This window comes from Adiantum capillus-veneris, chromosome 9 (genome assembly GCF_014529385.1).
Source record: "Adiantum capillus-veneris isolate H3 chromosome 9, ASM1452938v2, whole genome shotgun sequence".
Classification (NCBI taxonomy): domain Eukaryota; kingdom Viridiplantae; phylum Streptophyta; class Polypodiopsida; order Polypodiales; family Pteridaceae; genus Adiantum; species Adiantum capillus-veneris.
In genome coordinates this window covers 32,095,301-32,167,389 of record NC_140939.1, presented here as the reverse complement: position 1 = coordinate 32,167,389, position 72,089 = coordinate 32,095,301, and positions in this window count along the sequence as shown.

Below are 72,089 nucleotides of genomic sequence, written 5' to 3'. Positions count from 1 at the left end.
AAAAAAATCTTCTTTGTTGACGTAGCTTTAGACATGAAGCCTCAACTTCCCAATCTAGGGAGTAACAGAGGCTTGCTATCCCTTGAAAGCTGTGTTAGAATAGTTACAATTTCTCCCATCTCAAAATATTGAATGCCCAGCTTGGTGGCCAACTCCATTGATATGAAGTTGTGAGTAGAGCCAGGGTCAAACAAGATGAAGGTATCATGCTCCCTTACTTTTCCCCAAGCGTAGGAGAGGAATGAGCCTTTGCAATGAGTATCCTCTTTTGGAGCTTCAACCATGGAAACTCTAGGACTGTCATTGAGTACATGTCTTTTGGGGCAAGAACGATAACCATGTCCTTGCTCCCCAAACTTAAAGCATTTATGGTCTTTACGAAAGGCCTCCAATTCTATAAAAAGAGAGCTCATTTTTACCTTTGTAAGCTCCTTTCTCCTTGGCCTTGTTGTTGTTGGTGTTTGTGTTGCCTTGGGAAGAGTTTTGAGCATTGCTTTTCCCTTTAGCTTCATTTCAATCCTTGTTTTCCATGGGCTTGAAATTTTGTAGACGGCTGAGACAGTTTCACTAGGTGGGAATTGGCTCCTGTGAGACGGGCAGTGAATCAGTCACAGTAATTACTACGGTAATTACCATGGTAAACCCAAGGCATATAAATAGGGCCCATTACATTGTAATCGGGTAAGCATTTGTTGGCAATTGTACTCGGGTTGGCAATCATTGGTAGTTGTTGTCGACTGTACTCTGTTCATCCTTTTGTTCATAAGCCACATCATCTTCATTGTAATCCTTCATCTGTAATTCCAATTACAGTAGTGCATTATATTTCAGTTATACCTACTCTGTACTTAGTTACTATGAATCTGAATCTGAATCTGAATATCATTCTCAGTACTTAGTCTGGTTCTTATTCCAGTAGATGTATTCCAGTTTAGTTTCTGTTCCTTTGTCCAGTCTAGTGTCTGAACTAATACATCACCAGTAGAGCTAAAAGCTTATAACACTGGAATTAGCTATCTCAAGAGATCAGTTCCAATTCCATTTTGGCGATCATGGTGGCTAGAGCTGAAGCTCGTTGACTGCAACACTCTTCTCCCAGTTGGAAGTTCTCAGCTACAACAATGGCACCCAAGATCAGTCCTGGCCGGAAATCAACCATCCTTGTTGATCCTATTCCTGAGGAGTCGGGAAGAGAATCTGACCCTAAGCATGAGAGGGTGACTGACACTGAGGCTCATGAGGAGCATAGTCAAGCTGATGAGACGCATGACTCATAGCATTCCAGTTACTCTAGACGCAGACGGGCAGAAGGGGAAGCACGAAAGGCCAAAAGTTCTCGGTCCAGGCAGGGGGATGAGGGTACCAAAGGTAGTAAAGGCAGTCGCCACACTTCCAGTAGACAGGCCAGAGAGGACACTGACACAGAGATAGAAATAGACATTGATTGGGATGCAGATACTGACAACTGTAAGAAGACTCCAAATTGCTGTTCAGACTCTAAGAAGAGAAGCAGCAGAATCAACGGTAATCGCCATGATTACACATCCTCATTGAAAATATCTTTTCCAGTATTCAAAGGAGGCAAGAAGGATGATCCGGATGTTCACGTCCAGGATTTTGAGCATTATGCAGAGCTGAAGAATATTGATGAGGATGACTGGGGTGAATACTTTCCGCAAACCTTGAAGGAGGCAGCGAGAAAGTGGTACTACCATTACCCCGCTTGTCAGCTTAGATCCTATAACAAACTACTTAAAGCCTTCAGACTGGAGTATTCCGACAACAGAGGTGATGAAGATATTCTTTGTGAACTAGATAAGATCAAGCAGAGGAATTTGTCAATTCGAAGATATGTGGAGAAAGTCAAGGAGCTGACAAGGCAGTTGCAGGAACCGTCGTAAAAAAAGCAACTGCGTGCATGGTTCCTGAATGGCTTTCGTAGCACGAAGCTTAGAGAGCAGGAGCTACCAACACCAACGAAGAAATTCAATGATCTGGTACAGTGAGCACTGAAGTTGGAACAACATGCCAAGAAGGAAAAGACCCATAAGAAGAGAAGATCCACTAGCAGTAGTTCTTCTACTAAGAACTTTGATTCCAACGAAGTTTCCAGTAGTTCTGAAAGTAGCTCCAATGAGCGGTCCAAGGATAAGTCAAAAAAGGGGTCATGGACTAAGAGGATTGAAGAGATGGCTAGGCAAATTGCGGAGATTAGCCATACCAGACAACTAGTGAGGAAAATGGAGACTTGGTGTTCAAAATGCAAATCCAAGAACCATGTTTCCAATGAGTGCCCACAATATACTTACTGCAAGGCCTTTGGCCATTTATGAAATAATTGTGGTATTAGGATTCATCATTTCAAGAAGGGCAAAGACTTGTTAGTAGTAGCATATACTCAACCAGTAAGAGTGGAACGCCAAAGCCTCTCAGGAGGAGAAACTAGGTACCAGTGGTACTAGTCCTTTGAGCTCCGACAACCAGTCTGATCAAGAGAAGGAAGAAATCCATGTTAAGATCTGTGATAGAATTCAGAAACTTACTGTGGAGTTGGAAGATGTCAGAAGAACCTTGCCTGAAGTGGCGAAATTCATCGGATAGCGAAGGAAAGCTGAAGCGGAGGCCAGAACAATTGATCTGATGACTGCCCAAGATGATGAAGTACCGCTCATTCAAGTGGATTACAAGGTTCGGAAGCAATGGGAACCTGTGCGCGTATGTCGCACGTGTCAATGCAAGGAACTTGCCGATGCACCGTGTGCGAGCCACAAATGGTTCCAAGAGCACAACAAGCCTAAACTAGTAAGCTCAAAGAAGGCAATGGTGTGTCACTCACCGCTCTACGCTTGCTTCGTGGAGGATTCCTCGCCACTAAGAAGAAGGAGCCGCCGCTTCGCCGCTCTCAACCGCTTCGCCGCCACCGTGCCGTCGTCACAATTCTCGATCTCACTCTCTCTCTCTCTCTCACGCATACACACACACACACACACACACACACACACACACACACACACACAAGGAGATGAAGAAGAAGAAGATGGAGATGGAGCAAGAGCACTCTTCTATTGCACAAATGAGAGAATGAGTGAATTTTAGGTTTAGTTGACTTTTATATGAGCTCGCCCCATTCACACTTGGGCGCCCATGCTTAGCCAACTAATCCCTTGAATGTTCCAGTTAGAGTGCACCTCTCATCGGCGATCACTCTTACCCTTTTCCTATTGGACCGACAAGCCCGATACCTGACTCTACCAAAGAAATAATACAATGTCCGCCGTAGGTTACAACGTCCGTCGTAGGTGATAGGGTGTCGTGAGGGTTAACATGCCCCCCTTCCTGATGTAGATTCCGTCCTCGGAAGCTATTGAGTTGAAGCTCGTTCGTCGAGGTGGAAGAGCATTTGAGATGAATGTCCTTGGCCTTCTTCAGTCACTGCAAAATCAAACAACATGGACACAGTAATTGCATTCTCATAAGCAATTAAAAAGCATATGCAGTTTTAGGCGGACAAATTGATTGGTAACAGAATTTTAAACAATTTGTCAGCAATAAATATTAAAGTGCAATCTAATAAAATTCATAAAAAGATGTAAAGGTAAAAAATTAAACAAGTCTGGGGTCGCTAATTTAACGGTCGAAAGGAACTACAGATTGACTATTAATACCATGGGTAAGCTTCTTAATTTTCTCTGGTCAATTAAGTTGTTTAATCGCGAGAGCCAAGTATTTCATGTTTGAGGGCTGACTAGAGGCTATACCTAGAGGACCTTGTAGTTAAGCTACGATAAAAGGAATTTCTCATGAAATCATCACTTGAATGATTATCTTTTCTTTGACCCCCCAAAGTCTTTTCACAGTGATTCAATTTTGATGTGTGTACTTATTTTGTATGCCTTGGGTTTTGTGCTTTTCAAGGAAAAGTGCCCACACTGGGAACCTCTAGGGCTCTAGTACCATAGGCGATACATGTGAGTGAAGTACCCAATCAAGCTGAGATTTCTCTTCCAGCTTAAGATTTTACAATGTGGCACTTTGATTTTTTGTTTGTTCATTTTCAACAGTTTAATTTTGTAGCTTTGGGGGGTCATATAACACTGATACACCTCCCCAGGCTCATCACACAAGTAAACTCCCTTTATAATACTTGAGCTAAAGGTCAATAGGGTCAAGCCCACTAGAAATCCCTAGTACATTTCACACAATGCTGCCTAAATTGGATTAAGAACCTAAGTAACCATTGATTATTAGGAAGGCATTCCCCATGGTATTAAGAGAAGATCTCTAACACCTAACTTGGTCAAACTAGCTTAGTCGGACTTCTTGATTTTTAAATCTAGACAAGTGATTATGACAAAAAACTCACTGAATTTAATGTTTGGTACTAAGAAAATGCACTGAATATTATGCTACCAATCACAATCAAAGCAGACAAACATAGATGCAAGAAGATAAGGGGCAATGCTAATGGACAAGAAACACCTGTTTGTGTCGATGGTCGCGCTTGATTTGAAGTGTGAATGAGAGAAAGATCCCATGAAGGTCCAATTCCTAACAACAGCAACACGTTCTTGTACACACTAAGAAACACAAAGAATACCTCTAGGAGGCACATCAGTGGGAAAAGGTACCAACACTTATTGAACGCACAAAAAAAACATAAGGAATCCTAACCTAATTATTTGAACTCCCCCTAGAGAGTCAAGGGAATAGGATATTTTAGAGATTGGGGGGAAACCCTAAGGCTAAACCCCTATCCTCGTCATCGAGATAAACAAAGTTATCATCCATGAGACCATATGTGCCATCCGTGTAGTCATGTAAATCTTCTTCTTCATCATAGGTACCCATGTTTACTAAGAAGATCACTAGACGCCTATAGTCATCTTGGTCAAAAGGATAGGCTTGTGCAATGGGAGAAACGCTCTCTACTAAGTATGGATCAGCCGTGGTGAAGAGACGTATCAGCCACTCTAACTCCTCAAAATTTCTCTCACATGCTAGCGTACTTACCAAATCCCATTCACATGCAAGCACCGGAAAGACCATGTGAAACATTTGTCAAAAGTAACGAGGGTACCTCTCACCCAAGGCAGGATTGGATGACTCTAGCGTACAACCATATCTGTACATGCAAATAGATGATGGTTAGAGTGCAAATATTACAAGGGTCGTGTTCTTGTGCATAATGTGTTTTTATGATTATGTGTTATGGCTCTTGCTCTTTTACTTTTTTATGTTGTTTTTGTGAGTATAAGGCTTTATTATACATTCCCTAAGATTGGAGATTAAGAGGTAAGGGAGAAAGGTTGAGAGGGAAGCAAGTGAATGATGGATGTCAACAAACACTCTCCCCTTCCTTGGGTAGATCATACCGTTTGAAATGATGTCGTCACCCTTTGAAACCAGTTGTTCCAAGTTGTTATAGGTGAAGGCTTTAACCAATAGTTTTTGACCGCTCTATGCATTTCATCTAGTTGCAAGGGTGGTAAGGTCCTCTCCCATGATTTTATTTGCAACATCGTTGTAGGTGGTGAACTTACAACGGTAGGTGTAAACTCTTTCTTGCTTGTATGGATATGTACAATGGTAGGTGGAGGTTGTGTCGAAGCTTCTATTTCCATATAGGAACTACATGAAGAGCAAGAAGCTTCATTTGCTTTCCCTGTTCCTGAGCTAGGTGGAACAAATCGTTCTTTCTTTGGTACCCAAACTAGCTCTGGAGCGGGTGTGTCGCATTCCGTGATTTTTTCCTTTCCACGATCTTCAATTTGTTTTGGAGCCACAGGATTAAGCTCACATGGGCCCGGTGACAAGTAAGAGCACAATTTACGTTTTGACACCCAGATTTGATCATTTCCTTCATAGTAGCCTTGGGCTTCCAATAGTTTTAAAGGAATCCAACACAACATTTCTTTACATTTCTTGGGGCGAATGGGACGTCTCTTACCTGGCTCCTGTCTTTTAGCATTGGCTATGGTTGCTAAAGAAGCTTTAGGGACCCACTTGTATGTTTTGTTTGTTATATTGGGATGGGTCTTGTGTGTCTCAAGCTTTATTTCAGCTACATCAGTTGAAGCTCTAGAGACTTGGGCTATGGGGACATATGGTTCAACCTCTTGGACATGCAATGTTTTGGGTTTTATTTCCTTAAGAGGCAATATCTCAGGAACTATGGCTTACATGGCAGGGCTAAGAGTTGGTTTCTGTGTTGTGACACCCCCTGTCCCCCGATCAATAGTGCATTTGGTGGCTATCATCCACGTGCATCCTAGGTTTATATTACCCTCCATAGTTCCAACAGGCATGACCAAAAAGTCTTGAGCTACAACCCCATTGTCATAACTGGCAGAGTGTGCCAGATTCCAAAAACTGCAGCTTTTTTCTTGTTGACACCCTTGACTTGGATAATACTCTCAGATAGAGGTGGCTTCCCTAGCTGACACCACACCCCATATGATAGCAGATTATATTTAGCACCCATGTCCAATAAGGTGTTATATAGCACTTTTCCATAGGTGCTGTTTAGCTCAATAGGGTATCGTAGAGGTGTGTCAGAGTCCAACCAATCCTTGTCGATTTCAACGTGGAATGCATGTGTGACTCCAAGGTTAGCCTCTTGTTTTCGTCTTATACGTTGTTGTCGCTTCTTAGCCTCAGCGTGAGCTTGTATCTTCTTCATTTCTATTTTTGCCTTGGCTGCCTTTTTTGTATGGATGGCACGCAACTCCTCTTGGCTTAAAGGATCGTAGTATCTTTTAAATTTGCTCCCATTTAGGAATCCAATGGTTTCAACTCCATCAAGAGTCTCCACATGAATGGTTCTTTGTGGGGTGATCTCACATACTCTATATGGTACTTTTCCCGCATATTTCAACTTTTTCTTTTCGTTACACACTCCATACATAAGGACTTTATCACCAACATTGATATCTTTGTTCTTTAGATGACGGTCAAACCATTTCTTCCTCCTATCTTTCTCCACAAGTGCATTTTGCACAGCTAATTGCCTCTCTTCATCTAGCCTTTCAAGGATATATAATTGCTCAACTAAGGGGTTACCATCCCAACCTTCTTGAGAAGCTACTCGAAGACTAGGAACGACAAACTCCCATGGCATAACCGCTTCTTGGCCATACACCATCTTGAATGGGGTGCAGTTAATGGAAACTTTATACACAGTACGATAAGCCCATAGAGCTGATGTAAGCTTTAAATCCCAATCTGTGCGATGAGCTTCCACCGTTTTGGTTAAGATAGAGATTAAGGTCTTATTGGTGCTCTCAGCTTGGCCATTTGCTTGTGGATAATAAGGTGTGGATTTATGGTGAGCTATCATAAAGTTGGTAGTGAGTTCTTTTATTAATCCATTTATAAAATGAGTACCATTTTCACTCACAATCTCAAAGGGACAACCAAATCTTGTAATAATGTTCTCAAAGAGAAACTTGGCAGTTGACCTCGCATCTGCCTTACGTGTTGCCCTGGCTTCCGCCCACTTTGTCACATAGTGAGTGGCAAGGATCATATATCGAGATTGAGTGCTACGAGCTGCCGGACTAATTGGGCCGACAAAGTCCAAACCCCATTTTTCAAATGGCCGAGTCACTTTAACAGGATGTAAGGGCATCCTATCCTTTTGTTGTGTGATCTTGTAACGTTGGCATTCATCATAGACTTTTGTAAAAAGTGATGCATCCTTAAATAAGGTTGGCCACCAATAGCCTGATTGCAACACCTTTCTAGCTATTAGTTCCCCTGATAAATGTCCTCTGGCTATACCCATGTGGGCTTCTTGCAGTATGTATAAATACTCATCCTCATGGGCACAACGTCTAAGAATACCATCCTTCCCTAGCCTGTAGAGAGTTCCCTCAATGAGAGAGTATGGTTCACCTTCTTTTAACAGTTTTCGAGCTCTGTCTTTACGAAGCTCTTTGGGTGGAAAACCATTAACTAGAAAGTTCACAATCTTCTCACTCCATTCAGGTATGGTTTCGACTAGGAATAGAGAAGTATCAGACAATTCATCATCGACTCCTGTAGGGGCTTCACCATTGGGTATGCGAGACAAATGATTAGCCATGACATTTCTTTTACCAGGTCTCACCACAACGGTAAAATCAAACTCAAGGAGAATTAACAACCATCGTGTAATTCTTCCCGTGAAACAAGGTAAATATACAACAAGGCTTGATGATCAGCATAGAACACAAACTTGTTGGCCAGAAGGTAGTAGCGAAATTTCTTCACTGCATAAATCATACGTAAACCTTCTCGCTCTATAGTGGTGTAGTTTCTTTTGGCATCATTCAACTGACGACTTGCAAAGCTAATGGGGTAGTCCAGTTTATGTTCTCCTGGTTGAGCTAGAACACACCCAATAGCAAAGTTCGATGTATCAATATGCACATGAAAAACTACATTCCAATCGGGAACTCGTAGAATAGGAGCACTAGTCAAGGTCTTTTTCAATGACTCATAAGCATGGTCACACTCCACAGTCCATTGGAACCCAATAAGAAGCTTGTACAAAGGACGAGCTTTCTCGACAAAGTTTAAAATAAACCGTCGGTAATAACCAACATGGCCCATGAACCTTTGAACTCCTTTATAATTTGTAGGTGGTGGCAATTCAGCAATGGCTTTAATTTTGCTCTCATCTGTGGAAATCCCATTTTTGGACAGTATATGCCCTAAAATGACTCCATGTTTAACCCAAAATTGGCATTTGAAAGGGTTTAAGGAGATGCGATACAATCTACACTTTTCAAACACTTTTCGTAAGCATGATAGATGTTCTTTCCAAGAGGAATAAACACAAAGGTCATCTAAGAAAACAAAACCCCCTCAAATATTCTCTAAAAGCAGTGTTTATTAATCTTTGAAAGGTACCAGGGGCATTGGTTAAACCAAAAGCCATAACACGAAATGCGAACACTCCAAATTCGATTATAAAGGCTGTTTTAGCTTGGTCCTCCAGTGCAATTGTGATTTGATTGTAGCCAGAGTACCCATCTAAAAAGCTATAAGCTTCCTTCCCTGCAACTCTTTCAAGCACGCGTTCTGAATATGGCAAGGGGTAATGGTCCCTCCTAGTGGCGGCATTGACCTTCTTGAGATCCACGCACACTCTGAGTTTCCCATTCTTTTTTGGCACAATCACTATTGGTGACACCCATTCTGAGTGCTCAATAGGGTATATGAATCCGCATTCCACAAGATTTTCAATCTCTTCTTGAACGATTTTTTCATATTTAGGATTCATTGGGTAGGGTCGTTGCTGAACTGGTTTAGCCATGCTATTCATAGGGATTGTGTGTTGCGCCACGGAAGGTGGAACACCTTTCATATCATGATATGTACTTGCAAATATATCCCTGAATTCCTTGAGAAGTTCTTTAAGTACACACTCCTCAGTCTCGGTCAGATCCTGGGCAATGAAAACAGGTTTAGACTCTTCTCCTGGGTCTGCTAACTCTATTTCCTTAACTATCGCTGGACCGTCATAGACTCCATTGCTACCATCGATAGGTTTTCTTTGAGCCTTTGTATACACAACCTTACGTTCCTCTCTGGTATATGATTTGAAATGTTCAGGTGCAGGGTGTAAGTCTGTGGGGTCCTGTTGTTCTGTGGACTGTGATTTAACTTTCGATTCCTGTTTTTGTTGAGCTAACTCTCGATTTTGTCGTCTCCTTACGGTACGTCTCAACTTTGGCTTCTCTGTAGCCTCTAATTGTGCGATGTCAATGGGTTGTGGAATACACCACATAACGCTTTGAAGGTATTCACCCTAGTTATCTACCAACTTTGGATGAGCATCACATGCCCCTATATAACTAAGCCATTCTACGGTAGATTTCTTTTCATTTATTCTAGCACGCACATTTGCTCGATATTGTTGCCTCTTATATCTCTTACTCTTCTTGTTTAATTCTCGATTATACGGTCGATTTCTAGTGAAGACTCACTAGATGAATCACTACTTGTGTCTTCTGCTCCCTTGGATATATTATCATCTAGGTTACCACTGGGCCTTGAATGGTTTGTCCCCACATTTGCACTAAGATTCTAACTTCTGAAGACATGAAATCCATCAATTTGGCAATGTTTAATGGCACCTTTTGGCCTTGAGTCCCTTGACGTGGGGAAGATGGGATCTCCATTTCTTTGATACGATCAGGTAGTCCCTCTGTAAACATTATTTCCATCAAGATGTGAGTACGCCCACTTTCCCATGACTTTAAGTCACTTTCTTCTTGGATGACACTAGGTATGTCCAAGGGTCTATGGACTTGGTGAGGTTGTTGTTGCGTAGGGAACACGGTGTCTGTAATCTGGGTCTTCCTAGGTGCTGGTTCTAGATCCCTTTGGGTATCTTCTACCAAACTCCTTAATTGCTTGACTCGCTCAATCTCCTCTGTAGGGTTTGGGTAAGTTCCTATCTTCTTTTTGGCTCCTGGCCATTGTGGCTCATAAAGATCTTCCTTGTTGGTTTCTATGTTAGTGGTCGTTTTGGTCTCCATGGTTTCACCCGAATAAAATCTTCTTCAGCGTCGTTCATATATACGGGCTCATCACTAGTCCCTATGTTGGTCTTTGAACTGGGGTCTGACTTCGCTGCTTTTTGCGATCTCTTTCTTCGTGTTTTCTTCTTTTTCTGAGATTGGGCAATTGATGCCGTGTCTCTTTCCTCAAGAATATAATTTTGTTTTTGGAGCATCGATCGTGTGAGTACGTCTACTGGTACCACGGGTGTACTTGGTGATGGCTCCTTGGTAACTTCAATCAAGTTTAATGGCGTGATCTTCGGTGCGTTTGGATTATTTGGACATTGGGCAATCAAATGATCTATGCCACATCGATTACACATGAGTATCGGCATTGTAGACGTGCTCGCTTGATTGGTTTGCATTAGTGTGGCGTTCTTTTGTAGCCTAATAGGACACTCGGCTACACGATGTGGACCTCCACACTCATAGTCTTGAAGAGGTGGTCTCTTAGCAGTGTAATTGATATTTTGGCCTCTTGCCGCAAGAGCAGCTACTTGATATACAGGTTTGACTTGTCCCCAATAGTCCTCCATGTAGTATTGTAGACTTTCTTCAAGCACATCCATCCCATAGGCGATATTAGGATCTATATCTTCCTCACAGCCTTCCAAATAAGAAATAGATGACTCACAACCCACTTGATTCACAGAAGTGATTCTCGGATGTGGTGGTTGCGGTCCTAGCACTGGAGGTGGTAAGGGTGTTGCTTGAACACTATTTTGGGCCGTAGGGACCATGTGTTGTGCTATTTGTTCAAGAGGTGGGGCCGGCATCAATGCAGGCACTCGAGGTGTGTCTGTCCATGCTAAGGTTGGTCTATTGGCCATCGCGCACTTAAATACTATGCAATCCTTAGCTTGATGACCATACCTTCCACATGCATTGCAGTTCCCATTGAATTTTACTCTAAAACTAGGGCATTCACTGGTACTATGCGGTCCATAGCATACTAAGCACCATTGCTGCTCCCTTCTTGGATACATATGATTGTTTTGTGAGGCACGATTGTCTCTAATACTCTCTTGAATAGCCTTGGTGAGATCTGCTAAAGTCATCTCAGATATCTTTGGCTCCTTAGCAATAGGCTTTAGGGTCATTGGCTGATGCCCTGATGCTTGCGAGCTAATAGATTTAGTGTCAATAGACACCCTTTCTCCTTGAATCATTAAATTATCCTCCAATTGGATAGCATTGGTGGTGACTGCTTCCCAAGTAGTGATACCTCTACTGACTAGGCCATTGTAGATATCCTCATGTCGTAATCCCCTAATGAATCTATCAAGCAATTGGCTATTGTTGAAGCGCTCATTTGGATTACAACGAGAATTCAAATGCTTCAAGCGACTTATAAAGTCTCTCACTGACTCTCCTTCCTCTCATTGGGCTTTCTGGAGAGCTGAGAGGTTACACCCCAAAGCACTCCCTCTCGTATGTATTCTTTTAAGAACAGTCTCCTAAGAGTAGGGTAAATCTTTTTTTCTTCCACCCTTAGGGTTCTATACCAATCCCCAACCTTTCCACTTAAGGTTAGGCTTAAAGCATTGCTCTTATGTAGGTCATTGTGTTCTCCTAGAGAATCGCATATTTGTTCAAACACTTCGATATGCTTTCTCACATCCCCATCTCCACTAAATTTTTGTGTGAGCTTGGCTATTTGTACTGCCTTACTTCTAGGCTGTCTATCAGGCGCGTAACGCATATTCTCAGCAATAGATCGACTCATAGCTTAAGCAAATGTTGCCAAGTCACCTAAATGAGCAGGCACCGTGGGTGAAGGTGCTCCAGAGACTACATGTGGAGTAGGTATTGGAATCGGGCTTGGCGCATAGGAAGCCCTTGGGTTCCACGTTGGGTACGATGTTGTGCCATGTGGTGGTCCATAGTTCATATGGGTGGCCCTAGGCATAGCAGACGTCCGATGTGACATGCTAATGCTAGCCGGTATAGTCCCATGGAAATAAGAACTTGTGTATTGTGGTTGTGGAGCATAGGTAGTTGAAACAATGGAAGGGGTAGGGACTACATGAGTGTGATGACCCATAGGTGCATACGATTGGTACACACTTGTAGGTACTGTTGCAGGCATTGAGCTACCATGTAGTGGTGCTTTACTAACAAATGAGGTCCATGGTGTGTTTCTCGGCATGCCCATCATTGGGGTAGGCATGGTAGCCGTGGTGTCATCAAGGGAAAGATGAGCTAGACTTGGAAAGGTGAAGCTATCACTTGTGGGCTCAGATTGCACTGAGACCCCTTGAGAAACAACATATGGGGGATCCATCGACTTACCGAGAGAGTCTCCATTTGCGATAAGGTCGGTTGTTTAGCCTTCCCTGTATCCAAGAATCTCATGAGACCCATTGAAGGCATGTTGATCCCCTTGTTCTGTCTCTCTAACTCAATGACCCTATCGATGACCTCACAAACTCTTTGTGGTTGATCCTCTACACTAGTAGCACCCATTGTGGATTGTAGGACATCTAACCAACCCACATGATAGGTGTGACCTGTGTATAGGTCGGTCAGAGTCTCTGTTTTTAATTAGTAATCCCAATTCTCATTTAAGAACACTCCGTCTAGGATTGAGGTGCTAGGGGTGTCCTTTGAGCTAGATGCAATGTTGCTTTCTAGGGGTTGGCCCTTAGCGGTTGCTAAATCAGGAGCACTTGATTGCTCTCTTAGCAAGGATATTGACATAGGAGATTTTGCTTTTAACTCTCTTTGTTGCTCCACGTTGCGTAAGCTCTCGACTTCCTTTTCCCTTGCTGCAAGGATATATCGCTCAACCTCTTGCACTTCTGCAAGGCTTCTACCATCGTGTAATATGACCTCGGAGGGAAATAACTCTGAAGAGTCAGGAGGTGCATTGAATGAAGTATCCACGTGCACATTCATTAACGGTATAGGGTACGTTTGTCACGAATGGAGAATTTACTTTCCCACCCCCCTCATTTACATCATTAGCTCCATGTTCGGAGCGAGTGGCTCTACTAAAGGTTTCCTTAAGGCGGCTAAGCACTCTCGGCCCGGACCGAGGACCCATGGCATGAGTGTCTTGGCTCGAGCTATCGGGATTAGGCATTGGAAAACCCTCCATGACGTCGTAGTCAGAGGAAGAGTCACTAGACGCTATATTCGGGTCTTGGTTTGTACTACCTTGGGTTGCCGCCGAGGGTCCATAACCTAAAGTAGGTGGATATTGAGAACTCGCGTAAGTCGAAATTCTCTCTAGTTGCTCCGTCTCTAGCACACGATCAGAGCGCAGATGCATGTGCCTTTGGCACCCTACAAACGTCGGAGAATAACCTCAAAGGTTAACCGCTTACCTTTTTTAAGCGTCCATTTTCACTCGTGTTTTTTACGTTTTTAATGTTTTTTTAATGTTTTTTTAATGTTTTTTTAATGTTTGATTAAAGTGTGTGATAGCTTGAAATGAGCATATCACTTAGAGGGTGGTCGCTGTGTGCTTTACAACACAATTTTCGGGCATCTGACGTTCCGTTGGTCCTCAAAAAATCGATTTTTAGCTACGTGTGAAGCTAAAATTCGTTTTTTAAAAGGCGACTGAGGCCTAGGCCTGAGCGTGAGCTTGGGCTTGGGTGTGGGAGATATTCCCGATCCTGGTCCTACCTTTATTTTTTTTAAAATTTTTTAATTTTTACTTTAAAAAAAAAAAAAGGATAAGGTCACCGCAGCTTGCGCGAGAGCACACACACACACACTCTATCTACCTACTTCTAACTATTACACCTATTGTTACACACTAACACACTCTATTAACTCTCACAGATCTACTTCCTACTTACTGTACACAGAAAACTAACAACCTTAGTACACAGAGAATAAACACAGTACCTTTGAAAACTCCATTAACAAAGAAAACTAACAACCTTAATACACAGAGAATAAACACAGTACCTTTGAAAACTCCATTAACAAAAAACACACACAGTATAACACCAAATCCCTCTTCTCAACACATACACCCTCCTTCCTTACCTTTGCTACAATAGAAATTGCACCACAAAAGAGGAACAGAGTGCCATTCAAGCTTAGTGTATGGCAATCCCCGGCAGCGGCGCCAAAAATGTGCGCATATGTCGCACGTGTCAATGCAAGGAACTTTCCGATACACCGTGTGCGAGCCACAAATGGCTCCAAGCACACAACAAGCCTGAACTAGTAAGCTCAAAGAAGGCGATGGTGTGTTACTCACCGCTCTACGCTTGCTTCGTGGAGGATTCCTCGCTGCGAAGAAGAAGGAGCCGCCGCTTCGCCGCGCTCAACCGCTTCGCCGCCGCCGTGCCATCATCGCAATGATCGATCGGACACACTCTCTCTCTCTCTCTCACGCATACATACACACACAAGGAGATGAAGAAGAAGAAGATGGAGATGGAGCAAGAGCACTCTTCTATTGCACAAATGAGAGAATGAGTGAATTTTAGGTTTAGTTGACTTTTATATGAGCTTGCCCCATTCACACTTGGGCGCCCATGCTTAGCCAACTAATCCCTTGAATGTTCCAGTTAGAGTGCGCCTCTCATCCGCGATCACTCTTACCCTTTTCCTATTGGATCGACAAGCCCGGTACCTGACTCTACCAAATAAATAATACAATGTCCGCCGTAGGTTACAACGTCCGTCGTAGGTGATAGGGTGTCCATGAGCCGTGAGGGTTAACAGCACTTTCAAGTGTCATCTTTGATGGAGGAGCAGGAGTCAATATAATGGGAGTACATCTCCAATAGAGGATGGGCATCACAAATCTAAAGCCAACACCATTTAAAGTGAGAATAGTAGATCACAGAGTAGTACAAAGTACTAGCATGATTGAAAATATGGAGATACGAGTAGGCAAGGAAAAATTTAAAGCCAGCTTCCTAGTTCTTGATGTGCAAGGGGCATATGGGATGCTGCTAGGGCACCCATGGTTGAGAACAGCACATGCTGTTCATGACTATGTAAATCAAACCCTAACCATACAAGGGGCCATCGGCAAAATTCAGATCCAGACGAACAATACTAGGAGCTGGAGAAAAGAGCTGAGGCCTAAGGAATTATGCTAGAAGTACAAGGCAAAGAAGATTGAACGAATGTTAGCAGCTCTGAACATATTTCCTCGAGCAGAAATTGACTTGAATGTGGTTTTACTGAACAAAGAGGAATCCGACAAGCAGAAAAAGCAATTCCCAGATCAGTTTACTAAAATCAATACAGGAGAAAGATCAGTTCAGTTAACTAGGAGGCTGGAGGAATCAGTTGAAACTGGCATGGCAGAGGAGCCAATGCATTCTAGAGAGCACACAGTGAATCAAAATGCTGATTCAGAAATTAACGGGCCATCTTGGGATTATGCTGAGGAATCGACCAAGAGAAAAGGAGGTGGGACTAATTGGTTGCTTCCAAACGACCAAGAAGTTGAAGAATGGAACCTAGGCTCTGAGGATAGTCCTAGGATGATCAAGGTTAATAAGCATCTCAATCCTACAATGAAGGAAAAGGCACGCAGGATGTTCCAGAACTACAAAGACATATTTGCCTGGGAACACACAGATCTGAAAGGGGTGGATCCCGAAGTATGCCAGCAGAGGATACCGTTGAAGCCAGATGCTCGGCCAATAAGACTGCAAAGATACCGAATGAACCCCAACTATGCTAAGAAGGTCAAGGAGGAGATTGACAATCTTCTCAAGACTGGGTTCATCACAGAAGTGGCCAGTAGTGATTGGCTGTTTCCCATAGTAGTAGTTCCCAAGAAGAATGGGAAATTGAGAGTCTGTGTTGACTATAGGAATATCAAAGATCCATTCCCATTGCCTTTTACTAACATGTTTCTTGATGAGATTGCAGGATATGAAATGTATAGCTTTATGGACGGTTATAGTGGTTATGACCAGTTACAAATCACTCTTGAGGATAGAGCAAAGACCACTTTCATCACATAGTGGGGAGCTTTCATGTATCTGGTGATGCCTTTCGGCCTGTGCAATGCACCAGCTACTTTTCAGCGATGTATGATGGAAATGTTCAATGAGTTCCTTCATTGGTTCCCCTCCATCTTCATGGATGATTTTATTGTATATTCAGATGAGGAACAACACTTACTATTCCTAGAAATGGTTTTCAAACGCTGTCAAGAAAAGCAAATTTGTCTGAATCCATTTAAATCCGTTTTCCTAGTCTGGAAGGGACAACTACTGGGACATGTAGTATCCCGTAATGGAATAGAAATGGCCAATGATAAAATCCAGTGTTGTTCAGCAAGCCAAAGCACCCAGAAATGCATCTGAGTTAAGCTCTTTCCTGGGTTATATTAACTTCTACAGAAGGTTTGTGCATAAGTTTGCCTCTCAAGCAGTACCATTATATGAGCTCACAAAGAAGACCAATAAGTTCAATTGGACTGTGGAGTGTGAGGAAAGCTTTTAGAACCTAAAAAAGTCCACTATCAATTAACCAGTCCTCAGGCAACCAAACTGGGATGTTATTTTCCATGTACATGTAGCCGCTTCGGGACTGGCAATGGGGGCGATATTGGCTCAGCCAGATGGAAGGACTGATTATCCTGTTTATTTTGCCAGTCGCAGATTCAGTCAGGCTGAACAAGGTTATACGACCACTGAACAAGAAGCCCTAGGAATGGTTTTCAGTGCTACAAAGTTCATGCATTACCTGCTAGGCAAACTATTTCATTTCTATGTGGATCATCAGGCTCTTTTGTTCTTGATTAATAAAGTTATTATTCAAGGCAGGCTAATACGGTGGATGATGTTCCTCATGGAGTTTGAATTTCAAAATTTTCATAAGCCTGGAAAGAATCAGTGTGGAGCTGATTTCCTATCCAGAAGTACAGAGGGTTATTCAGAAGCATCCTTGAGGGACGAACCAGTGGATGCTGAATTATTTCAGTTGGAAGCAGGAGAATCAGTTGACCCTGAATGGTATGATGTTTATCAGTTTCTTTCTCAGGGTGCTTTCCCAGATGACTGGAAGCAGAACCAGAAGAAGGCTTTGGTCATCAAGAGCTTGAAGTTTACCATCATCTGGGGTTCACTCTATCGATTAGGTGTTGATGGTATTCTTCGGCGTTGTGTGCCTATGGAAGGGAGAATGCAAGTCATCTCAGAGGCACATAATGGAGAATCTGGTGGACATTTTTCCAATGAGGTTACCTATAAGAAGATTCATTGATAGATGATGTTAGAATTTTTTGCAAAACTTGTGACATATGCCAAAGAATGGGTAGACCTATAGCTCTGCAGACATGACTCCTTTAACGCTAGTACAACCACTGGGTGTTTTCATGAAATGGGGCTTGGATTTTATGGGACCTTTTAAGAAGTTTACAACCAGAAAGAATAAGTACATAGTGATGGCTACTTGCTATGTCACTAAGTGGGGTTGAAGCTAAGGCTCTTCCTGACAACACAGCCAAGTCAACTGCAAGATTTCTATTTGAGAATATTGTCTGTCGCTATGGATGTCCTGTGGAGATTGTGTCGGACCAAGGGACACATTTTATTCATGACACCATGGAGATTCTACTGGATATGCTTTCAATCAAGCATTGGAAATCTACCCCTTATTATCCCAGATGCAATGGATAGGCTGAAAGTAGTAACAAGACAATTAAGGCTATTCTCACTAAGGTTGTGCAGAAGAAGCCAGACTAGTGGGATTTGAAGCTCCAGACTGCTTTATGGGCATATAGGACATCTTGCAAGGTCACTACAAGGTTGACACCATTCATAATGGTGTATGGCACTGAAGCTGTTGTTCCTATGGAGTTTGTTATCCCAAGTCTGAGAATGGCTGTGGAATATGGGTTAGACTTCAACCACAATCTGAAAAAGCGCATGGATGAGCTTATGCAGTTAGATGAACTCAGGAAACGGGCTATGCTGGAACAAGAGATTGTTCAGCAACGAAGGAAGCACTGGCATGATCGCAGTATTAAGGTCCGAGAATTGCAGAAAGGGGATGTAGTGCTCCTCTATCAGTCTAGATTGGGTCCTAAGAAGCCAAACCTGAAGATTGCCTGGGCATGACCATTTGAAGTAGACTGGGTTTTCTCCAATGGCATGGTAAGATTGAAAGACTTATCTAGATTACTGCTTCCAGGGGTGTATAATGGCACAAAGATCAAGCTCTACTATTCTGAAGCTAGAATGCCTGGCCAGGAACAGGGTACTAGGAGCTGGGAGCTGAAGATCAAGAGATACGAGAATCAGATATTTTTGGGCTTTTTTATGTACAGCCAGTTCCGGTTTCAGAACCAGTGCCAGTGGGACCAAGCTAGACGGTACCAGGACCAGTACTAGTGTGGTCAAGCCAGACTGGGACCCAGCCCAGTATCAGTGAGAACACAATTATCAATTGTTAAGCGCCTAACATTCAGATGGCACTCCAGTAGTAATCATTTCAAGGATGGATACAAGTCTTGTCCAATGCATGTCTGTTACGACAGCAGCGACGCACAAAAGTCTAGGAATGGCAAGTGGTGGAGCTTTTATGGCGCGAACGCGTATAACAGTAAGGAGAGTTGGCATTTTTCCTCACAAATATCCTACGCGATGATTCCCTCCTGTTGTCCATTCTCCATTTCCAAGCTCTGAGGTATCTTTGCTACAGCCGCAGACTTCGTCTTCTGAGGAGACAGTGGACTGTCATCTAGCTTTGCCAGCAACACCTGGGTACGGCTTTGAAGCATCAAGTAAGTCTTCCTCTTCCTCACATGTTTTGTCATCTTCATAGAGTATGGGTAGGAGGAAACATTCAGAAAAGGTGCAAGAATCTCTCAATGAAACCCAAGCTATTGTCACTACTGCAAAGGCAAGCCTTCCCCTCATCCCTTACAACAAGATTCAGCGTTACGTGTTCACTGACCAAGCTATGGATTTGCTGCAACTGTGGGATCTACGTGTGGTTCTGCAAGCCACAAGAATTGATTTTGACACAGCCATCATCAAGCAGGTTCTTGACTCTTTCAATGTTGAAGATGGCAGTGCTATGGTATATGGTAAAAAGGTGTCTGTCACACCAGACAACATAGCTTTTGCATTTCGTATGCCAAATGAGCCCAAGCCGTTTGTGGCAACTCCACAGCAGATCAGCATAGTTTTGAAGGAGGATGATGCTGCCAAGTGAAAAAGAAAAGCTAGTGGTCAAGGGATTCCAGTGGCCGGACTGGAAGCTTCCACTGCTTATAGGTTTGTAGCTGAAGCTGTCAGTTTTAAGAATAATCCAACATATGTGTCAGAGAAGGTTTTTGCTATGCTGCTAGCAAAGACGTTGGATGCAAAGGTTTCTATCAACCTTTGTCAGATCTTGTCACATAATGTGCTTCAACAAACTACCAAGTTGAAATCCTAGAGTGTATTTAAAGCTTGGTATTTTTGGCAATTTTTATATTGGGCAACTGCTCCAGATGCTCATGACCAGGTAAGAATGGCTTGGAGTGAGAAGCCATTTCCAGTGTCAAAAAATATTGATTTGTCTTTGGATGAAGAAGCCACGGACGGTCAGACCACTCCAACTAGATTGAAAAGGAAGGCTACCCAAGATGAATCTGGCAGCTCAAAGAAATCGAGGACGACACTGATGAAGAGTAGTGCTTTTTCAAAGTAGATGGAGAGTCAAGTCAAGAGAGTGACTACTGAAAAAACTCTAGTCAGCCAGGCTGACAAACAACCTCCTCAGACCACTGAAGTCAACAAGTCAGTAGTACAGATTACAGTCACTACTGGTACCGGAAAAGATCAGGCAAAAACGACTACCTCTGAAAAGTCAGCAGAACAATTGGATAAGGGCAAAGGTCCAACATCTCCAACCCTACTGGGTGGCATCTCTATCCCAAACAATGAAGAAGCTCTGCACCTGATGAAGAAGGAAAGGTTGCAGCAGCTGCAGACCCATCCACTTAAAGGGTGTCTCTTTCTACAAAAATCGGATTATGCTGCTTTACCCTATATGGCTCCTGTTACAGTGTATGAGCCAACTGATTCTGACCCAGCAACAGTTAATGATGGATGTTCAGTCCTCATCTAGTCCTCATGGAACACTATTATCATTCGTATGGGACAGATGCTGGACGCTACAAGGTCAGAAGATGAACTGAATAAGGTTAAAGCTGAATTGAAGGGAGCTGAAGACCAGGTTGAGAAGCTGAAGGAAGCACGAGACAACCAAAATCTGCACCACAAGCTACTTGAAGCTTATTCAGAGATGTCCATTAAGCTACTGGAAAGTAAGCTAGCTAGGGTGGAGTCTGCTATGCAGATTATGAAGGAAGAAAAGGATGAAGCACAGAGAGCTGCAGATCGATTTGAAACGATGCTGAGAATGAAGAGAGTTGACTTCAACTCCTTGCTGATTCATCATAAAGCTCTGAAGACTACCCTCATTGAAAGATATATTTATAATAATTTGGCAAAGATTTTAAATCCATTAGGCAATGTTGTTTTTGATCTAGAGAACTTGAAGTCTCTTATGGAGACCATGCAGAGTGACTTGCAGGACAAAGCTGCTGAATATAATAATGCTCTGGCAAATCAAGCAATCCTAGATTATATTGAACAACAAAATTTCCTTGAAGAAGGAGAAGAAGATAAGAAAGAAGAAGCTGATAAGGAGGAGGATGACCAAGATGAAGGGCATACTAATGATGATGATGCTTCTCCTCCATCTCCACCTCTAGGACCTGGTATTGGTGGCACATGGCCAATTGGAGGAAGTTAGTCTCACAGGCAGACCAGCCAAACCAGTATGAAGGGAAAAAGTCAGGCAATCAACAGCCTGAAAAAAAAACGATCCAGTAACACTAGGAATCCGCCAGCAAACCAATCCCAACACAGTAGGGAGGATAAAGGAAAAAGTAAAGTTATGGTTGAGGGACCAGCAGCTGATGAGCAGAATCCGTTACAGCTTCTCACACTAAACAACAGATTGAGACATCAGCAGGCTCCCATAACCAGCCAATATCTGAAGGATGATGATCTCCTATCTGATCTGGAACGCTTTTAGCGACTGTATGTCGGAGCCAGGGAAATGGTGGAGCACTGGAAATCAGTTGCTTTTCATGATCAAGAGACCTGCCATTTACCTGCACATCCCAGCACAATCCAACTGCTCGAAAGGGTACCTAAATGGATAATCACTACTAAAGAGAGAGTGACCAATCCACACCGGCAACGACAGTCTACTGTAGATTGTCGATCTTTGGCTATAGAATTAGAACTTCTATTGGGAAACAAGCCAACCTACAAATGTATGAAGGATGTCAGAAATCAATTGAAAGAGGTTTTGGTACAGATGCAAATTGCTAGAGGAGTCTTGGATCAAAGGGTGCGGGCCATTCGTGAAGATCAAACGGCCACCAATAAAGGACCTCAGACTAAAATGTCAGTCGGAGAATAGGCAATTGCTCTCCGGAAACTATTTCAGTTGGTGAGAGTAACCAGAAAAATGATGCAGCAAGAGAACCAGGCTGTTCTCAACTTCTTAGAATTTGTGCCTGATTCCCCAGTTCTCTTGTATGCTTTACCAGCAAGAGAGACAGAATTGCCAAGATTTTTTCCAACACTTTACCCTCAACATCCAGAACCAGTCGATCGCCTTACATAGTTCAAGATTATTGATGAGCTCCAGGATTGGTATGAGCGATCGACTGTGGAATGGAAAACTTGGCAAACACTGTTCAATGATGCTCTCCAACTAAATGATATTCAGGAGCTGAAACAGGAGGTGCACCAATCAATTGCTACAACTTATTGTTGAGTCCTCTAAACTGCCTGAAAAGGATATTGCAGCTAAACCACGCCTAGGACCACAGTATAGAGAGATGGCGGAGATTATTTTTGAAGCTCGGGTCAAAACCAATCAGCCTCTCCTAGAAGGATGGATCCATACAGCTTCGCATTGTCACAAAGTGGCTAGAACTAGGATCACCAAAGGCAGATGCACGCTCTATGATCTTGACACCAAAACCTATCATTCTCTTACGCCTTATGAAGTGGAGATGACCACGGAAAGGCGGGATCAGCTTGAGCAGGAGGCCATTTACAGACTCATTCAAAAGGAGAATGCTGGCACTGGGACTTCTTAGACGCCATCCAAGCCAAAGGGTAAACGGAAGCTGGTTCAGTGGAAGGATACTAGGTAGTTCCATCTCCAAATTCAGCCGAAGCCTTTTCCTTCTCAACTGGAAGGTTGATATTAGTCTATGTAGATGATGAGAGCTCTACACTGGCCTTTTCAGCTCGATCTCTATCATTGGTCAAGTGCGGTCTCCGGAATCAGAATTAGACGGTGGATTTTTTTCTCTTCAAACCAGAATCATATGGGGGAATTTTTCTTTTCAGAAATTTTGGAATCTTGCCAAAATTCAAGAAAGGAGGGAAGGATGTAGACGACTGAGACAGTTTCACTAGGTGGGAACCCGCTCCTGTGAGACGGGCAGTGAATCAGTCAGTAATTACTATGGTAATTACCATGCTAGACCCAAGGCATATAAATAGGGCCCATTACATTGTAATCGGGCTAGCATTTGTTGGCAATTGTACTCGGGTTGGCAATCATTGGCAGTTGTTGTCGGTTGTACTCTGTTCATCCTTTTGTTCATAAGGCACATTATCTTCATTGTAATCCTTCATCTATAATTCCAATTACAGAAGTGCAGTATATTCCAGTTATACCTACTTTGTACTCAGTTACTCTAAATCTGAATCTGAATATCATTCTCAGTACTTAGTCTGGTTCTTATTCCAGTAGATGTATTCCAGTTCAGTTTCTGTTCCTTTGTCCAGTCTCCTGTCTGAACTAATACATCACCAGTAGCTAAAAGCTTCTAACACTGGAATTAGCTATCTCAAGAGATCAGCTCCAATTCCAAATTTCTTCTTGCCCCTTGTTGGAAATCAATCATTGAAGCAACCATAGTCTGGTGGATGACTTTGGTGGTAGTGCTAGGCCGTTGTGAGTTGAGATACTCGGCCATTTCTTCAGGTAATACCGCACAAAATTGTTGCTTTTGTTTGATAAAGTCTATCCTTTGAAAGACTGTAGCTTTGAGATGTAAATCCCAAAACTTGTTTACATACTTGTGGATAGACTTGTTGAAGAGTAGCTTGAAACTCCGCCATTTGGTAAGCACTTTATCCTTTGTATCGCTTGCAAGGAATTGCTTCATGATGGAAACTCATAGAGTTTTCCATGTCTTTGGGACCTCACCATTGCCATGAAGGCTAGCCCACCATTGACGAGTATATTTTTGGGAGTGCATAGCTACATGGCATAACTTGGAGGACTCCGTGAAGCCATCGTCTCCAAAGGTCTCATCAAATTGTTGGATGAAGGCCAATACTTTGTTGGTGGCAACAAAGGAGCCATCATAAGTGAGAAAAGAGATACTCTTTCCTCCCCCTTTGAACTTCTTGAGCTTTTGGGACCTTCACCATGCTAGGTAAGTTTTGTGATGTCCTCTCCTCTTGTATTCTCTAAGAGAATAACTATTGCTTTCGTCGGAAGAGGAGGAATGTGAAGAAGAAGGAGAAGAGGGTGACCTCTTTCTTGTCCTTTTCTTACTTTTTTTCCTCTCTTCCCTTTTGGAGTGACGAGGAGAAGGACTATGGGTTGACCATTTCCTCTTGGGAGGAGTTGGCGATAGTCTAGACCTCCGTCTTCATGGAGCCACATCTATAGAGGAACTTAGGGATTCACTTCTTTCTCATTCTTTGGATTCCTCCTCTCTTATGGGAGAGAGTCTTCTTTTGGGAGTCTCATCACAACAGACCTCCTAAACTCTCTCCTCTTGGAGAGGAAGGAAAATCCCATAAGCATGAAGTTGTTGGGTAACTTTGGCTTGCAAAGTAGGGGTGCCCATAGCTTGATGCAACCTAGTAACAAGATAATTGATAAACATGGGGGCATCATCATTAGCACCTTAAGTGCAAAATCAAAGTTATCAATGTTCATTCTACTCTTTTGATTATTGTCAACCATGCTAATTATACTTATGTGTTTACTTAGTGTATCCTTTGGAAATTCAAAACCTTAGTTGCTACTCTTCTTAGCCTTTGAAAATAAGCACTTAAGTATCTACACCCACGGCTCGAATTGGTTAATTATAGAGAGTAGTAGGGTGGGTCTAACATAGCAGAATTGCTGAGGGATAGCTCCTTTCAAACTTCTTATGGCTCAATAATGGTAAAGCCGTAGGCAAGTTTAAAAAGACCCCATTATTAAGACCAAAGCTCCCGAGGTGTGCACCACACCCCACATAGTGGGCTCAACAAAATTGATAATAGATCCCAGTCCCACTTACCCTAATAAAATTAAAAAAATATACCATTAATAGGCTACTTAAGGAACTCTCTTCTTAAGCAAGAAAAGAGAAACCAAATGCTTTGATACCAATGTAATGGAAATGGCCTATGAACTTTGAGAATAGCGGAATTAAGAGAATTAGAGTGAGCATTTTTGTGAGATCACTTTGAGAACATAGAGGGTGAACTTAATTGATGGTAGCAACATGAACATAGTACTTAATTAACTTGGCATGAACAATAGTTTTGCAAGAGAGAGAGTATTAGAGAAGATGACAATAGTTGAGGACTGGATTTACTTGGAGCCGGTCCCCTCTCCAAAAGGCGTTTGTATTATAGATTCTCCCATCAAGAGAGAATTGTTACAATACAATCTTTGTGTTCCTTGTGACCTTGATGATGCTATGAAGATGGAAAGCTTCATATATCACGACCATAACATAAACTTTTGCAAAAAGCATTAACTATCACAAGCCTCAGTCCCAAGGCCTCAAACAACTTCGAAGGTGGAGAGAGCTAGCAAAGAATGAGGGTAGGGAAGAGGAAGAAGAAACATTCCATAGGAGAAAGAAATAGTTCCTCACTTATCATCACTCTTCTTGCTTAGCATAGCATAATAGGATTGTAATGAAGACGAAGAAGATGGCAAGATTAAGCATTGAAGCATGGCTCTTGGTTGGATTTGCATTCCATAGCCAAAAGTGTTGGTATGGGCTCTCCACTTCTCCACAAGCTTGGAGAAGGAGATGGAGCTCTTGCACTTTGCACTCCACACAAAGAGAGAATGTGTGTGTGCGTGGGGGAGAGTATATCCCCCTCTCATTCTTGGTCCACCTCTCTCTCTCTCTCTCTTTCTCTCTCTATCTCTTGTATTATTTTATTATTTCATTTGGACATGTGTCCTTTCTTAATTATTTATTTTTATATATCTAAATTCTCATTGGACCCCTTTAAAACCTATCCAATAGCATTCAAGCGCATCATGAAAACCACATGTGGAGGATCATTTGAACATGTATCCTTTTTATGCTTAGTAAGTCATTTGGTTGAATTGAATACTTCAAGGATTTAGTCAATCAAGCAAGCATGTGTCTTTTATGCTTCTTAAGTCATTTGTTTTGAATTGAATAAGTCAAGACTTAGTCAATCAAGCATGGAAACGTTCATGCCTCTTGAGAATTTATCTTTGAATTTAACATTTCAAAAACCCTTAGTCATTTAAGCATAAAAATCATCTCAAGATTTGGGCAAGGTTCTTACAACGACTTGAAGCATCTTAGCACCTCATGCTTAGGTAGGATTCCCACCTCGAGGTTAGCCCTAGCTTGCGTAAAGTCAAAGGACTTTTTAACACTAACTTTTGGAGGTCTTTAATGAAGGTAACCCTAAGGTCTTTTAGGCTTCATTAGATGCACGTTGGGTTTTGATAGACTACCTCCGTTTGGACCCGTTTTGAGATGTAACCATCTCTCCTCTTGGTCCCTTGCTGAGGTAAATCTAGAAGCACTTATTGCACATTGCTCTTTGGTAGACCGTCTCCTTTTGGATCCCTATTGAGATGCAACCATTCCTCCTTTTGGTCCCCTGTTGAGATAGGTCTAGAAGCACATATATATATTCTAACTCTTTTTCCCACTTTATCTTCCCATATTAAGTGATCAGTTTAATATGAGAAAATCATTTTTTAAAGTTTGATATTATAATATGACACTCCTCTCTAGCTTTAAGTCTTGGCCAAGTGGATCTTTAAAGTTTGTTGGAGTTCTTGGTTTTGGTGAGTTGGAATTCTCTTTGTCTGTCTGTCTCTCTCTCTCTCTCTCTCTCTCTCTTCATTGCCCGATGTGTGGAAGCATCAAGAGCTTTGATTGTTTGAAGCTCTTTAAGATAAAGTATCAAAGTAGGGTAACCCATCAAATTTGAGGGCCAGAGTCTATTTATGCCCTTCAGAAGGAAAAGTAGTGTCACCGTTTAACTGAGACATGGATGCCTCCAGGGCTCATCTCTCTCTCTCTCTCTCACACACACACACACACACACACACACACACACACACACACACACACACACACACACACACACACACACACACACACACCGTGGTACTATTAATGCTTTAGTTTTTCCCTCCTTGTATATAACACCCCCCCCCTTCTGAAGCATTCATGGGATACTGACTCATAACATGCCACTTATGGCCTATGTGACTATGCCCTTGCATAACAATTCTCTTCTAGAATTGGGCGTGAGTAAAAACACCGGGCTCTCATTACAAATAGTAGGCGGCCTGCGCATCCTGGGTATGGATCTTCCCTTGCAAGGCTTTCTGTGCATCACTTGAAGACTCTACACAGTAGGGCGGCTTGACTCTCTCATCGATCACGCTCAGGAAAATGCAGCTCAACCTCTATAAATAAGGTGAGGGCGCACCTTGCCCCTCACTTAGCCTGTGTGTATTTTTGTTGTTCTGACTAAAAGGCAATACTCAGGTTATGCTTTTAAACTCACTACTCAAAATACTCAGGTTTTTCTCTAGGCTCCTTTTCTTGAAAAAAAATCTTTGAACTTTGGTTATCTGTTGCTTCGAATAGTAAAACATTTGGTCGGTACTACTTGCAGTAGTTCTCATAGCATAGTGTTGAGCTGTATAACTCTGATACTGAGTTATTTTTGTACATATCAGTTCATTATTCCTTGGCCAACTGCCTTTTGAATGTAAAAATTCAATTATGTCTTATTAGTTAAGATTTAAACAACTACACACACATCCTATACATAAGGTTTTTTCTCTTCGCGGAAATCGGGATGCTGGCCCAGGAAATTATCGTAGGAATGGAGCTCTAAATTGGACCCACAGTCGGTAAATCCTTCATTGGTAGACTGGTGTTAGGTGGCCCCTTTTAGACTCTTTTCTGGCTACCATAGTCTCAGACTTTGCCGGTTGAAGGTTTGCAGAACCAAAAAGACTTTACAATATAGACACTTTGGTAAATTTTATGTCACCTATGTTTCAGGACTGCTCACATTATAGAATGACAACTCACATGAGTACTAATCACAACCCTGAGAATCATGCAAAAATTCTTGATCAGATTAAGCTCGACCTTAAAGACCATACACCAAAGGATGCCCTAGCTGCTAGAACTAGACCTTTCCTTGCTAGGAAACCCAAAGCATGTATCACATACTATGGCAAGAAAAAGTAAACATGACCTCACTGTTTTTGCAGACTCTTGCCTTATCTCAAGGATTGGAACTTACCGCGGAGCCCCTCTCTGTGGCCTCCTCTTTGGTCCTCAGATGTATTAGCAGTTTGGATGCTTCACAGTTTATTTATGATTCAGCTCTTGTTTCGGACAAAAAACTTTCTGTCTTGCATATGTTATCTTTTAATGACTGGGTAAAAAGTCTCGCTACATTGGACAAAGACCCCCTTGAAGGTGTTAAAATGCTATCCCAATATATTTCCCAACTTCCTGTCCTTGCTTCACAATACCAGCAAGAGCTTGCCCTGTTCTCCTCATCTGGACCTGAGCTGTCAAATTTCCTTAGAAAACTCTGTGGGATTTACCCCTCGTTTGTCTGCACCCCAAATACCCCCTCCATCCCTCCAACTGGTGGCATTTTCTGTTGAGATAGTGCAACACTAGAAGCAGTAAAAGAGTTTCAAAATAATCTTTGCTGTCTCAACGATGTTAACCTCCTTGAGATGGTACCTAAAATCTCAAAAGTCTTTCCTGTCTTACCAATAAGACAAATAGAAATTGAATCTCTCGGAGTTGACCATCAACTGTGGGTTCCACCAAACAAAGCCTTCCTGGCTCCTATTCTTAGTGAAACCTGGGTATACTTGGCCAACCTTCCCGCCTCAATAGTGGAAGACTGTAAACTCAAGATTCTTAAAGGTGGGCAATTCTTGGACAAGGGAGAACTGATTAAAGCCCCCTTCAACCTTCATCTTATCGACCACTCCAAATGCCCCTTAAATGTTGGATTGTACCTACATACTAAGGGTAGCATGGTATTTGCGAAAAGTAACCCAGATTTCTACACAGAGTCTATCTGGAATATCTTCCGCCTCTATGTGAAATGTGCCTGCAGATTTCTTAACCCCAAAGCTACTTGTGAATCAAGAATCATGTGGTGTGATCATGCAATATGGTATATCCTCAACCATTTGGATCTGCTATTCCCAGAGAAACCAGTCTACTTTCATCTATCCCTCATCTGCTCATGGCTAGGTGGACAGGCTAAGCAAATTGTGATTGCACAAATTGCCTTTAATATCTTCCGAGGTCTTATGCATGATATTCTGAAAGAACTTAAAGATGATGAGCCTGGTCTATACCTCACCACTTATGCTAACTACAAAGGAGTCAAATTCATCACTAATCTGCTTAAACCTTGTATTGAAGATGATGATTCTCCCGCTCTAAAAAGAGCTAACTCTTTGGCGTCTCCCAACTCTTTCACCTCGTTTTTTACACCTAGCTCCTCATCTAATCGAGGAAAGTCTCGTAGCTTTACAAGGGGGAGAGACAGATTCCCTGCAATCAGAAACTTCCCTGAAATCTAACCCCTGAATATATTGCAGGTCTCTACAAACCCATGTGGAAGAAAAGTTCTCAGCAAAGATGATTCGAATTGTGGTGCTATCTACATACACTGTCTGTTTCACAACATACTTCTCGATTGGATCTTACCAAAAAGTCTTTTTTATGAGTGCTTTGACTTATTTTTTGGGAATCATAAACTGCTTGTGACAATATTCTCATTGGATGGAAATACCATCATCCTATAAAAGGATTAGTTTTAAATAATGACTTTCTTAGACAAGAAACAGTCCCTTACTGTACATGCATTCAATTTACCTCATTCTGTAGGGATTTTGAAGGATTTGGGAACCATGTCTGTACTCAGGACCTCAGCATTATCGATAATGTCACAATACGTAAGTTACTGGCGAAAGGACTCAATCACATACCCAACTATCCAAAAAACCCTTACCTTGCCCTATCAACTTTACTTAGTTGCCTCACTGACCTTGTCAGTGCTCTCCGTCTGGAGATGACAGTCCTACTGGACTTAAAGGAATTAGTAAAGGAATGCTTCCTTCAAAAAATTTCTCTACTTCCTAGAAAGTGGCTTTCTTCTGATAGTTCTTGGCTTACACCTCAGCTAGCTTTTGACTTTCAACTAATCTCAGATAAATGGTTGGTGGTCGGGCTTGACAAAATCTCTAACTATCCTACTATTGTGTGCAAATACCTTGCTTGGAAAGCAGCTCAGGATCGAGTATTAGGAAAAGAATTTTGTCATACCATCAAAACGCCACAAGATATCTCTAAAAAGATCTCTAAACATTTAGGACAGCTGGGTTACGCTATTAGTAACACCAAGTTACCAGTACTATTTCCTACATATAAATTCCTATATATAAATTCCACAAACATAAATTCAGATGGATATCTGATGCCTCTAATTGTATCTTCACAGATATCACCAAAGATATTCCTCTTTGCTTTGATATTATTCTCACAGAATTAGAACTCATTTGTGCAGAGAAGCAAAAAATCTGCAAGGATTTCCTAAATATCCAATACAATCCCTTCTGGCTGACAAAAAATGCTACAGAAGTCACACTCAACCTTCCTCAACATATTTTCCACATCTTTACAACTGATATTACACAATGCTACAAAAACATCCCAGTTAGTGGGGATCTTGGCCTTAAGAAGGTTTTAGCCAAGGTTATTAACTTAGCCTTTACCAATGCTAAAAAAATAAAGCATCATTTTATCTCCCTAGCCAAGAAACCTAGATGGATTCAAGCATCTCACTCTGTACACCCTCTACACTTCAATGAAACAAAACTTTGCTCCTATATTTTTTGGATGTTGAACAACTGTACTATTATTGAAGGCGGTCGCTGCTTTAATCAATGTCTTGGCATCCCTATGGGCTTCTCTTGCTCACCACTTATGTGTAACATTTACCTGGATTTTTTTGAGTACAAATGGTGTCTTAAGAACATGGAAACTAACCATAAAAAACTTCCACTATTCAATCACACTTTTAGATATATGGATGACCTGCTTAGTATCCACAAAAGATTGTTCTCTACAGAGATTGATCAAATATACCCCCAATGCCTAAGAATTGAGCCTACTTCAATCCTAGAAAATTCGGCTCTTGGGAACTTTCGCAAATCAACCCAATTTCTTAACCTTTCAATATCCCTTCACTCCCCATCTACAAATGGATATGACCTTAGATTTATCTGGAGAAAGGATCTTCTTAAGCTGCTTCACATAGAATTCATCAAGAGAAATAGTAATAGGCCATACAAAGCCTCTATCTGCTCCTGTATTGTCCTTCTTTACTTAATCTGCTACTCTTCATCTACACCCTCCATGGCCTGGGAAGAAATTTCTGTACTAATTAAAAAATACTGCCTTAACAAATTTAATCGCAATCAGATCCGTAACACCATCATTCAAGTTCTCATTCGGCACAATTGGCCTGGACTATTATTCCAAAAAGAGAGTCTCATCTCTCTCATAAGGTAGTAGGCCCATACACAATGGGCCTACTACCGACCCATTGTGTGTGGTGCTTGGGTTAGGGCGAGCACACACACACACACACACACACACACACACACACACACACACACACACACACATTGTGGTACTATTAATGCTTTAGTTTTTCCCTCCTTCTATATAAAATCCCCCCCCCCCCCCCCCCCCCCCCCCCCCCCCCCCCCCCCTCCTCTAAAGCATTCATGGGATACTGACTCATAACATGCCACTTATGGCCTATGGGACTATGCCCTTGCATAACAATTCTCTCCTAGAATTGGACGTGAGTAAAAACACCGGGCTCTCATTACAAATAGTAGGCGGCCTGCACATCCTAGGTATGGATCTCCCCTTGCAAGGCTTTCTGTGCATCACTTGAAGACGCTACACAGTAGGGCGGCTTGCCTCTCTCATCGATCACGCTCAGGAAAATGCAGCTCAACCTCTATAAATAAGGTGAGGGCGCACCTTGCCCCTCACTTAGCTTGTGTGTATTTTTGTTGTTCTGACTAAGAGGCAGTATACCGTTTGCTTCACTGTCCGAGCTATGGAGCTCATTGCTCAAAATAATCAGGTTTTTCTCTAGGCCCCTTTTCTTGAAAAAAAATCTTTGAACTTTGGTTATCTGTTGCTTCGAATAGTAAAACATTTGGTCGGTACTACTTGCAGTAGTTCTCATAGCATAGTGTTGAAATGTATAACATTCATCAGGAGTTTTACTTTAAGAATTTGTTTTGGCAATACTCTGCGTAGACTGATTTTTTTCAAAAAACTATTGTAGCCCTTAGATATGGTAGCAAGGCATTTTCTGACTAATTGAAAGCACACCTAATGGGACTTATTAGAAGGATTGGGGGGATTTGCTGTCGACTGGTCTTTTGAAAAATAAATGTGCATCATTGGTTCTCTTGGCTTGGCTTAAGCCGCTGCAGGTCTTGCCGTCTACCGACCTAACTAAGGTTTGTTCAAAAAAGAAAGGGCTCCATTTTAGCCGATACAGGATTTTCTTTGGGCTCTGTTTTAGCCGACACTGGTTTTTTTTGGGGCTCTGCTTTAACCGACACTGGTCTTCTTCTTTTTGCAGGCCTAACAATAATCGGACATTACAATTTTTGTATGATGACTAATCACTTGGGTTTTTTGGGGTAAATATATAGCTTATATAGTTTTAGCTCTGGCCTGTAGCTAAGGCTAGTGACCGCATGGGATGTGAATGGAACCTTGGGTCTTCTGAAAACTTGTGTTTGTTTCGGTGATGAAATTCTGTCTCTAACACCGATTAAGATACGTCTGGCTTTTTTGTTTTATGAAATATGGCAACTCTTGGACTTCTGCATAATACTTTCCCTCATGATTTCATATGGGGAGAAGGTGTTAAGGTTATCTTAACCCATATAGCACCCATGTCAGTGGAAACTTGAAAATATCTTAAAGAAAAACAGGGCTGAACACTGCCGAACTGTATTGAATACTAAGGACTTAATGAAAAACTTGAAGTTTTGAAGGTAAGTATATGGAGATTACTCTCAGCTTTGGCGTAAAAAAAACTGGCCTTTGGCTCATGACATAAAGTTCCACTTGATACTCTATTTCTGATTGGTAAGTATACGGTTGCTACTGTTAGTGTAAGCATAGCTACCAAGCTATGGAGAAATCTTGGGAGTTTGAAGGTAAGTATTTGGCTGGTACTCTCAAACTTGGCATAAATATAGGGATATGGCTCGAGAAATGAGGTTCCACTTGGAAAAAATGGAGTCTTTTTTTGATACTCTAATTAGTAAGTATATGGTTGCTACTATGGACTCAAGCATAGCTAACAAGCTATGGCTTAAACCTCACTATTCTTATTTTTTTTTGTGTGATTCTTGATGGATTTCACCACACAGATTAGAAGGTAGATTGTCCCACTGATTTTGGAAGGAATATGTAAAGACTGCTAAAAAATCTAATAACCTAAGCTTGGCTAAAGAAATTAAATCTGTAAGATGGACATGGATAACAAATGATATGGTCCATTGATACCTATAAAACACATCCAATGCTAACTGAATTGTTGTCTTGTTTGGATGGATGCAGGTAAGGACTCTATCTTATCTTGGAGGGTTTCCTTTTCTTTGGTAAGCAACATTACTGTGATGAAATACCCACTCACGAACGGGAAAGTTTTTTACTACCAACTTTACTGAAAGAGGATCTCTGTCCTACAATCATTGTACCTAAATAATTCTGATATTGAGTTATTTTTGTACATATCAATTCATTATTCCTTGACCAGCTGTTTTTTGAATGTAAAAATTCAATTATGTCTTATTAGTTAATATTTAAACAGCTACACACACATCAATGCCCACACGAGGGTGTAGTAGATTTTCAATAGTAGATGTGCCCCTCCTCTCTTGACATAGCATGTCCTCGAGGTGCTTAGAGAGTGATTGTGGATATACTAGGCATTCAAATTTTCTACTTCATCATGCCCTTCCATTTTGGGACTATTTGAGATTCCCAATGTTTGCAACAAATGGGTATTTAGTGTGTTTTTACCGCTAAACTTGAAAATTCTTGGCTAAATTCCCAGCTTTCTCATAGCATGCTCATGTTGTCCCACATTAGGTGTAGGTAGTGTCAGTTTGACTTTGGGAACATTTGACTATGGCCCTTTGTGCAAAGCTACAACATGCAATGTGTATATCTTGGGAGCTAGAAGGACGATGATACATGGAGATGCCAAGTGCGAGGTTTCACATCAACATTATGCGACGTGTAGAAGCTTCAAAACTTTGGTATCTTTTGAAGCATAATTATCAAATTGAGTCATCCTTCAAATTTTAGGGCTAGGTGTATGTTTGTGTAGAAAGACAAGGTAAAGTTTTTACGGTTGCCTCAGGAAGGCAATATTTTTAGCCGTAATAAATTATGTGTGTGTGTATGTGTGTGTGTGTGTGTGAGAGAGAGAGAGAGAGAGAGAGAGAGAGAGAGAGAGAGAGAGAGATCAATAAAATTTTTGAAATAACTTGTGCTTAAGAGTGTACTTTATTTATAAGACATTCTTAATTGAAATAACTTATGCTTTTAAAATAAATTGTGCTTAAGAGTGCACTTGATTTATAAGAGATTCTTAATTGAGAGAGAGAGATAGAGAGAGAGAGAGAAGATGATACAAAATATAAGAAGATGTGATTGGTACCCAAAAGCTTCATCCTTTCCTACATTCAATTAAATGTTATGACAAAGATAAGACTTTGTGATGGTGATTTTAATGGATCACATCAACACCAATACAAAGAAACCTTCTAAAAACACTAAAACGAGGAAAAAGACATATTGTATGATTTGTAGGTGTTAAAAACACTAAATTGTATACAAAGGGTATATTACATTCAATGTGATGTTGAAAGGTTTGCATGTTTTGTGCAACACTCCTCTAAGGCGATAAGGCCTTGGAAGAAAAGGGGAATTATTTTTAAATTTTGTGGCTTTCAAAATACAAAGTAGAGCCACCCTTCAAATCGATTACAAAAACAAAAGTAGTCACCCTTGAATTTGAGCTTTGGAGTGAAACTCTTTGATCTTAGCAAGGACCATAAAGATTATAAATATAAATAGAGTAGTAATTTTTTTGACTTTACATTGCGAACACAGAAGTCTTTGCATTTTTAACCATTTTAGTATTTACCCTTCACTTTTGTATTCCAAATTAAATGTTTCTTAAGGTTTTTTTGAAATGAATTAGAGTATGATAAGCGGATGCTCTCTCTTTTCTTGAGAATTTTAAGCTCTATTATTTAAAGAGTGGCACCATGTACTGAGTTGCTAGACCACTCGCGAGGTTTTCCGTAGCACCCCTATTTTGTATCTGTGTTCAAGCCCTTTATGGAATCATTGCCCCCTCAAGCACATGTAGGACGATTGTATTCTTTTCTAGTTAATATAAATTCTTTCCACTCACAATTGTATGACATAGAAGTCTTTTCATTTTTAACCATTTTAGTATTTACCCTTCACTTTTGTATTCCAAATTAAATGTTTCTTAAGGTTTCTTTGAAATGAATTAGAGTATGATAAGCGGATGCTCTCTCTTTCCTTGAGAATTTTAAGCTCCATTATTTAAAGAGTGGCACCATGTACTGAGTTGCTAGACCACTCGCAAGGTTTTTCGTAGCACCCCTATTTTGCATCTGTGTTCAAGCCCTTTATGGAATCATTGCCCCCTCAAGCACATGTAGGACGATTGTATTCTTTTCTAGTTAATATAAATTCTTTCCACTCACAATTGTATGACAGAACAAAAAGAGTACTCACTTTTTTGAATTTATACTGCCAAGACTCAACTGAAAACAACTCGTAAGTCTTTTCATTTTCTATTATTATAGTACCCTTTACTTTTGTATTTCAAATCAAATATTTCTTAAGGTTTTCTTTGAATGAACAAGAGTGTAATATGTGGAGGCTCTCTCCTTCCTTGAAAATTTTAGTCTCCATTAGGGTCCTTCAATTTTGAAAAAATTAAAAATCCATTCAAAACATTTTAAATGCATAAGTGAAGGGTGACTTTAGGAAATGTGTCTTATGAAAAGACACATGCAGTTGGAAAGTCAAAAGATTTTTTTGTGTCCATATAAAGAGGTGGTCGAGTGTACATTGGTACATTTGTGTTTCTCTTCTCTTTTATTTTTCCTCGAGAGTTTTCTTCACTTTAGAGTGTCCCTGCACTATGTAGGTAGTGAATATAATTTCAGTTATATATAGTGTAGAAGAATAACCTCCTATGTCCCATTACAATACTGATGCTCCAAAACCCCAAATCAAGTTTTGGACGTATTAAAGCAAAGACATGCCACAATGTGAAATGAAGGGTGAAATAAAATGATCCATTTACTATTTTAAAACTAAAATAACATTTAAGGTAAGTCTCAATTATCACTAAAAACCTTAAAAGTATGGCAAACCCAAATCTCCTCTAAGTCTTTTTTTAGAAAGCCAAAAAAGAGGGTTGACTCTACTTTTTCTTTTGAAGACAAGTCCAAACTCTAATTTTCCTTTTTGAAGCCAATTGAACGGTGGCTCAACTTTTCTTTTTGAAGGCCAGTGGCCATAGAAGTCTAAAGTTTAGGAAACTGTTTGTATGTACATGAGCAAAACTTCACTGGTTTACTTCAAGGAAAACTTGGAATTTAGCTAGGATTTTACAATTTTAGCCCATTAAAAATACACTAAGCCCCAATTTGTATCAAACACTAGACTCAAATAGCCCCAAAATAGAAGGGCACATGTGTGTGTGTGCAAGAGAGAGAGAGAGAGAGAGAGAGAGAGAGAGAGAGAGAGTGAGAGACAGAGAGGTCTCAAAGAGGGTGTTGAATCTTTTTTCTTGATCAAAATAATTTTGAAGTAAATAAAGGGCACACTAAAAACTCTTTTGGTTTTTAGTTCAAAATTTGAAGAATCGATGTTATTTATACTAAAACTTGCAAAATTTTGATGGTTTTCTTTAAGATAAGCTTAGAATCTATCTGGGACTTTATAATTTAAGGTGGTTAAAATTACAATAAACCTCAATTTTTTGCAAACTCTGATTTTGAATAGTCCCAAAATGGAAAGGGATGACAAACATAGAAAAGTTGGATGCTTAGTACATCTAGAATCACTCTCTCCGCCCCAAGGACATGCTTTGAAAAGAGAGGAGGGACGCACATGTTGAAAATCTATTACATCCTCATATGTGACACCGCCATGAGAGAGAGAGAGAGAAATGTATTACATCCTCACATGTGACACCGGCATGTGTGTGTGTGTGTGTGTGTGTGTGTGTGAGTGTGTGTGTGTGTGTGTGTGTGTGTGTGTGTGAGAGAGAGAGAGAGAGAGAGAGAGAGAGAGAGAGATGAGCCCTAGATGCATCAACACTATTTGATGAAGGGTGACTCTATTTTTCCTCTTGAAGGTGATTTGAAGATTAAAAAAAATGGTGTGTGTATGTGTGTGTGTGTGTGTGTGTGTGTGTGTGTGTGTGTGTGTGTGTGTGTGTGAGAGAGAGAGAGAGAGAGAGAGAGAGAGAGAGAGAGAGAGAGAGAGGTCTCAAAGAGGGCACCGAATCTTTTTTCTTGATCAAAATAAATCCGTATTAGATTGGTCCATTTAAGTAATCCGCATGTACTAGATTAGGGTTTGTAATGGGTCTACATGCATTGCCATATAGATGTGGGTGTGTACTTATGTTTCACCCTCAAATATAAGCATTGATCAATAAAGACAAAATTATTATCCGATGGTCTTGATCTCCGTGCACCTCTAGACCGAGGTAGTTAGAGCTAATAGCAAAAGGTAGAAAAAACGCAAACATATTCCAGAAAGGTAAACGAACTTCAAAAACGTAAACGGACTTCAGAAACGCAAATGGCATTTAGAAATGCATGACAGTTCGGCCATTTCCTAGTCTGCTTAGGACTTCAAAAATTAATGCAAGCGGACTTAAAAAACGCAGGGTTCGACCATTTTTTGGTCTGCTTATGGCTAACTACTCTAGACAAACGCTTCTTTAGTTAGCAGCTTGATGTGTTTTAAATTAGATTGCTCTAAAATATAGCATTTTGAGTTAGGGTTTATGACAAGAGTGACTTGTTAATTTGTTGCATCATTGGTAGATTAATTATGGACTATAGGATGGCGCGTCCTTGTGCGCAATGCAAGAATCAGATCTTTCAAAAATGAAAAATTTGTGATCAGCATATACTCAATAATGGTCTCTTTCCTATAGAGCAAGTACAAGATATACGTTATTGATCTCATGGTCCAGAGGCAGTCAATCAACCCCCACAAATAGATATTACTCCAATTGCATGATAGAGAAGGAGAATATCAAACAAACAGCCACCGGTGGAGTCTACCCCACCAATACTTGATGCCACATTCCATGGAGGAGAAATGGAGCAAATGTTGGACGCGTTCTTTGACATGGACCCCATCACTGAAAACCAAGGTGGTGACAATATTCAAGGCAACACTGCGAATCAACCTCAGTCATCTCGTCACATGCTCCCTATTTGTCCAGCTGCTAAAAAGCTTCTTATTAACTTGGGTATGGATTACCACAAAATACATGCATGCCCTAATGATTCTATACTTTTTTGCAATGAGTATGAAAATTAGGAACAATGTCCCAAATGTGGATCAAACAGGTATAGAGAGGACACACAACAAAAATTTGTCCCTGCAAAGATCTTTCAACACTTTCCTATCATTCAAAGAGTAAAGAGCATTTTCATGTGCAAATCTGTAGACGCTTTGATGACACGACATACAAATACTAGATCCACAGATGATGTGATGCGGGTGCCTGCTAACTCTTGTGTATGGAAGCACATAGAGGAAAGATGGCCACATTTAAGGATGAGTCTCATTCTATCGTTTTGATTTGGCAATGGATGGAGTGAACCCATTTGGATTACGGAGTTCGTCATGGAGCACCTGTCCTATTTGCTTGATTAATTATAATCTTCCACCATGGCTAGATATAAAGAAGGACCATTGGTTGTTGTCACTAATTGTCCCAGGAAAGTACAAGAACATGGACGTCTATCTGGCACCACTTATAGAAGATCTCCAAACCTTGTGAACAAGGATTGATGTGGTTGACATGTCCCAACTGATTGGATGATGAAATGTCTATGCGCAAGGCATTCTCATGTGGAGCAGACACAATTGACTAGGATTTTTTGCGACTGTTCATGTAAGTATATGAGAAACCCTCACCTATATGCAATTCCTGGCCATGCAATGATTTTATTCAATTTTTATGATTTTTCAGGCTTGAGTCACTTGGGCAATCATGCATGTCCAAAATGTGGTCCTCAACTTGGCTTTTGTCGCTTTGATCATTTGAGCAAGACAGTTTACATGGCGTATGGTAGATTTTTGCATGAAAAACATGAGCTACATGCACCTAACATATGCAAACACAACATGCATCCACTGAAAATGAATGATTGGAAGTGAAGTCGCGGAGCGGAGCGTGGGTCGACTCTCTCACACACACACACACACACACACAGTGAGCTTACACAGTACAGTACGTAGAGAACTCTTAGAAGGGTTATCTATCAATTCCTTAGTATTCACAAAGTATAAGTTAGTATATACAAAGAGTTAGAGGTAAGTGAGTTAGGCGGGCGGGCGGCCATATCCGCATAAGAGGCCACTTGGGCTTTAGTCCCAACAACCTCCCACTTAAAGTCCAATGTGGCACTTTAAGTAACTATAAATCTATGAACATAAATGTACAGAGATTTACATGGCTGCCATCTATCCAATGCCCAATAACTCACGACAATGCACAAAGCCCTCTCCTGGAAGTCCCTTTGTGAGTAGATCAGCAGGATTGTCCTTGGTGTGGATCTTCAACAGTTGTATCTGCTTGTCTTCAAGTACTTCCCTAATGAAGTGATATTTCACATCAATATGCTTAGTCTTCGAATGGAACACTGGATTCTTTGCCAATTGTATAGCACTTTGACTATCACAATATAACTCTGGCATATCTGCATTGATTCCCAAGTCTGCAACCAATCTACCAAGCCAAATAGCTTCTTTGCATGCCTCATTTGCTACAACATACTCAGCTTCTGTAGTAGACTGCGTAACACAATCTTGTAATCGAGATCGCCATGATATGGCACCTCCAGCCAATGTAAAGACATAGCCTGATGTAGATCTCCTCTTATCCAAGTCTCCTGCATAATCTGAGTCAGTGTATCCTCTGACACTCAAATCCTGACTACCATAGCATATGCGCATACTCTTTGTATGTTTTAAGTATCTCATGATACCTTTCACTGCCTCCCAATGTTTCTTGCCGGGATTTGACATATATCTGCTAACCACTCCCACTGCAAATGCAATATCCGGACGTGTAGCAATCATTGCATACATCAAACTACCCACTGCAGACGCATATGGAATCTTATCCATTTCAGCCTTTTCTTCCTCAGACACAGGAAAATCTTGTTTGCTAAGTTTCACATATGGTGGCAATGGAACACTCAATGCCTTTCCCTTCTCCATATTGAAACGTTGCAAAACCTTGTCAATATACTCTGTTTGAGATAACCAAATCAACTTCTTTTATCTGTCTCTCTCAATGCGCATACCAAGTATATGACTTGCCTCACCCATGTCTTTCATGTCAAACGATTTTGCCATCTTTGACTTCAAAGCTGAAATTTCTTCCAAGTGTTTGCCAGCAATCAACATGTCATCCACATACAAAATAAGGATCAGCCAACTGCCATCCTTAGCCTTCTTTGTATATAGACAGTGATCGAACTCACTACGTTTGTAGCCTTGAGAAAGCATAAACTGGTGGAGCTTATGGTACCATGCCCTCGGTGATTGTTTTAAGCCATAAAGACTCTTTAACAACTGGCATACCAAATGTTCCATGCCTTTCTCAACAAACCCTTCTGGCTGCTGCATGTAAATTTCCACATCTAAATCACCATGCAAGAACGCTGACTTGACATCCATTTGGTGCAACACCAAATCCAATATAGCAACCAATGCAAGAAAGCATCTCAATGTAGTCATCTTGACCACTGGAGAGAAGACTTCATCAAAGTCAATGCCTTGTTCTTGCTTAAAGCCCTTGGCAACAAGCCTTGCTTTGTACTTTGGCTGACTATCATGAGCGGTGATCTTATACCTGTAAACCCATTTACAAGGTAGAGCCTTTTTGCCCTGTGGTAATTCAACCAACTTCCATGTCTGGTTTTTATGCAGAGCTATCATCTCTGACTGCATGGCCAACTGCCATTTTTTCGAGTCAACCACTTGTAATGCTTCCTTGTAACAAGATGGTTCTCCGCAATCTGTGAGCATGACATAATTTAGAGATGGCACATAACGATCAGGTGGTTTGGAGACACGCTCAGAACGTCTCACCACAACTGATTCTGCCTCTCTAGCCACTATAGGTTGTTCCTGAGCCTGACCATGCTGTCTTGATGTGCTAGCACTAGGTCCATCTTCCCTGAAGACAACTCTTCTGATCTCCTCTGTCTTCTCTGGCTTAGCGTGAAACTTGGCTTCATTGAAATGCACATCATTGCTACGAATAAGCTTTCTGGACTCAGGATCCCAAAGCCGGTAACCCATCTCGCCCGATTCTCCGTAGCCAAGAAATATACACTTCTTGCTCTTTGGTTCTAACTTATTTCTGAACTCCTTAGGAATATGGCTATAAGCTTCACAACCAAAGACTCTGAGATGCTTATACGAAGGTGCCTTGCCTGTCCATAGCATCTCGGCCACTGCACTCTTATCCAGAACCCTACTAGGAGACCTGTTGATCAAATGGACTGCTGTAGCCACTGCTTCCGCCCAAAATCCATCAGGCAACTCAGCATTTGACAACATGCTTCTGACCTTCTCTTGTATGGTCCTATTCATACGTTCTGCAACCCCATTCTGTGAAGGATTATATGGTGCAGTAAGTTCCCGCTTAATCCCTTTTTCTTCACAAAAGTCTTGAAAAGCTTTGGAAACGTACTCTCCACCATTGTCAGTTCTCAAGCACTTCAGCTTCTGACCACTCTGATTCTCCACCAGTTGCAAGAATGTCTTAAAGACCTTGAGCACCTCATCCTTGTGCTTCAAGAAGTAAACCCATACTTTGCGAGAATAGTCATCTATGAATGTACAAAAGTACGCTGCTCCCCCTAGTGACAAACTAGGCATTGGTCCGCATAGGTCACTGTGTACAAGAGCTAACCGTTCGTCCCTACGATTCCTCTTTGATCTGTGCGGTTCCTGTGTTTGCTTACCATAAACACAATGCTCACAAAACTCAAAATCTTGAAATGAAAAGCCAGGAAAATAACCATAATGAGAAAGTATTTCCATTCCTCTTTTTGACATATGTCCCAACCTACGATGCCACAGTGACACACTTGGCTGCTCAATCACATTAATTACATGGTTTTTAACCTCTGAAACATGTAAAGTGTACAGAGTTTCTGACTTGCTGCCATGTGCTACAGTCATCGAACCTTTGGAGATCTTCCAAGCGCTGTTCCCAAAAACTGTCACATAACCCGCATCATCCAACTTCCCTGTACTAATCAAGCTCTTTCGGATTGCTGGAACATGTCTGACATTCTTGAGCCATAAAGAAGAGCCATTCTGAAACTTCAACTGCACATCTCCCACTCCAAGTATGTCACAAACCTGCTCATTGCCAAGTCTGACATAATCTTTAGTAGCCACATATGATGTAAACCACTCTTTGTGCGGAGAAACATGTAAAGATGCCCCTGAGTCGATAATCCAATCACTCATAGCATGTCCATCCTCTGCAGTCAAGAAAACAGAATCAAGATTGCTTGTAAGGAAGATGTCACCAGCTGCTATACCAGAATCACTGTCTGAACCAGATCCTGTGACATTCACCTCTTCAATCTTCACTGAACTCTTCTTTTCATCTTGCTCAGAACTCTTTGTTTTTCCTTTTTCTTGTTTCCACTTCGTACAGTCTCGCTTCATGTGACCCTTCTTGCCACAATGGTAGCATTCTATGTCATCCTTTGACTTCGAATCACGAGACTTACTTCGGTTTTGTGCCTTCTTACCCTTCTTCTCTTTAAACTGTTGTCTCCCTCGAACGACCAAAGCACTATTGCCTTTGCCTTTGTCAATGTTCTTCCTGTTCACTTCCTCTGTGAGCAAGCTGCCTTCTACATTGGCACTTGTAAGACCTTATGGCGCGACAGAATTACTTAACGCTGTACGAAAAGTATCCCAACTGTCTGGCAAAGTGATTAAGAGAAACATAGCCTTCACTGAATCTGGAAAGACTATCTCCTGTGCTGTTAACTGGCTGAAAATTGAGTGAAATTCATTCAGATGATTTGACATGGCTGTCCCTTCCTTCATCTTCAAATCCACCAATTTCTTGAGCCAGTAAATCTGAGAAGCAGCACTTTGTTTCTCGTACATATCACATAGCTTTTGCCATACGCCATACGCTGTAGTCTCTTCTGCTACATTGAAGTAAACATTTTCTGCCAGTGTCAGCATGATTGTGGAACAAGCTAACTCGTCAAGCTCTTCCCACTCATCTTCAGCCATAAATTCTGGTCTCTCCCCTTTGAGCTTCAGTGGCTTCACTTGTTTTTTCTGCACCAAAACCTGCCAAATCTGCTTCTTCCAGAATGGAAAGTTTGTGCCATCCAGCTTCTTTATGTTGTAAAGAGTCTCACTTTGAGAAGATGCCATATCTGCCAAACTGTTTACTCCTGAGAAAAATCCGGCAGAGTTTCCCCTGTAAACTGGCCTCTGTACACAGTAAACAAGCTGTAATCAACAAGCTGAACACCTCTCCTCAGGAACTGTCAGTATTTTTGAAAATTTTTGACAGAGTCTCCCCTGTAAACTGAGCTCTGGGAACCAAAAGATAGCTCAAGAAACAATCATAAATAGCTGACCAATGACAAATCTAAAAAATCCCTGTAATATGCTGTCTTGTAAGCATACACTGTCTCCTCTCTGGGCGATGACAGAACCTGTATCTGTCTCAAGACTGAACCCTGATCAATGCCTCAACGGCCTGACGCATAAGATGCAATCCAGTGTCTACACAAAGTCATACATCCTAAGGGATAAAAGTCGCCGAAGAAGATGCGTGTAGAGGGGAACTCCAGCAACCTAATCCACCTCACACTGGGTAACCCAGCCCCCAGTGCTTGGATTCAAAAAACCTCACACACGACCCTCTCAGATGGCTCAGCAAACTACCCAAAACTAGCATACATCCTATAATAGACCAATCACTGTCCTATGACCGCTGCGGCGGTCTGTCTGCTAGCGTGACTCACAACTAGCAGACCCACAATCACAGTACATCAATCTGCAATACATGCCAATGGTGTCAAGCCGTCGTATGGCCACACCTCCCCTGGAACCTGGCAAGCACAAGAAGTAGAAATGCAGACTGCAATATATATATCTGATGATATATATGCGTACCTGGTCTATAGATGATGCTCTGAAGACGAATAAGTGATGTATGTCGATGTCGATATTGATGTCGACCACCTCCTGCTTGCCAATCTACACAAGACGGATTTCTTTGCGGCTGAAATCTATCTTCTGCTGTAGTGCTCAGAACGAAATTCTGAGGGCATAAACGGCTTCGAAAGGGGGGTAAAACCACAGGTCACCTACTGGAAACACTCCCGGAACGCCGAGTGTGAATTTTCGAACTCCGGATCCAGAATCTGCCGGAAAACTGCGCGCGCGCGCGATTGTGCAAATCCGCACTGAACCAAGGCTCTGATACCAATTGAAGTCGCGGAGCGGAGCGTGGGTCGACTCTCTCTCACACACACACACACACACACAGTGAGCTTACACAGTACAGTACGCAGAGAACTCTTAGAAGGGTTATCTCTCAATTTCTTAGTATTCACAAAGTATAAGTTAGTATATACAAAGAGTTAGAGGTAAGTGAGTTAGGCGGGCGGCCGGCCATATCCGCATAAGAGGCCACTTGGGCTTTAATCCCAACATGAAGAACATGTGGCTAGAGAGCGGAGATTTAAGCCACCCGGCATGAAGAGACTCTCTATTTTTCATGAGCTCCCATATTGGAGTAACCTACTTATTAATCATCTTCACAACCCAATGCACAGTTTTAAGAATGTGGAGGAGATCCTATGGAAGACCATCACTCAAAAAAAGGAGAGAAAGGCCCAAAGAGATGACCCACAAGTTGTGGGTCGAATGTCCGAGATGTGGCCTCGACTTAAACCCAATGGAAAGTTTTCTATACCAAAAGGTCCATGGATTTTGAGTCGTATATAGGAGCAACAAATGTAGAGGACCATATGTTACAATTAAGACTCCAACTGGGTGCATGTGATGTTTGAATTTTTTTTACTAGAATAACAATCGTAGTGGTCTTAATCCCCACGAGTGGCACAAATTTTTACAATTTATCTTACCAAATGCCATAAAAGATTGTCTGACAGATAACGTTAGAAGCACAATCTATAAAATTAGCGAGTTAGTGTGTTGGATCTTATCAAAAGAGATAAGAAAAGATAGCATAGATACAACTAGCTTAAATGCTATCAAAGTAGTGTGTATGGTGGAGAAGTACTTCCCAACAAACATTCTTACCGTTCAAATGCATATACTTGTGCATGTGGTCAATGAAGTTGCAAATTCTGGGGTAGTCCATAGTAGGTGGATGTTCTTCTTGGAGAGATTCATGAAGACTTTAAAAGGGTTCGTTCTTCAAAGGGCTTGTCTCGAGGGTAGCATGGTTGAAGAGACTCTTGTTCTCATCAGTGAGTTTTTGGGTTAAATTGATCTAGAGATGCCCCAAATGTGGACTACTGAGGTATGGTGGAGAAGTACTTTCTAACAAAAATTCTGACCATCCAAATTCATCTACTTGTGCATGTGGCTGATATAGTTGCAATTTTTGGGGTAGTCCACAGTAGGTGGATGTTCTTCTTAGAGAGATTCATGAAGACTGTAAAAGGGTTCATTCGTCAAAGGGCTCATACCAAGTGTAGCATGGCTGAAGGATGGCTTGTGCATGAGTCTCTTGTTCTCATCAATGAGTTTTTGGATTCAATTGATCGAGAGATGCCCCAAATGTGGACTACTAAAGTCAATGTCAAGGTGACATGGATGAGCCGTAGGGACAAGGCATCATGAGAAAGATGGATATCACAATGCGGAAAAAGGTTATGAGATTCTGTCTTCTTAACTTGAAGTCATGCAAAAGTGGCTAGAGAGGTACAAAGAGAAAAAGCAAAATGCTTGATAGCTTGCTTGCAATTCAAACTCAATCGTGCCACTAGAAACCTTCCTTTTCTAGATCATCTTTACAAATTGTCCAACTTTTCTACTGGTCAACAGTGGCTAGATATAACAATATGAGAGGCAAAGAGGAATGAAGTTCAGATTACTGAAGAAGAAGGGGAGATGTCAAGGGGTTGCAACTGGCATGTAAATATTTTCATAAATTCCTTTTGCAAATCCATATGACCACATTACTTTAGTAATATTAAAATTGCTTAATTTATGTGCTTGTAGTATCACAAATACAAAGCTTTCTGATCGCATGGGAGACACTTTAGAGTGGAATGGGGTTAGGGAAAGCTTCGTCCAAGAAAATTGGAGTAGTGTGAGGAATGAGAACACTAAGACTAGCCAGCTTGAATACTTTGGCTACATCCAAGAAGTCTTGAAAATTAGCTTTAAGAAATTTGATATTTTTATCTTTGATGTCAAGTAGTTCAAATTAAAGTTATTACTAGTGGGCCTAATGTGTGCAAAGAGAAGAATAGAATAATTCAAGTGAACCCTAGGCGGGTGTGGACAGATGGTCAGGATACATTTGTATTTTTGTAATATTGGGAAAAAGTTGTGTTCACAATAGATCCACTATGGGTTGAAAAGGATGAAAAAAATCAAGTTGTTCAAGTTGCTCCACATAGAAAATAAGTGTGTGAAGGATTAGAGGTGGAGGTCAAAGAGCTTTATGACCAAAGTGCACGATTGGCAGATAATGTAATTAAGATTTTGAGCTAGAGATCAGAGGTGAGCCTAGAGATGATCTGTCAGATGTGCAAGTAGATGCAAAAGCTATATAGAAGTGGATTTTGATGACAAAGATGTAGAAGTATAGATTGAGATATATATCTTTGGTGCATCAGCTCTCATGGAAAATGAGAGATTGACTACTACTGATTTTTTCTAAGAGATTTTTTGTAAAACTCTTTTAATTATTCTACAACATGGGATATATAGAATGAGTTGTGTTATAGCTTCATTTTTTTGTTATTTACATTGCTTAAGTTGTTCTTTAATGGATATGTGAACTAACGTACTGTATCTATGTTATCTGTGTATTTGTAGCCATGGTCGATGATAACGACAATGAGACATATTCTCCTAGATCTAGTTTTCCAATCAATCCGACCACCATGTCACCTCAGCAAATGGGATCCTTTTTGTCACTGTTTACACCGAAGCAGGTTGCTTATGCACAAAACCTTTGGGGACTTGGTCCCTCTAGACCTAGTAAAGCCCTCCCTATGCCTGGGACAAGTATGTCCCCTACACCAACCGGCCCTATACCTCTTTTGAGTGTCCCAACTACAAAAACACCTTGTTTTTCTTCGAGAGGACGAGGTAGGCATCATTTTGGAGGTGGTGGTTGTTGTGGTAGCGGTTCTACTGATGCGTCCATGCCACCCAGAGAGCGTCTACCACTCTCTTTAGTAGATAGTTCACTAGCAAGCACACCACATAGACCTTGGGGATCACATGAGCATGATCCTAGGAAGGTGTACAAGACCAGGGATGGGGCTATTGTCATGGATAGGGTCAAAAAGGACATGCAACAGGAGAGTCAATAGCTATGTACAATTTAGTTTGGCCACTCTGTGATGGAGATTTGGGATGATCAGGATGATGAGAGAAAGAATTACATCATCAAGGCCATTCATAGAGAGTACAAGCCGGCAGAGGGGTACAATCCAATCTTGAATAAATGGATCTTGAGCGTGGTGATTGCCACGATGTCACACCATTGGTCAGAGGCAAGAGATAGGAACAAGGCTGGTAGTCCAAAGCCGATATGGTTGGACGTAGAGGAGTGGGCAGGGATTGCATGAGAGACACTGGACAATCATCATAGATTTCAGCAGCAGAGAGATGGAGCTAGAGCTTGTTTGGAGTCTACTGGAGTGTCACATCTTAGGAGTGGAGGCTACGATACATGAAAGTATTATACATATGCTTTAAATTTCCAGATATGCATATGATTTTTTAATATTCATCTTATGCTTAATTATTTACTTGGTAGGAAGTTTTTGTAAAATGCCATTTGACACGCATAGAGGAGAAGTATGGATACAAGCATGGACTTGTGGATCTTTTGATCCCCCTTCAAGAGGAGGGAGAGGCCATCGACTGAAGGCATTACCATGAGGGTAACATCCTTCATCTATGCCTTTTTGTAGTTATGGTCATCCTGATGACCATATTCATCGTATACAATTTGACGTTTATGCTTATCATTAGCTGCTTATGCTCTTTGTTAGGTGTTTATGATTATGGTCTTACGATCTGATACGGTTATTGTCTTAAAATCAAGTTATGGTTACAATTATGCTTTTGGGTTGATGTTATGGTCATACTTGTTTCAATTGCTCCTTGGTTATGGTTTTGCATTTCATTTATGATTATGGTTATGGTATGGCAATCAGGTTATGCTTATGGTTTTGCAATTATGTTGTGAATATGGTAAGAGTTTTTAAGTTAGGCTACATTTATGGTTGAGAATCTTCTTGTTGTTATGGTTACGGTTTTCAAGTCATGGTACAATTCTTGGTTGAAAATGTTCATATCGTTATAATTACGATTTTCAAGTCATGTTTTAATTATGGTTAGAAAATCTTCATATCGTTGTGCTTATGGTTTGGGAGTCGACGTTATGGTAATGCTTTTGGGTGTTTATGGTTTTGGTTTTGTGATTTTGTTATGCAAATAATTTTTCTCATTTGTACTAAATGTACTTCTCGCTCTTCAATGTCAAAATGTAGGTGGGGTGCGGTTGCTTTTGCACTCTTCTTTTGGGCAGAAAGGGTTAGTTCTTGGTGCTTCGGTACATGCAATATTAGTTGCCAGTCCTCTCTATCCAAAGTCTTTTTTGTAGGTTTTGGTGCCAGTGCAGGTACTGGTATACGCGTTGGAATGGGCATCGAAATCATTGTAGAAAATTACCATCAAAATCAGTACCGATATTTGTGTTTGTTTAGACGTCAAACGTATGTTATTATTCCAATATTTGTTTAGACGCGTATATCAACGATTATAACATTGTGTATTCTGATGCATCATATATCGATGTGCATACCAACAATATGATGCGTATATATCGACGTTTACACTCATGCTTTTTATTTTTAAATCAAACTTTCACGTGACGTGTTGTAGTGGCTCAAGTAAATGGTCTAGTTGGCTAGTAGTTCTAGTTAACTACAATATGCCACCCTTTATTTGCTTAAAAAAAGAGGATTTACTTTTGTCTCTCATAATTCCAAGAAAACATCAAGTTAAAAACATTAAAGTATACTTGGAACCTCTAATTGACGACCTCCAAGAGTTGTGGAGAGACATAGACGTGCTTGATATATAAAAACCGGAAAATGAAAGGAGATTCAGAGTGCGATAAATTTTAGCATGGACTATACATGAATTTCTTGGCTATGGATTCTGTGCCGATATTGATTTAATTTTAAGTAATGCTACCATAAACCTATGGTACTGATGTGTGTGAACATGTCAGACCATCGGGGCATTTTTTCCCTCACTAGGAGGTTTTCCCCCTCATGCATTGTATATACGCCCATCACTCTATGGCTATCTAATATTTCTATTGCACACTAAGTAATACATTCTCTATAGTGTGCCTTGAGCCTCCTTTTTCTTCTCCAAGATGTGTGTTTTCTTGCAACCCTAATTCCAACAATTAGGATCAGAGTAGGCTGCATCCTCCCGAGCTTAGTTGCCAACAGCTCCAGCACATGCATGCTCAATTTCTACAATTTTTGTGAGCTTTTGCGAGCGTTAGCAAACCAAAAAATATTTTGGGGAAGCTTGTAGATCTTGGTCTATTCAGAATTTTTATTTGGACTCATTTTGGCCTCTATTTTCACTACAGATAGGGTGTGCATGTTATTTTGTCATTTCGTGCATAATTTTTGCTAGTGCCTTTTTTTGCATAACATGTCTCTTACAGTCTTCTATGATTTATGCTATATAGTACGTGTTGTTTTTGCTTTGTTTCTCCTCTTTTTGGGTAGTTTTCATATTAGGTGCAACATTTGCCATGGCTGACAACAACACATATGTGTTCAAGATGTTTGCTGCTGAGGATAGATTGGATGTCGACAATTACCCTATGTGGGCTTATATGATGCAACATGTTCTTGTGTCAAAGGGCACTTGGAATATTGTGCAGGGCATTGATGTACATACTTCTGAGGATGTAGGCAATGTTGAGGATGTTGTAGGTTTTAATGGCAAGATTGCTGCTGCTGAGCTGCTGCCAGAGATGTTTTACCTATGGCTGAGCAAGCTTAATGGGATATAAAATATGCGTAAGCTCATGCATTGATTGCATTGTCTAGGAAGCACACTATTATTTCTCATATTCATTCAACAAAATCTGCAAAACAGGCTTGTGAGATTCTGGCTGGTCTTATGCAAGTCATAATGAGGCTAAAATTGCATCGCTGTGTAAAGAGCTAGTCAAAGACTATGCATGAGAAAGATGAGATGGACACTTTCCTTACTGATGTCCAGGATGTCAATGAGCAACTTATCATTGCAGGCAAAGTCATTTTTGACAACCTTATTGTGCAAACTATTCTTAATGCTTGCAAGATTCTTACCAAACTTTTACTAGTACTTGGAGACTTATGAACCAAGGAAATCCTGAAGTTGTCAAGTTTGATGCATTATCATTAGGAAAAAAATGGACTCTCCATGGGCCTTGTAAGAATCCCTAATTTCAAGGAATCCTGCCAAGATTAAGGGGGACAAGGCTTTGAATGGGGCTATTTTGGTAGGGTCTCCTCCACCTTTGACCCCTAAAAAGGTAGGGGGAAGGGAGGGGGGGGGGGGTAACCATTTAAAAAGTAGGGAAGGGGGGGTAAACCATTTAAAATGTAGGGGGGTAGGGGGTCTTCTCTCTCTAGCTTTTTGGCCAACTTGTAACTGGCCTCTTAACTCTCCCATGCCACCTAAGCAAATCCGTGGGTCAAAGAGGTCAAAAAATGACTTTTTTCAAAAACTTTCAAAAAAACTCTATTCCCCCCTAAAAAGTACCCCCAACATATATACATATTAAAAAAAATATTTTTAAGTTAAATTACTCATAATTCAACATTTTTTGACTCCCTCCAAAACTTTTAGGAAATTCCCCCCAAAATTGAAAACTTTCCCTCCTAATCTAAGCTCCTCTCCTACACCCATCCCCCTTGCACCTGCACCTGCTGCTGCTGCACCTACACATCCATCTCTCCATTCTTCAAGCTCCATCTCTCCATCCTACAAGCTCTATCTCTCCATCCTTCAAGCTCCATCTCTCCATCCTACAATGCCTCTTGATGACGTGACCAATGTCCCAGCAAGCTCTTCACGCGGTAGGTCTCCAGGGCTTTTCCTACGCCTACCTCAAGAGTATGTTCCAACAAAGAAAACATGCTTGGGTACATTACCTTCAGCCAACGAACGCCGCGCTCAAGGGGAGAAGAATGTGGATCTCTGGAAAGACGGATGCTTCTATCCAAAGGATCCTTCTCTTAATGTTCATCCGTCTTTTACAAACATTCCATCACTGTTGCAATACGTCGGAAATGGAGAGCAAGGTTTGTTGGGCTACTGCAAGAGACTCAACAAACACGAGATTGCGCGGTCCGAGATCTACTTGCGTCATTGGCAGTTTCTCAATGGGAGTTTCCATAATCTTCAAGATCAGATGCAAACAGCTACTAGTGCGCTTGAGGAGGCAAAGAGCACCATCACAACCAAGGAAAATGTAATTAAAAAGCTTGAGGATACTCTTTCACACATGAAGAGTACTGCCATGGGAGGTAGGGTGAGGAAACGAGAGTTGTACGAAATTCAGACTCATGCACCACGTGGAGGTGCAAGAAAACGAAGGGTGACAGCTATAAGGTAACATGTTTTGTCCCTCATGTCGTTTAAGTCTAATACCGCTCATCATTGTTGTTTTGGGCAATAGGAACTTTGTCCAAGAAACGTGCGGCGGCAAGAATGCGTCAGCTAGGGCTACTTTACTTCGTTCTTGTTTCAACAAAGAGGATTTTATTGGGATGCTTGATGCTCCAGAGGCAAAACACTTGAAAGACGCAATCACTAAGAGAGTTCTTAGTGACTTTTCTAATATTGTCACTGATCTAGATGTTCAAGATATTTGTGATGCTGTTGGGATTAGTACGAAGGGCTATCAAGCAATACATCAAGTGTTAAAAGATGCATTAAGAAGTCGAGGAGTCACGGAAAACCTATTCCCACTTCCTCACAGAGTGGCGATTGCCAAGAAGGTGTCAAATGAAGATGTTGTTCACCGATTAGGGGACTACTTGTATATTGAAGACACGATGCCTCTTCAGCCGCTCCGTAGCAAATCACAAGGAAGGAAGGGCCGCGGGAAAAGAAGCGGTGCTATTTCTAACAGTGTGTTGCGGACCGAAGGGTTTGTTTACACAAACTTCAACAATATCTTTCTGGACTTGATACGATTGCAGCAGTCCATGGCTTTTTTCTACAATTTGAGTGATGCAGGTTAGTTTAGAGTTGCCTACATGCTCTATGATGTGTTATAACATGCATTCTGAGGCTTTATATTGTTGGCAGTTCTTGAAGGCAAGCTTGTGTTCGTGCTGAAGTTGGATGAGTGTGTAATTGTTAAAGGGAGAAAGTTGGAGAGAATGAGCATCACGCTTATGAATGAAGCCCTAGCTTATGCCAAGCAATCTTGCAGTTCGAGTGAAGCGACAAAGCCCTCTTTTAGTGTGCAATCAGAGAAGGATATATGGTGGCTTAGTGCAATTGAAGTTCCGAAAGAGACACATGAAGTCCTTGCATGGATTTTCAGTAGAATCCCATGGGTCACAGAGGTTATTAAAGCTCAAATAAACGGTGAGAAGCTCATGGTTCCAGGACGTGGGGAGTTTGATGTTGAATGGCATTTAGGTGGTGATCTAAAGACCATAAAGTGCATGCTTGGATGCAAACAAGGTGCAAATTATTTACTTCCCTGTCCATTCTGTACGAAAGGGCACAAGACAAGTCGAGCCACTCAAGTGGAAGGTCAGGACGAAGATAACGATGACCATATAAATAGGGAGTGGCAAACTTCGATTCTTTCATGTGATATGCTGCAGGTGCCCAATAGGGATAGCAAAGATCCTGGGTGGAACCCCATAATTCCCTTCTCCCTCAACAATGTTCACTTTTGTACATTGCATGCGTTTATGCGAATATTTGATAGGATCCTAAAGCATCACATTGATTATGCTTTCACAATGAAGCCGCTTCAACAGTCAAAAGACTCCTTGCAGGGGGTGGAGATGCTCCTTAATGAGATTGGATGTCACCGATCAAGGGTGAACATTGTAGCAGAGACTTGTAGGGAGAAGACATATGAGGTGGCATAGAAGGTTTCCATGAATGGAGCCAAGGCACGCCGATTTTTCAAGAAGATGTCAAAGTCTCCAATGCAGGTATCCAAGGCAAGTGTCGATCTAGCAAGTGAGAAGTTGTGGGAGTTGTGGAAAGATTTGTGTTCATGCACGAGGGACAAAGATCCCAATGTGGAGATTGCTAACCAACGCAAGCTAGTATGGTTATCCTTTCAAAAGGTTGTGCAATTGATGGATATTTCAAGCACCACTGTTGAGCAGCGAGAGGAGTTCAAGAAGGTGCTTTATGAATTCACAAAGGCCGCTAAGGACGGATGGTCTGAAAGCAAGATTACACACTACATGGTTTGTTTTAATGGACTTAATACATATGCAATGTTTGAAAATGAAACTTTTCTATTGGCTTATCTCCTTTTTGGTTGTTTTAGCACATTCTCTATGCGCATGGTGCATACTTCATGGACCGCTATGGTTCGCTTGATATATGGAGTACACAAGGCATGGAGAAGTCCCACTATCGAGCAAAAGGATTCTACTTCAAGAATACTCGGCATGGTGGTGGTAGTTCACACTCCAACTACCTCCAAGAGATGTTTAACTGGTTTTTTAGGCACACCTTTGGGAGAACTCGTACTATTGAGAAAGCAAGAGAGTCGATGTTAGCAAAGAAGTTACGCAACACCTCCCGTACTGCAACATCCTAGAAGTGGAAACACTCGCGAGCGTCCCTGGGCCATGAAGCTTGGAGTGCAACTAAGTATCAAAAAGGCAGCGTTTGGGCATCGCGTCAGCGGTCCGCATGATCCAGGTTTAGTTGTTAAATTCAATTGGTTTATTTGAGTTTCACTCAATTGGCCGCATAGTGTGAAAGGGCCCAAATTTCAAAAAAACCTATTTAAAGGTTGAAGGCGCTCATTTTGTCATTTTCCCTGCTAGGTGCTACCATGGCAAGAATAAAACAAACGGCTAGGATTGAATATCCAGAGGGGCCGGATGGCCAACGACTCAAAGGTATAGCAACAGAAGCTGGAACTTCACAAGCTCAAGGTGAAGTCCACACAAAAGAAGCTGGAGCTTCAAATGAGCATGGCCAGTCCTCTACAGCTGCAAAAGAGAGAAGGAAGCATCGCCTTGTTGTCTATTCATGAGACTCCAACGATTCTGATGGCAACAGGGAGGATGAGAGCGACCAAGGCAAAGAAACAAACAGCCAAAAGCAATCGTCAGAAGGCTCCGAAGAGACGCAAACGGATGAAGATGCCCCATGGGTTGGCGTCCAAATACAAACTTATCAGGCTCACATGTCTATTGGGGGTAAGACACTTCCTAAACGGAGTGGACCTACACCATCACATCCGCTCAATAGTGAAGAGCATGAATCAGATGGAGAGTGAGTGGAATCAGATTATGAGGTGTTGGAAGTGCCTGTGCAGAAAAAAAAGAGAAAGAGCATTGTCTACAAGAAGAGGAAGCAAGCTGCCCCAACTCGTGCCAAAAATGCACCTCCACGTCGACCTCAGAAGGTACGAAAGCGCAGCCGTGCTTTTGCGGAGATTCGACACTATCAAAAGAGCACCGAGCTCTTGATTCGGAGGGCCCCTTTTGCAAGGCTATGCAGGGAGGTTTTGCAATTGTACAACAATCAGTTTCGGATGGGCGCCGTGGCCATAGAGGCAGTCCAAGAGGCAGCAGAGCAATATTTAACTAGCATATTCGAGGATTCTAACCTTTGTGCCATCCATGCAAAGCGTGTAACCATTATGCCCAAGGATATGCAGCTTGGTCGTCGTTTGTGCCATGAGGAGTAGCTTGTAATTAGGCATCAAACCTTTTTGTATTTACGGAACTCCAAGATTGGGAAGAATTTGAATACAAGCGTCTTTTGATTGTATACCCCACTCTGTGCATTGTATTGGGAAGAATTTGAATATAAGCGTCTTTTATTGTATACCCCATTGTGCATTGTATTGTTTTAATTCTGTACCATGCGATGTAGCACTGGTCCAAGTTTTGTCTACCTTCTATTGTATGTATGTAGCCATTAGCTTGTTATTGTGAAAAATTGCCTACGTTTAGCACCTTGGCTAAGTGGGGCATTGCACTTCCTGATGTATCCATGCTATGTGACTTACTATTGCATGGCAAAAGCATTTACAAAGTGTTGAAAATGGCTTGGAATGCCCCCAAACTGGCTGCCACAAGGGCGCGCATTTGAGACTTCCAGAGGCCTATGGATGGACACAATGCGCGTCCTTGTGGCAGCCTTTTCTAGTGCTTTCCAAAAACTTTCCAGTGGTTTCGAGACAATTTTGACAAGCAATAAGTATGTTTTGTTTGCTTCAATGCTTCAATTAGCATAGATGCTTCTGGCAATCATCCCCCCTTAGTCCATGTCAGTCCTATACTCCAAAATGGGCTAGATATTGCCACATAGTTTACTCTTGTGGTTTGTTAATACAACTTTAGGTATCTGGGGAAAGATGGGCTTAAGGTTACCTGGGTATGCATGTCTTCCTGTTTTGCAACTGGGTATTAATGTCTTGTCACTCTGTTTTTCACCTGGCTATCTCCTACATGGGTCCAAAATCATCTGCCACAAGGGCACGCATTTGCACACTTCATCTGCTAATGGAACGCCCCAATGCGCGCCCTTGTGGCAGCATATTTTAGGGACTTCCAAGCCCTTTACTAGGCACATCCATAACTTTGGAAGCCTAGATATAACAAAGTATGCATTTTATTAATTTTAATGCCTGCCAAACCCTTTAGTAGTCATAGCAGAAATTATGGTGCTTGTCATACACAATGGAAGCCCAACATATAAGAAATTCAAAACCTTGCAAGAAAGAGAGTCATAGACAACAAAAAGTAGTTTCATTAAAGAAATCAATGCTTTACATGATATCCGTCTTTTGCTTTAGGATCTTTCGAATTACAATTTTCTGGCGCTTGGCCTTTTGGGGTGGCTCCATGTTAAGTAAAGTGGTTGTGATTTCTTGGGTGTCATTAACCCCTACAGCTTGGTTCATGCCGACATGGGCAATAAGGCGCCCGCGAAAGTTAACACCGAAAGTGGATATTGCAAAATCTTTCTTTACAAGCACTACAAGGTTGGCCGTTTGGGCAAGTGTTGTTAAACACAACGCCTTGGAGAGTGAACGGAGAGCAAAAATGTTGTAGCGACCATTAGGAGAGTAGTCGGCATGGACAAACACCACGACACCAGTGGGAAGTGTGCCGAGGTAGTGAGCAAGTGCCGCTTGAGGTCCAAACGGCGTCCTCCTCCCCCCTGACCATTGCGCCCAGGCGTCAACCTCCAGAACATCCTGCAAAACATAGGTTTTCTGAGATATGGCACATAATTATGATATAACATTAACAAAATCATTTGTAACAATCAAATGTAAGTGAGCATCTATACCTCTTGTCTATGATCCTCCTCATTGGCATCCGGGTGCAAGTAAAGATCCACACTTGAATTCCCCTTTGGATCAAGCACAACAGGTGTTGCAGCAGGTGGTGGTGAATCCACTCTTGCGAGTTTAGCCAAACACATGGATTGCACGGCCACAAACTCCTCCTCAGAGACCTTGGCCTGCTCGGCCGCTGCCACCTCGGCTTGTGTGATCGCCACTGTGTCCGCGAAAGTATTCCCCATGGGCAGTAGGAGATCATCGTCATGGGAGGTGGTGGTATCAACCCCAAACTTTCCATGGGCATCGAGGATGGAGAAACACTCATCCATGCGAAGCTCAAAGGATTTCTCCAGATCGTGCATAAACACAAACTCCTCCCCACCCACCACAATGGAGGAGAAGCGGGTAATCTCTACCTCAGGGATGGCATCCCGAGTGGTGGTTCCTTCTGGCGGTCCCGAGGATGAACCGACAGATGGAGAGGCCTCCAAGAGGCCTTGAATCCCTACAGGGTAGGTCAAGGCAAGCGTCCTCTCCTCTGCGGATGAGTCAATGGCTACGGGCTTGGGGTCCTTCACATCAGCCAGTACCCCGCCGATCTGCAAGTGTGGTAGCACTACGTTAGGGCCTGCTGGGCACTCGTGAAGGAGGAAGATCATTATGGCCTGAACAGAGAAAAAAGTGTTTCCGATCCTTCCCTTACGCATTGCTCGCACATCATCAGTTTCAAGCCGCACATATTGTCCGGCGGGTTGTGCTATGGTGACAAAGCGTGCAAGCCTCTGATGAAATGGCCTGTCCCCTTGGTAGATGTGGTGGAGAAGGCCTTCAGGGATCCATTGCCTTGGCCGGTTTGGTAACTCAACAATGAATCTCCCCATGCACGTGGAAATGTATGAAGTAATGTGCTCAAGAGATTGAGAGTGGAGGGTCAAGGTGGTTTCCAAATCGGGTTGGGTTGTGAAAAATGCTTGAAGCTCAGGGCGATTTGCATGCCCAACCTCAGTAAGGAATGCATCTAAAGCACTAGTAGCAGCCATTTCTTCTCTTTGCGTGATTGGGTATGCTAGGTCTCTCTGCAATGCTGGGATGAAAATGGTGAAATGAGGAGGTGGTCCCCCTTATATAGACATATTCCATCTCAAAAAAAATAAAAAATATGCATTTAAAAAATAAATTTACACCACCTTAAAACTCAAGTACAAAATCAAGTACAACACCTTAAAACTTTTCAAAATCTTTAATAAAATATCCAATATATAAACGATTAAAGTTACAAGCCAATTCACTTAGACAAGATGATTTCGTCTGTAGCCCAATCTTTGTAAACAAGCATAGTGGCCTCCGTCCGCCTTCCAATCTATACAACCAAAAAATGGGCAATCAAAATACAAAAACCCACAAAGAATAAGAAAAGGTAGCTAAGCAAGCACAAAGCAGACCTTGCATTGTTCCAGTTTGAAACTTGCATTACCGACATCCTCGAATCCCATTATGACAAAGTGTTCCCGAAGATTGGCAAGAGTCCAATGCGGATTCACTGCAACCACCTCCACCTCATTATTGGACATGCGGACACAAATTTCAAAGGATTGAACCTCTTCGGCTGTCAGCTGCAAGGGTATCCATGTGCCACGTTTGTGCATCCACCTCTCGTAGCTAAACCGTGCATACAAGGTGCACCTTGCTTTCAAATACCGAAGGCAAAGCTGTGTGGGGGACACATTGCACTTATAACGGTCACCATCATGCAAACCGTCAACATAGCCCCATCTCACACCTAGAATGGTGTCCATTGCATCTATGTCAACTTCTTTGCAAACAAACATTGTTGGTGTTTCTACAATCGGCAGAGAGCGAAATGCATGCACAAACAAATGAATGGGACAATGCCAACTGAGACCCATCGATCTGGTTGCCTTACCAAACTTTAGGGACCCTTGGAAATCTTGCAGCACCTTGCGCTTGAAAGAAAGCAAAGCCCAATGGTCTGGAGTTGGCCATTCTACACTCTACAATGAGGGTGTCTCCAAGGCTTCTAACCTACCATAGCTTTGGCTTGACTTCGGCACCATGTACTTGTGGGAGTACATGAATATTCGCTGCTCGGTAATTTTTTTCGATGAGACATTAGGAAACGTAAGCTCCCCAATGTGAGCATGCACAACCATGAACATGCCTGAGAGGCACTCAAGCGGCTGCTCCTCAACTAAGCTGGATGGAAAAACATCTTTACAAATGCCCTTAGTTAAACATAATGATCACATAAACGTAAACATGACATATGCATGGGATAGCTAAACCATGAAAACTTATAATGAGGTGCAAATTGAGTTGAAGCTCTCTTGAGGTGGATCTCAGCTGCACTGTAGATGTGTTGCACGATGGCCACCATTCCGGACTTGGTTTCTTTCAATGCCAATAGCCGGCCCTTCCAATGACGTTCCAATACGCCTTGACACCGTACGCGATGAGGTCCAGCACGTGACGGTTGCACCCTTCTTGAATACTTGTGGGATCCATACCCCCTCTGAGTCTTTTGTGTTGTGCAACACAATATCCTCTATCTCTGGTTTGGGCCGTCTATGCGTGCACATGCTTGGGAAGTTGGGCTTAGGAAGGGATTTGAAAGAGTTGAGTACTGTGGAGAGAGAATGAGGAGCTGAGGGGAGGGTGAGGTGAGCTGCCTATGGTGGCTATGGTGGCTTTGATAGTGGAGATAGAGAAAGAGGGGAGGAGTGAGAGGTAGAGAGGATAGTGGAGCTGTGGGCTATGGAGTGTGGGACTGTAGAGGGTTGATGGAGGTGTGAGAGAAGGGGGAGCTATGGAGAGAGAGGAAGAGAGTAGTGGAAAGCTTTTGGCTATGGCTGCCTTGACTGTAGAGAGAGAATGGGAGGAGGGAGAAGAGGGAGAGTGTGGGAGAGAAAAGTAATGAGGGAGAGAGAGAAAAGTGGATTTTGGGGGGAAAAATTGACTTTTTAAAGTTAGTTTATGTTTTGGGGCAGTTTTGGAGACAAATGGGTCAACTTTGGAACTTTTAAAATTTTTTCAATTTTTAGGGTTTTTAAGCATGCGCATTTTTTTTTGGGGGGTCCCTCCCTCTTTTATGACACCTCTCTCCTCCTATTTACCCCCCCCCCAGCCTACCTCCCACCTCTCTCTAAGAACCAAGCATTGAAGAGGGAGACAATTAGGCTGCACCCCTACCATTCCTCCCCCTCTAGGTGATATCCCAAGAGCCTTCTCATTGGTTCTCCCTTAAACCTTCACTAATCAAAAAGGCCCAAGGAGAGTCCATATTTTTCCTAATGTGCACATTGCTACTGCAAGAGTCACTTTCTAGGAAAAAAAGGGCCAAACAGTGTGCAATTTGTTGGGTTTCCAAGCCCTCATTTACTTTGATGTCAGCCCAGGGGAACACTCCCTTATGGAGCATGCAGATGAAATTCACTATTTTTAGAAGTTTTGCGTGGCTAATCTTTTGTATATTGTAAGGTTTTTTACTATAGTAAACATAGCGTTGATTTTTTCAACAAAAAGGTGTGTCGTGCTCTTCTCTCTCTCTCTCTCTCTCTCTCTCTCGTTTTTCTCTACTGCACATTCTACAGAAGCCATGGCTTGTAGCCGCCATCACCCTCCCATAGCTCTATTTCCCCTACAATTGGTATCAAAGCTTCAGGCTCTCAAGTGGGTCCTCTGCTACATCTCAAGATGCTGACGAGGTTGGCAGACTCTAGGTGGGCAAGCGTTTTGATAGGCAAAGCGTTATCATTGTCCTCTTACTACATGATTGTGGGTGTTCTAAAATGCAGGGAGCAAGGCCCGAGGCAAACCTAGGTGACATTTGTAGGAGCGTATCAAAACATTGTCAACAACAGGTGATGGGGAGCACAATCAACTGCGCATATTGAAACGTTGTGTTTGAGTGGCACCCAGGGGGTAGTGTTTGCCGATAGACCAATTGAAGAAGCTTCTTGAAACAATGCCCTAATTGGTGACAGCTGCAGATTTTTTGGTCGCGACAAACTCCTCATACACACAACATCTCAAAATGCCCTGCTAGGGGGTTGTAGCAAAGATAGCAATTGTTATAGCGGGCAAATCTTAACAACACTCTATCATTAGGTAAATTTTGCTAGCATATCAAGAGGAAGCTATTAGAAGATTTTAGTCAACAACACTCAAAACACCCCTCTTTAGTTTGCAAAAGCATATCAAACATGGCATCGAAGATGGATAAATTCAATAGATCCGGCTTCCACACCTGGCAAATCAAAGTGAAGGGCTATTTGATGTGGAAGAACCTATGGAGTGTCATGAAATCATTATCAACCGATGCAGCCGGCACATCCACTGCAATTACGAGAGCACTCTTTGTTGAGAAACAACGCAAGGATGAGCAAGTATTAGGTATAATTCTGACATCTCTCAAAGATGAATTTATTCTTTACTTGGATGACGTGCAATCTTCTAGTGCTGCTTGGATACAACTAGAGAAGGTTTTTGGTACTAAAGCTAAGTATCCAATGACGAGTCTAAAGATGGAGTTGTACTCTCTTGCTATGCATGTTGATGAAAACATTACATCTTTAGCTAACCGCCTGAAGAGTATTAAAACTCAACTTGTTTATATCAAAGCCCCAATGCCAAAAGAAGATCTCATAGCCATTTGGGTAGAAGGATGATAATGAGTCAATGAATATGTTGTCCCAGATAGTGCTAGTTACTTGTGCTTGTTAGCATATACTGAAAACAGATGGGCAAGTCCTTTGAATTTCAAATGTTCCATAAAAAAATTATTTTTCCTCCTCATGTGATTTTGTTTTCAGTTATTGAAGATGATGTGGGGAGTCTCTCTCTCTCTCTCTCTCTCTCTCTCTCTCTCTCTCTCTCTCTCTCTCTCTCTCTCTCTCTCTCTCGTTCTCATTCATTCCTTGCACCGGGAATCCTGCCTCAGAGATGAGTTGTCAAAGCTGAGATCTTTCTCTTATTCTGACACAGAGCTACAGAAACGGAGAACCAGCAGCCAACATTATTGCCACTAGCTCCAATGCTGGAAATGGAGGTAAGCAAATCTTATGTGTAGCCCACCCACTCCAAAGGAAGTCATTGGTTTTGTTGGTCACATCTATAGTTTTGTGAGGGCATTTGCTCATAGTATGTGTGTATTACAACATCAAGTGTTGACAGCTATACATTTAAGTGATTTTAAGTAAGTAACATATTATGCACGTCTACAGTTCTCAGGAAAAAGTAGAAGAGAGCCACTATAGGCAATGAATTACAACTCCCAAGATCCAGCTCTTTCTGTAATCAGGGAACATGAGAGAGTAAGAAAGAGGAAACAACGGGAGAAGAAACAAATGAAATTTGATTTACAACATCATGCCCTCAACGATGAGGAGAAAAAGAAAATCTCCTCCGAGATTGTGAGAGCTTTCAAGAGTACGACTGAAGGCTTTAGTACAGAAGCAAAGTGGGAAATTTGGAAACTTGTTGCTCAACATCCGCATGTTCGGGTGATCCATGATGAGTCTTTCAAGGAGGAGGCTACTGTGCAGACCGCATTTGTCTCCAATGTCCACAGCACACTGGCTACCGTCAAATAGCTAGATTCAAATGAGGAGTTGTTTTTGAAGAATGCAGCATTGCAGATGATGTTGAATTCAAAGGAAAACATGCCTATTGCAAAAATTGCCAGGTTCCTAAATGTCAATCGTCGCACCTTGCACAAGGCGAGATCACAATAGGCGAAGCCTGATGTTGATGGTCGATTGTTTTCATTGGTTGCATGTCACAAGCAACATCATCATAGACCTATCACAGATGAAATTAAGGAATTGGTCTACACATTTTGGAATGTGGAGATTGGCGTTTCACCGAACAAGAAGGATGTTTGTCGAAAGAGGATGGGGAGGAAAAGGTACATAGAACACCATGTGCACCTCCTAGACGAGCCTCAGGTGATCAATCAAATACTTGTACCATAACTTATGCATTTTATGCATTGCATCTCTAGTGCATAGTAACTTGTATATGCTAATCAATATCATACTGATATGTAGACTTTTGCTAGTTAGCATATGGATTGTGCTAGTTAGCATATTGACTGTGCTAGTTAGCATATGGAGTATGCTAGTTAGCATGTCTTGGGTTTTAAATAGCATATAAAGCTAGTTGGTTAACACAATATGTATGCTAATTAATATACCTGGTATGCTAGTTAACATACCTGGTATGGTCAATTCCATGATAAGTATGCTGTCTAACAGAAAGTGATTATGCTAGTTAGCACATGGAGTTTTCTAGGTAGCATATGAAGTATGCTAGTTAGCAGGCCTTGAGTTCTAAATAGCATACATAGTCTGTTGGTCAACACAAAAGGTATGCAAGTTAACACCACTTATGCTAGTTAACACCTAGTATGCTCACTAGCATGATGGGTATGCTATTTAAGACAAGGGTTATGCTAGTTAGAACTAGCAGTTGGGCTGGGTATGCTAGTTAGCATATGGAGTATGCTGGTTGGCATATGGAGTATGCTAGTTAGCATGCCTTGTGTTCTACCTAGCATATAAAGTTAGCTATTCAGCACAAGATGTATGCTAATTAACATCATTTATGCTAGTTAGCACCTAGTATGATCAATAGCATGATGGGTGTCCTAATGCGTATACTAGTTATCATAGTGAGTATGATAGCTAGCATATGGAGTATGCTAGTTAGCATATAGACTATGCTAGCTAGCATATGGACTCTGCTAGTTAGCATATGGACTGTGCTAGTTAGCATATGGACTGTACTAGTTAGCATATGGAGTATGCTAGCTAGCATGCCTTGGGTCCTAAATATCATACATAGCTAGTTGGTTAACACAATATGTATGCCAACTAACATACCTGGTATGCTAGTTAACATACCTAGTATGATCAATTGCATGATAAGTACGCTGTCTAACAGAAAGTGATTATGCTAGTTAGCACATGGAGTTTGCTAGGTAACATATGGAGTATGCTAGTTACCAGGCCTTGAGTTCTAAATAGCATACAACATTAGTTGGTCAACAAAAAAAGTATGCAAGTTAACACCACTTATGCTAGTTAACAACTAGTATGCTCACTAGCATGATGGGTATGCTATTTTAGACAAGGGTTATGCTAGTTAGAACTAGCAGCTCGGCTGGGTATGCTAGTTAGCATATGGAGCATGCTAGTTAGCATGGCTTGTGTTCTACCTAGCATATAGAGTTAGCTAGTCAGCACAAGATGTATGCTAATTAACATAATTTTTGCTAGTTAACACCTAGTATGCTCAACAGCATGATGTGTGTCCTAATGAGTATGCTAGTTAGCATATGGAGTTTGCTAGTTAGCATATGGTCTGTGCTAGTTAGCATGCCTTGCGCTCTACCTAGCATACAAAGTTACCTGGTAAACACAAGATATATGCTAACTAACACTCTTTATGCTAGTTAACATACACTGCTGCATGCACATTAGGATGTTGATTGTGCTTTAACACTATGATTGGTTTTCATGAAATTGCTAGATGGCCTAGTTAGCAATCTGGATATTGATTATTATTTGGATGTTGCAGGTTGAGTTCTTTTGTAGATTCAAGGAAAAACATCTAGATTGCAAGATTGGCATGAGAATGTTTGAGATGTTGAAGCCATTCTTTTGTAGGCGGCTGAAGGATAGATACACATGCTGTTGCAAATACCATGTGCAAATGTCTTTTTTGAAGGACACACTGAACCACATGCGCTCTTGTGCTTTTGGGTTGCATAGAGCAGGTTGACTGTATATGCAGTATCTGTGCCCCAGGTGAGAACATTAGCAAGGCTTCACGTCACGTTCAAAGGTGCCACACATATGTGGGAGTCTGTTCTTTGTCCAAAGCCCGCAAATGCAGTTTTCAAAGAAGGGAATGCCTGATGGGAGAATGTTTGACATGTGCAGTGAATATGTTTGAATTATGCTACTTGGAGACAACAAAGCGAGGTAATAGTATTAATGTGAAAGTATTTGCATATGTACAAGCTCAAGACAAGCATGGAAATAATAACAAAAGAAAAGATATTTTGCACAAAGAAATGCAGTGCTGGGAGTTTCTTCAACTCTTGAAGACCAAGTTGGAGCTCTTTATCACTCATAACTATGTGGCTCGATGGCAAGGACAACAATTCAAGGATTGACTTCTTTGGTTTTCGGACGATGTCGTCGTGTCAGTTGTTGATTTTGCAGAGAATTATGCCTTCAAGGAACAAAATGAGATTCAGTCAATGCATTGGCACTCTAGTCAAGTAACCATTTTTGTACACATAACGTACTACTGCAGGGCAGGGGAGGTAGTCAAAACCATCCACTCCTTCATATCAAATGACAAGGTGCATGAAACGTTGTTTGTGAAACACTGCTTCATGTTACACCGTGGCTGGTTACAACAAGAGGGTGTCACTCCTAAGCAACATTGGGTGTGGTTTGATGGTGCGGCCTTACAATTCAAGGGAGCCAGACCTTTTTACTTTGTTGCAAGATATGGTGGACTCACAGAGATGGGGATGAGCTGTTTATTCTTTGGATCAGGGCACGGCAAGGGAGAGCATGATGGTGCAGGAGAAGTTGTGAAAATAACCTTGACCCCTGAACAACTAAAACCTAATGGAGCTATTTTGCGGTGTGCAAGTGATGTGGTTGCTTATTGTCAAGCCAACCTGTCCTGTCACACTATCCTTCAAAAGAAAGGGAATGTGCCCATGTGTTCTAGGAGGTTAAAGAGGGGGAAGTGAACAGGGAGGTGAAGTGGAATTGTGCCACTGTGGCAAAAAATTTCTCTTTGCATGCTTTTCATGGTCACAACCTGGGGATCCAACTACTCTTGCAACAAGAGCCTTGGCATGCTTCCGTGATGCATGCATGCATGGAAGATGGAATCGCTGCGTCAATAAAGCTCACGTACAACCTTGGGATTATCATACTCTACTGCCATTACTTGATGAGGCTGTGTCAGATTCCAAGCGGAAAGATGAAGCAGCCACCTACAATGAGTTCACATACAAAGGTCATCATGATGTGTTGAGTAGCGCTCTATGTGCTGGCGACACATTTGTTATAAATCCAGATGCTTCGACCAATGTCAAGGATGTGGATTTCTACCGTGTCAAGTGTGTTGCAGCAAAGGAGAAGGTGGAGAAGGGGTACCTTGATGAGTGGGGCAATGTAATTGATAGAGGCTCATATGTTGTGCAAGGTCTGTATTACGCGAAATTGTATGCATACACCTTCAAGCTTGACCACAAGTAGCCCATTGTCCACGTACTTTCACATATGGTACGATGTATCAAAATACCCATGGAGCACATCCCAAGGAGACGGCAGGTGTACACAATCAACCCAAAAAGTTATGAAGCAATCTATAATAACATGCTCTTCAGCTTTTAAGTTGTAATCAGTGCATCTTCAATATACTTCTTGCTCGGAGATAATGCAGTTTTATCAAAAACTTGGGTATCTTCTGTCTCTTGTGTGCTTTGTGTATACATGGCTTTGGTGTCTATCACAGAGGGGTCTCAGTTTAAGAGAGATCATTTGTACAACCTGTCTCATTAAACATAGAGGATCTGAGCTCATCAAGAAAATGTAGAACTCTAGATAGGTGATCAAACAAGCTCAAAGTTCGCCTCCGTTTGTGTCTTACAATTTACGCTTTTTACAGCAGGACTCCATATGGTTTGGGCAGGTAGCCCACAAATATAAATGGAAATTGTAAAAGAAGGCACACCCAGCTTATACGAAAGGCATCAAGGTTTGGAAAGATGTGTACAAAGAAGGCTAGTGGCTTGCACAGTATGATAATAAGAAGGTATGCTAATTGTGTTCTGTGGGTATGCTAGTTAGCATAAATGATATGCTAATTAGCATACTGTTAATGCTAGTTAGCATACACAATGCTCTAATTAGCATGCCTTTTGCTGGTTTTCAAGGAGAAGAGATGGCAGCTTCCTGTATACTGTGTATGCTAATGCTAATAAGCATACTGTTTATGATGATTAGCATAAAATTATATATGCTAGTTAGCAATAACAGTATGCTAATTAGCATAACTTTGCTGGTTTTCGAGGAGAAGAGATGGAAATTTTTTGTATACTGTGTATGCTGATTAGTATACTATGCTGTGACTGGAATGCTAATTAGCATATTGTTTATGCCAGCTGGCATCAACAATATGCCAATTAGCATACCCTTTCTGGTTTAGGGAAGAAGAGATGGCAGCTTTCTGTATACTATGTACGCTAATTAGCATACCTTTGCTAGTTTCAAGGAGAAGAGATGGCAACTTTCAGTTCATTGTGTATTCTAATTAGCATACTATCTATGCCAGTTGGCATAAACAATATGCTAATTAGCATACCTTGCTGGATTTAAGGAGAAGAAATGACAGCTTTCTGTATACTGTGTGGTCTAATTAACATACTATGCTGTGATTGAAAGTTAACACAAACAAAAATGCAAAGTATGCTAATTGAAGGTATGCTTAAGCATATTGCTTTTGCTAGTTGGCATAAACAATATACTAATAAGCATATCTTTGCTAGTTTCAAGGAGAAGAGATGACAGGTCTCTGCATCTTGTGTATGCTAATTAGCATACTGTTTATGCCAGTTGACATTCTGTGGGTATGCTAATTAGCATACTTAACTGGCATAAACAATATGCTAATTAGCATAGTTTTTCTGGTTTCAAGGAGAAGGGATGACAGCTTTCTGTATACTGTGTATGATAATTAGCATACTATACTGAGTGGAAGTTAGCACAAAGAAAAATGTACAGTATGCCAATTGAAGGTATGCTAATTAGCATACTGTCTATGCCAGTAGGCATAGATAGTATGCTAATTAGCATACCTTTGCTGGTTTTAAGGAGAAGAGATAACAGCTGAGTCTGTATACTGTGTATGCTAATAAGAATATCATGTATGGTAATTAGCATACTGTATGCTGGTTTCAAGAAGGGATGGCAACTTTTTATATACTATGTATGCTAATTAGCATACTATGCTGTGAGTGGAAGTTAGCAAAAACAAAAATCCATAGTATGCTAATTGAAGGAATGCTAATTAGCATACTGTTTATGCCAGTTGGCATAGACAGTATGCTGATTAGCATACCATTGCTGGTTTCAAGGAGAAAACATGGAAGCTTCCTGTATACTGTATATGAATGCTAATTATCATACTATGGTATGCTGTGAGTGGAAGTTAGCACAAACAAAAATTCTCAGTATGCTAATTAGAGTGTATTCTAATTAGCTATTGTGAGTATGCTAATTATCATACATGGTATGGTAATTAGCATACTGTTTTGGCTGTATTAGCATAAACAATCTGCTAACTAGCATAAACATTATGCTAATTAGCATACCTTTGTTGATTTCCAACGAGAATGTATGCAAATTCAATGTTTACAAGACAAAAAAGAATGCCAACACTAGACATAGTATTGTCTTCAAAAAAAGAATAGTATAGGATCTGATCATTACTATCTGAAGTGAATGTCAGAATAGTTACAAACATTGGAAAAGCAATTTATAAATTTCCCTCATAATGTTACAAAACTGTAGAGAGCCTCCTACTCTGGATAAGATCGTGATTTAGCGCACTTGTACACTCGCTTTTACCCAATGTCCGTTTGCTTCTTCGTTTGCTGAGCTTTTGGGTCTCGCCCTCTTTCTTCTTCTTACTGAGCTTTTGGTTCTTGAAACTCTCTTTCTTCTTCTTCTTGCTGTTGCTTATCTAATTTTTCCCTCTGTAGCCTCTCTCTCTTATGTCTTTCAGCTTCTTCATTAGCCTCCCTTTGTCTCTTACGCATGGCTTCATTATGCTAGGCCTCGGTGCGCCAGTGCATTTTTGATTCCAAGTTCCTGATCACTTGTTGTGAATTTTTTTTTGGGGCAGTATCAAACGCATTTTCAGCTGTATACATTGCACAATCCTCTGATTGCAGCCATAGGAACAGTCAACTGCTCAAAGTATCTATCAGGAAGTTTTGCTATTGTTCTTTGGTATGGTCCTCTATCTTAGGAGTAACAAGACAACTTCCTTCAGGGTTCTGGCACACTTTGTAAATACTATCGTCAATAATTAGACTGTTTTGGGGCCCAAAGTTACAATTTCCAAAACAATCTTAAATCCTTCAAGAATACACGCTTATTATAAATCTGCCAAGGCTGGCCACTACAATGACTCTGTGTAAAAACACCTCTCAGCTTAGCCTGCTGCTCTTTGAATACTGTTTCTAATATTGCATTCACTTTAGGTGCCATGCTGGTGCTCCATATATACATATGGAAAAATCAGAGGCACCAATCCAAAAATTTGTGGCCGTCTCTGCGACAAAATACATACCTCCTATCTTGCACATTGTACTTTATCATTTCCCTTGCATGTTTAGGGGGAATGTCATCGTGCATTGGCTCTACAACTTGAACAGGCAGGCCATTTAAATCAAGAACCAAAGCGCGCCCCTCGTCTGGCAATGGCTTCGGCACGCATATTGGGTCTGGCAGTGCATATCACTCAGTAAAAATAGCCTCCCCCAAGGGATGAACATAACTGAAGTACTCATTATTTTTTGTTAAGCGTTTAAGATAGCGAGCCAGGTGCTTCTCAATCTCGGTTTTTTCTTTTTTGTAGCTGTCTAGCCTTGGCAATATGCTGCTTTCGTATGGTTTTGTATGTGATGGCATAATTCAAATCATGCAGGGCAACTAACTGCAGTTTCTCTTGCCCTCCGTGTGACATAGAAACGGTATCAAATAAAGACATCATAAAGGACAAGCAAAAACTATTGAACTGTTGTATAGGGTGAAAGCATGTTAACCTATCATGCTTTTTCATGTCCGGGACAATGCTAACTAGCACAATTTTGACATATGCTAACTAGTACAATAACTTGAGCTACATCTCCAAGATCTATGACATATGATATATCAATAGAAAGCACTTGAAACAAGGAATCCAAATGTACAACCTCTGACAAATTTTGATATTATTTGTAAAAAATTTACTAGACGCCCAACTTTTTGAAGATGTGCTAACTTGAAACTGCTAACTAGCACAAAAAGCGCGACAGGTTAACATGCTTTCACCCTATAGTAAAATAATATTGAAAAGAGTTTTTCCATTATAAATATCCAAAGAGATACATACCACAGGGTGTGGAGCTTGCTAACACTACATAACTTGGACACAATAGGAAACAAATTCATCATAATTTCTTGCAAGCACGTGAGAGAATGGCTTTCTTTTCACTTCTGCTGTGTTTTTTTATGTCATCTAGGGTGCTCGGAGGGGCAGCACATTTCTCGTCTTCCCAGGTTCTTCCAGAATTTGGTCCAGGCCACCTTTTCTCTTTAATTCCTTTTTGTTTACAAAACCCTGCAGGGGGCTGTCATCACCGATGTCTTGCATAGTGAGCCCACTGTCAGTCCTGAAACCTTCCTCTTGAGCACTCCTACCTTCCTCTTGCACGCTCCTAACTGTTTCCTCTGAGATGCTTGTTTGATCATCTATAGGGGGCTTTGGTTTGGGATGAGTAATCATGATAAAATATTCATTATCATCATCTGTTTCTTTACCATTTGCAGCAGCCTCGTGCACTGTCGCATGCTGTGGCATTACATCTGCCCTTTCATGATGTCTATCTAGCTCATCAGATTCATCATTATAGAGCTTCTCTTCTTTCCTTTGATTGATAGGTGTCTTGTCAGGTTCGCATCCTGCATCATTGATACCTGTGTATTCCATTCACCCGTTAATTTTCATCGATACCACTATGATTTCTTGTATGCATAGTGTGAAAAGTAGCATTCCATGTATGGTAGGCATCTATATCCTGTAGACATTCATATTGTCTATGCTAACTATGCTAACTAGTATACAAAGTGTGCTAACCACCATGATCAATATGCTAACTAGCATACAAAATATGCTAACAAGGAAGTGTGAATATAGTGTATATGCTAACTAGCAGAGAATGTATGCTAATTAGCATACATAAAATGTTAATAGGCAAAATTGTGTGTATGCTAATGGTATGCTTATTACTAATGGTGTGCTAATTAGCATATATACTATGTTAATTAGCATACACAATTGTATGCTAGCATAGATGGTATGCTAACTAGAGGATAAGTTATGCTAATTAACATAATGTCTTTGCTAATTAGCATACCATCTTTGCTGGTTAGCATATTGTGCATGCTAACTAAAATACACATTACAATAACTAGCAAAGAGGTATGTTAACTAGCATACAAATTATGCTAGCTAGCTCAAAATGTATGCTAACTAGCATAGAGGTATGCTAACAAGCAGACACATTATGCTAGCTAGCAAAGAAGGTGTGCTAACTAAACTTTGAATGCTTGTTAGCATGCACCAAATGCTAGCTAGCATACAAGGTATTCTAGTTAGCATACTGAGTATGCTAATTATCATAGCTTTTTTTATAGTTATCATACTTGGATGCTAGCCATCATACACAATGTTCTAATTAGCATAAAAAGTATGCTAATTAGCATACTTTTTATGCTACTTAGAACATTGTGTATAGCCATGTGTGCTAACTTGCTAACAAGGTAAGCTAATTAGCATACCTTTTATGCTAAGTAGAACATTGTGTATGATGGCTAGCATGCAATTATGATAACTAAAATAAAGGTATGCTTATACATGCTAATTAGCATACCTTTTTTCCAATTAGCATACTTGCATGCTAGCCATCATACATAGTGTTCTAATTAGCATAAAAAGTATGCTAATTAACATATTCAATATGCTAATTAGCATACCCTGTATGTTAGTTAGCACACTCTACACTAATTAGCATATTTAACATGTTGATTAGCATACTTTGTTTCTAATTGGGAAACTCTCTATGCTAGTTAGCATGCATAGTATGTTAACTAGCATAGAA